Source organism: Nicotiana tomentosiformis, chromosome 5 (assembly GCF_000390325.3).
Source record: "Nicotiana tomentosiformis chromosome 5, ASM39032v3, whole genome shotgun sequence".
Lineage (NCBI taxonomy): Eukaryota > Viridiplantae > Streptophyta > Magnoliopsida > Solanales > Solanaceae > Nicotiana > Nicotiana tomentosiformis.
Genome location: NC_090816.1, coordinates 121,580,230 through 121,652,318, shown reverse-complemented (window position 1 = coordinate 121,652,318; position 72,089 = coordinate 121,580,230). Strand labels below are relative to the sequence as shown.

The following is a 72,089-nucleotide window of genomic DNA, read 5'->3' as shown; positions in this document are numbered from 1 at the left end:
ATATGGAATTTTGATGAAAAATTAAAAGTTTAAGTTCAAATAGTGACCGGATGTCAAATTATGTGCAAACGACCCCGGAATAGAATTTTGATGATTCCAACAGCTCCGTATGGTGATTTTGGACTTAGGAGCGTGATCGGAATCTTATTTGGAAGTCCGTAGTAGAATTAGGCTTGAAATGCCGAAAGTTGAACTTTTGGAAAGTTTGACCGAGGGGTTGACTTTTTGATATCCGGGTCGAAATCCGATTCTGAATTTTTTTATAAATCCATTATGTCATTTATGACTTGTGTGCAAAATTTGAGGTCAATCGGAATTGATTTGATATGTTTCGGCGTAAAATATAGAAGTTGGAAGATTTGAAAACTCATAATTCGATTCGATGCGCGATTCGTAATTTCGGCGTTGTTTGTCATGGTTTGAAGCCTCAACTAAGTTCATATTGTATTTTGGGACATGTTGGTATATTTGGTTAAGGTACCAAGGGCCTCGGGTGGATTTCGGAAGGTTAACGGAATGAATTTCGGATAAAAAGAAGCTGCTGGAATTTTCTGCTGCAGAAGCTGTTTTTGGACAGCAACCGGTGCAATCGCTGAGCTGACTTTGGAAGCTTATATCTCGAAATATATAAGGAATCTGAATATTTTCAAAACATGAAAGTTGTAGCCCTTTGATTCTAGTTTCCAGAATGATAAACCATTTATCATTCAGACATTTCTACAAAATGTTATGATCGATTGACTGAAGCTGCTACTGCAGATTTTTGCTACAGCAGTGTGCATCGCCAGAAATATTTGCTGCACATGGCTGACTTTGGGAGCTTATATCTCGCAATCTATAAGGAGTTGGGCGATGAGAAAAACATAAAAGTTGTAGTACTGTGTATCTAGTTTGCAGAACTTTAAATCGTTTGGCAGTTGGAGTTGAGTACAAGAAGTTATGATTGATACACTACAGGTTGTCGATGAAGAGTTTGATGTTTTCAACATAAGCATGTAATGATCCAAAAGTCCATTTTTAGTTCTAGAGATCGAAATTCGATTTCGAGACTTTCGACATTTTGATAATGAATTATAGGAGTGATCTGGAAAGTTTGGTCTAATTTCATCAAGTCGCGATTGAGTTTTAAGCGCGAAATATGAGTTAATTGTTTAACGAGCAAAATTGGTATCACATTGAGCAAATGAGCTCTGAATTGAGTTCCGATTGAACAAATGGGTTCGTAGTTTTATTTGTGACTCGTAGGAACAAGAATCGTCGAATTCCGAGTTCGTATGATGGAGTTAGAGCCTTTTTAGTGAAATAAAACTGTTGGTGTAAATAGTCCTGGTGTGCACCTTTAGCGACTAGATGTGACACTTTTAGCGACGGGATTGGACTTTTAGCGACCGGAATAGTGTTTTTGGGCAGAAACTTAAGGACTAAAAATGGTCATTTCCTTCATTTCGTTTTGGAGTTTAGGAGCACGGTTCTTGGGCGATTTTGAGGATTTCTTCAAGACTTCAACTTGGGTAAGTGTTCTATATCCAAATGTGATTATATTTCATAAATCCATGGTCATATTCATCATTTATTTCGGATTTAAATGGAAGAAATCAAGATTTTTGCAAAATCTTCCAAAAACGAAAATTTAAGATTTGGAGGTCGAGTTGTTATTGGATTTTGGTAAAATTGGTATGGGTGGACTCGTAATTGAATGGGTTGTCGGATTTTATAAGTTTCGCCGGATTTCGAGATGTGCGCCCCACGGGCAAATTTTGAGCTAATTTCGGATTTTAATGAAAATATAATATTTTCTTATGAAAGTGATTACTATAATTTTTGTTGACTGTATCGAATTAATTATGACTAGATACGAGTCGATCGAAGTCGGAAATTTGAGGAAAAAGCATAATACTTGGTTAAATTGGAGCAAGTCGAGGTAAGTGACTTGTCTAACCTTGTGTGGGGGAAATTTCCCCTAGAATTGGTATTGATGTGATTATTGAAATGTGTTGAAAGTCGTGTGCACGAGGTGACGAGTGTGTACACGGGTTAAATTGCGAAAGATTATATTTTTAGATTGTGTAGATCACTATTGCGCATTTATTAAATTATTTTATCTTGTTATATTCTTCATCATTGATGTGAGATATATACTTCAAATTTGTTTGATCTTTTCTTACTAATTGTTTTATCTGTTTAGTTGAAACTTGGTTTCTTTTATTCTGTGCATTATTTAAAGGTTGATTTTCTTTAAATTAAATATTATTAATATGAAGTATTTGACATTTTTAAACTTGATATTGAAGCAACGTAGTAAAGATTTGAAATATTATTTTCCTAAATTATTTACTCTTGAATATTTTTATATTTATTTTGACATGAGCCGTGAGCTATTTATTGTGGCAAACTATTATTGATGATTTATTTTGGCATGAGCCGTGAGCTCTTTATTGTGGTAAACTATTATTGATGATTTATTTTGGCATGAGCCGTGAGCTCTTTATTGTGAAAAAATATTGTTGTTGAATTATTTTGGCATGATTGAGGTGCAAATTATGATATATTATGATATTGATACGCATGCGGTGGTATAAGGTCTGGGTGTTGAAACGCATGCGGTGAGATAAGGGTGGCTAGTAGGGGAACTACTAGAAGTCATGCGGTGTGATAAGGGTAGCTAAAACGCGGGATGTTATTTCGGGAAAAATATTTTCTTTAAATAAATTGTGAAGGCTCCTGCGGTGATATAAGGAAATGAGATATTGTGAATTTATTTATGATTTGGGACTACGAGGCGATACCTCGGGAGTGCCCTTGTTGATATTGATTTATGGCCGTAGCTGCCTTTGATTATTATTGTGATTTTCATAAAGTTGAAGGAAATTCTGTTTTGATTTCCACGAGTTATTATTTGCAATTATTTGGTGTCATTAAATGTGACATACTATTTGATTCATTTTCAATGTCATTTTATTTTACTACATTGATAAACACTTTACCATGCCATTATTATATTCCAGTAGGGCCTCACCTGACCTCGTCACTACTCTACCGAGGTTAGGCTCTGCACTTACTGGGTACCGCTGTGGTGTACTCATACTACGCTTCTGCACATCTTTTTGTGCAGATCCAGGTACATTTTACCAGCCTAGACGTCATTGAGTTACCTGCGCACGGAGACTTCGAGGTATATCTGCCAGCGTCCGCAGACTCCGGAGTCCCCTTCTATCATTTTATGTTGCTTCCTTATATTTTATCTAGACCTTGACATATAGAGACATTAAGAATAAATTCTTAGAAGCTTGTGACTTATTTCTACCGGGTTTTGGGAGTTGAAATTGTTTGAATTGTAGTTTATTTATTTCAAATATTTATTATTATTCCGCATTGATAGGCTTACCTATTCTTAGAGATTATGTGCCATCACGACATCCTACGGAGGGAATTTTGGGTTGTGACACTTATATTGTTTGTTCGTTTATTCATTTAATATATTTATGACTAAGTTAAGATTTGATTTGATTTAGCAATGATGGTTAGCACATCATTGGAGATTTTCAGATGTAATATGATAGTACACTCGTCCCGGATAAAGAATTGAAATAATCGTCTGTGTGCTTGATCAGATAATTAAAAAAAACGGAAAATGTCCAAATATATTCTTATACTTTCGAAAATGGTCTAAGAATATCCCTCGTTATATTATTGGGTTATCTATACCTTTGCAGTCATATTTTGGGTTTAAATATACCGCTCATTTAAACGGAGGGACATGTGTCATCGTCCTGTTGGCCAATTCGAAATATCACCTAATTAATTAAAAATACTCATTACCCATACCTGAAAAACAATTTTTTTTTTGTAAAAATTGGAAAAAACTGAATTTATTTTTTACTAAAAACTGAAAAAAACGAAAATATTTTTTTCCCCAGTTTTTACCAAAAAAAAATGCTTTAAAAAAATTAAAAAATATTTTCTAAAACAATGTTTTTGTAACAACTGAAAACAAAAACAGAAAAATAATTTTCTAAAGCAATTAAAAACAGGAAAAAACTGAATTTAATTTACTAAAAACTGAAAAAATCGAAAATAATATTTTCCAGTTTTTAGAAAAATATTTCTTTAAGAAAAATTGAAAAATAATTTCTAAAGCAATTGTTTTTTGTAAAAACTAAAAAACAAAAACTGAAAAGCAATTTTCTAAAGCAATATTTTTGTAAAAACTGAAAAAACATATATAGAATTGGCCAGTAGGACAATGTCACGTATCCCTCCGTTTAAATGAGGGATATATTTGAACCCAAAGTATGACTGCAGGGGTATAGATAACCCAATAGTATAACGAGGGATATTCTTAGACCATTTTCGAAAGTATAGGGGTATATTTGGACTTTCGCCGTTAAAAAAAAAAGAGCTCCACCTTGAGATTAGTTAAATTTTTAATAATGTATATCAATGTCAATTAATCTGCAACTGGATAGCGTGAACCGTAAATGGAGTATAGTTTACCAGAAGATTAATACTTGGTAGTTTCATTTGAAGTATTCGAAAAAATAATCATATTATTAAGCGCAGATTTATTATGGTTAGATTTAGACCACGTGTAATAAATTAATAAAAATAAATTCAACTTTGGCACATACGATTATCTAATCTTACTTAGTTCAGTATTAATTTATATTTAACTCGGGTGGTTTTTTACGTACCTTGATGCCATATATACATTGCAGATTTTGCTGCATCTGGTTGCATCTACACTTTATGTTAAAATTAAATTTCTACCAATCTTGTTTTTGAAAGTGATGTTCCTGAACTTTGTTCAATGTAACTCATTTACTTTTTTTCTAAATTTAAGAAGAAAAATATGTAACTCTCAGAATATTGCTATCGCTCTAGACTTGAACGGGGAACATGAAAAAAGAAGACTTAAGCTCAAACGCATGAAATGACTAGATAAATGCAGTAGATCAAGATACAGACTATCTATAATATTCCTATTCAAAATGAGTAATCAACAAAATAACATAAAAGGGTGGGAAAAATAAATAAATAACCAAAATAGCATAAAAGACATTACAATCCCAAATTGGTAAAATATGACCTATATACTAGTATATACGTACTTTATTGTTATATACAACAAGGAAATAGTCATACCAACATGAGTCTCTCTTTTTAATATTTCTCTATGTATACGGTCAAAACTCGTTAGTCTTTCGTACGAACTGGTCAAGGTGGTAACACATTGGATCGAAGAGCGTCTTCATAATATCAGGTTGAGGTCCGAAATCAGATCATCGAGCCTCGAGTTCTAGAGGCCGATCAATGTCGAGCTCGATATCATTATCGAGCTCGAATCCAAATCGAACTATGGTGCGAAGCAAAATCATCGAGCTTATGAGTCAGAGACCGACCAATACCGACCCCGAATCAATACCGAGCTCCGAGTCAGAATCGAGCTCGAGTCAAGATCGAGAGCTAGAGTCAATATCGAGCTCATAGACAAGAGTCGTTGCAACCGCACTAGGGGAGAGAATCCTAGCGGGAATTAGGAAAAAACTGATTTATCATGAGTTTTTTCACTATGTATTTTTAATTATATCTAAAGTAGGATCCCTCCACTATAAGAGGGTTGATTATTGTTTCGGGAAGGGGCATCAAGACATTCATACATACATTGTAACAACAATACTATTGACATTCTCATATTAAAAGATTGATCTTGTGAGCTTCATTACTTCATCTTGTTTACTCATAAATTATCCTCATTTCAACTGTGTTTATCTTTCATTCTTTACAGTCAATGTTTGATATTCCTATTTCTCTTTACGATTTGTGTCAAGTTACACCACATACTCTTAGAACTACATACAAATTCAACTCTATCCGTTTTTTCGGGTAAATAGTTTGGTGCCCACCGTGAGGCTAAGGATAACAATGATTATTTGACATGAATCTCTAAAAAACACACAGTTCCACACTTATTTTTGAAGCATATCTGATTTCAGACTAGCAACAACGAACTCCCGATTAATGGCCTTGCCTATCGACAACGAAGTTGGCCTTTAAGATGAGAATAATAACTTGGCGCCAGGTGGCGAAAGGCCGCTTGTCAACGCCGTTGGAGCTCGAGTCAAAGTACCATTGGACATTAACTCACATGTGGCCATTGAGGCAGACCAACGTTCTGAACCTGAAAATAACATTTATGGTGGTACTCGATCTGCAGCTCGAGATACCCATAACGTTGAAGAAAACAGAGTCAGCTTGCGTATGATTTTCGAAATATTGCAAGCTCAACAAGTAGCAATAGCTCAGTTGCAGAGTCAAACCCAGATACCGAGCAGGCCGGAGCCCAATCCATCCCGAGAAATTACCCACAGAACGGAACCAGATATAATGAGGTCAAATGAGCAAGAGTCGGGGACTAATTCGGAAATTGTTAAGATGTTCGAAGAACTAACCAAACGAATAGAATCAGGAGAAAGGAGGATCGAGGCAAACAACAAAAAAGTGGAAACGTATAACTCCAGAGTTGATCAGATCCCGGGGGCACCACCGATATTGAAGGGCTTAGATTCTAAGAAGTTCGTACAAAAGCATTAAATGGACCAATGGGAGTAAGATTTTGAGGTATAAGTTTTTAAGGACTTACAATGGGATGATCATTGATCTTTTTGTTGAGAGAGTGGTCACAGCGGATGGGATGAGGGATCAAAGGGGCTCCAACAACGCCAAGCAAGAGCTGAATTTCAGCATTACGGCCGCCGAAAATGGAATAAGCAGACTTGTCATGAGTGTGAGACTTAACCCAAGATTTCATGTTATGCCATGACCTGTTCTTATGGGAAGCAAACATTTCTTCAGGGATGGGGACTTCGAGCACAGTTTCTAGTCCATCTTCTCTATCCAAGTTGGGGCACAGAGTCCTCATTTTGACAGGTTCTTGTGATTTGAAAGAAGAACACTTATTGTGGAAGAGAAAGTTGGGGGGTTTAGCAATGAAAGAAGAATAGAGCAGTGGAGTGGTAAAGAAAGAGGAGGAAGAGACTTGGATTGAAAGGGAGACTTTATTTGAAGCTAAAATTGAATAAAACAGAGGACCAACCGACCGTGGGCCGCCACTCCCTAACGTGCTCTTCTTTGTCTAAATGTCGTGATAGCACGCACTTCTCTGTCTCTCTGTTCCTTTTCCTACTGTTAGTTGAAATATTCCTATTTGGATACGCAAGAGAAAAAAAGATAAGGCAAAAAGGTAAAAGTGTCCATATGTATATCCTGTGTGATGTAACAGATGGTTTACTTAATTAGATCACTCAAAGGTCCTTTTATGGTTTTCCCTTTTTTTCCATCATATGAAACACTGGGAAAATCGTGGTACCTAGTCACTGTTTAGCAGTAATTGTTCAGTAACGATAATTGCAATTTTTCTCAGAAGTTTATTTCAAAATACGGAGTACTTGAATTTGGATCATTTTGGATTCCGTGAGAAAAACTTGAAAGTCTCTATTCCCTGCTTCTGCCGTTCTAGTTGTTGAAGAGACGGAAATAATATTTGCATATAAATCCTACAGCCATATGATTTGCATGAATAACGAGAGTCGCAGAACGTGGTCTTTCATTTTAATTTTTTTTTCCACAGTAGCAGAAGCAGAATAATCGATGTTACTGTATACGGTCAAAATTGAGTTTGTCATTCGTATGACTAATCAAGATTGGGATTTCAGAACCTGGTGGAGGGTCGAAGGTACAACCCTCATATTGTGGATCCATGGCCTTCCAAAAAGCGCGTTGTATCTCATGTCGCCTTCGATTACGTGAAACTTCGTCCCTTGGATGGTCCCAGCCACGTTTATCGGCACAATTATCTCGCCTTTGGTAGTTTCACGTGCCATTATTAATCCGTTAAGAACCAGGGTTACAGGTATGACCTGATCTTGTAGACCGAGTTGTTCTATGACCTTTGATCTAATAATGTTGGCCGATCTACCTGGATCAAATAACACACGCTTAACTTTAGTTTTATTCATAAGTACGGATATTACCAGTGCGTCATTGTGGGGTTGCATGACCCCTTCTGCATCTTCGTCATTAAAGGACAAGGTCCCTATGGGTGCGTAACCCTGAGTTTGAGGTCGCTTCTCTATAAAAACCAACGTCTTAGTGCGTTTAAGCACCGACCCTTGAGGGGTATCAACGCCACCGACGATCATGTGGATGGTGTGTTGGGGCTCCTCTTACTCATTTTGCCTGCCGAACTCCCTATTTTTTAAATGGTTTTTGGCCTTGTCGCTTAAAAATTCCTGAAGGTGCCCTTTATTGAATAATTGGGCTACCTCCTCTCTTAGTTGCCTGCAATCTTCCGTTTTATGGCCATGGGTGCCATGATATTTGAACATTTGATTGGGATTCCTTTGGGAAGGATCAGTCTACATAGGTCGAGGCCATTTAGTATCTTTGATGTGTCTGATAGCTGACACGATGGTGGATGCATTGATGTTGAAGTTATACTCCGATAATTGTGGTGCTTCCTTAGGTCCGGTATGCCTGTCGAACCCATTTTTGTTCATCAGCCCCCGAGACCTTTGACCTCGATCACTTCTTTTATTGCCTTGTATGGGGTTACATCTCGATTTGTTCCCCCCTATGATCTCCACTATATGGCCGGTATCGGTCCCTGATCGACCCTTGTTCTCGATTGATGTCCCTTTTAACAGATGGCCTAGAACCCAACTGATCGTCTTCGACTCTTATTTATGATTGATACCGATTGTGCACGTCTGCCCAAGTAATAGCTGGGTACTCGATCAGATTATGTTTCGACCACCTGGAGGCCATCGAACTTCGTTATTTCAGACCTTGAGTGAAATCTTGAACAGCCCAATCGTCTGTGACTGGCGGTAGATCCATTTGTTCCATTTGGAAACAAGATACGAACTCCCTCAGCATCTCATTATCTTTTTTTCTTACCTTGAACAGGTCCGACTTCCTGGTCTCGGCCTTTATGGTTCCAGTGTGTGCTTTTACGAAAGAATCCGCAAGCATAGCAAAAGAATCGATGGAGTTAGATGGTAAATTATGATACCATATCATTGCTCCCTGTGAGCACCTAATTTTTGACCGTACTTGAATATTTTTCGCTTCCCAGGTGTGTCCCCACTCAACTTTTCTTTGTCCCCCAAGCTTGTCCCATATACTTGTCCCCCATGCTTTGTCTCCCCCACACTTTGCTCCCAACTCCACTCTCCATTGTTCCCCACTCCTTGTCCCCCATGCTTATCCCCCCCCACACTTTGCTCCCTACTCTCTCCATTGTTCCACATTCCTTGTCCCTCATGCTTGTCTCCTATCACAAACCTCATACCCCATTTTCAGCTATAAAACACACACATAACACACAAAAAAGAGGAGGAACCAGAAAAGAAAACGAACTGCAAATCCAGCCCCACAACATCGGAGGGAGTCAGAACAGTGTACGAGGAATAACTAGCCGCAAAAGAAATGTTTGTCATCGAAGAAGCAATTCTGATATCCTTGCTTTCATCAACAAAAGAGTCAGATCCGCCTGAACTTGATGCCAAATAGCAATCACAGATGTCATCTTCGACCCAACTAGAAAATCAGAAGGCTGACGAAGATGATGAGCAAGGGATCCCTCGATCCTTCGTGACCCCCGATGATTCCGAAGCTACCTAATCAATGGTCGAAGAACTGGAGCAAGTCATACTAATCGAATATATGCCCGAACGAAAGGTATACCTGGGAATGAGATTAACTCCCGAACTCAGGAAAAAGCTTATTTGATTTTTTACTAATAACATAGATTGTTTTGCTTGGTCCCATTTAGACATGATAAGGATCCCGCCTGGAATAACGGCGCATCGATTAAGCCTGGACCCTAGGTTCAAACTGGTAAAGCAAAAGAGAAGACCCCAGTCCGAGGTAAAACACGCATTCATAAAGGCTGAGGTAGCTAAACTTCTCAAAATAGGGTCCATTCTGGGAGGTAAAATATCCCGAATGGTTAGCCAATATAGTTGTAGTCCCTAATAAAGGGAACAAACATAGAATGTATGTAGATTATAAGGATTTAAACAAGGCGTGCCCTAAAGATTCTTTTCCACTGCCTAACATTGATTGCATGATCGATGCCACGGCTGGCCACGAGATTCTTACCTTTCTCGATGCCTATTCCGGGTACAATCAAATCTAAATGAACCCGGAAGACCGAGAAAAGACTTTATTTATCACCAAGTATGAAACATATTGTTATAATGTAATACCCTTTGGGCTAAAAAATGTAGGAGATACTTACCAACGCCTAGTAAATAAAATGTTCGAAGAACAAATAGGTAAATCAATGGAAGTTTATATTGATGACATGCTAGTTAAGTCCCTGCCCGCAGAGAACCATTTGGATCATTTGAAGGAAACGTTCGAGATTTTAAGAAAATACAACATGAAGCTCAACCTCGAGAAATGTGCTTTTGGGGTCGATTCGGGCAAGTTCCTTGGCTTCATGGTATCGAATCAGGGGATAGAGATCAACCCTGATAAAATTAACGCCATCGAAGATATCACCATCATAGATAGTGTAAAAGCCTTGCGGAAGCTAACCGGACGGATAGACGCCTTAGGCCGATTCATCTCGAGGTCATTAGATCGAAGCCATAGATTTTTCTCTCTACTCAAAAAGAAGAAGGACTTCGCGTGGACCCCAGAGTGCCAACATGCATTAGATAAATTGAAGCGATGCCTATCGAGCCCACCACTGCTTCACACTCCGCAGGTAGACGAGAAACTTCACTTGTACTTGGTAGTATTAGAAATCGCGGTAAGTGGTGTTCTAGTTTGAGAAGAGCAAGGTACGCAATTTCCCATTTATTATGTAAGTCGAACCATGGGAGAAGCAGAAACTAGATATCCACACTTAGAGAAATTGACACTTGCACTGATAAGCGCCTCTAGAAATTTAAGACCATACTTTCAATGTCACCCCATATGCGTATTAACCATTTACCCACTTCGTAATGTTTTGCACAAGCCCGAACTATCGGGCTGATTAGCCAAATGGGCCATCAAACTCAGTGGGTACGATATCGAATATCAACCCCATATGACCATCAACTCTCAAATTTTAGCAGACTTCATGGCCGATTTCACGCCAACCCTCATACCCGAAGTTTAAAAGGAACTCTTGTTAAAATCGGGTACATCGTCGGGGGTATGGACCCTATTCACAGACGGTGCTTCGAATGTGAAGGGGTCCGAACTAGGCATCGTTTTGAAACCGCCCACGGGTAGCACTATTAGACAATCTATCAAAACTTCTAGGTTGACTAACAATGAGGCCGATGACGAGGCCATATTTGCAGGTCTCGATCTAGCTAAAACCTTGGGAGCATAAGTCATTGAAGATAAGTGTGACTCTTTACTGGTGGTCAACCAAGTAAACAAAACCTTTAAATTTCGAGAGGATAGAATGCAAAGGTATTTGGAGAAACTGCATGTAACTTTGCACCGTTTCAAGGAATAGACTTTACAACATGTACCTCGAGAACAAAATAGTGAAGCCGATGCACTTGCAAATTTGGGGTCATCGGTCAAGGAAAAGATCAGTACGGGGGCTGTTGTTCAACTCTCGAGATTCGTAATCGAGGAAGGTCATGCCGAGATAAACACACAAGTTTAATCTAGGATTGGAGGAATAAGTACATTGAATACTTAAAGAACGGAAAGCTCACATCGGACCCAAAGGAGTCGAGGGCCCTACGAACCAAAGCTGCTCAATTCACACTGGTTGAAGATGGAACATTATACAGAAGGACATTCGATGGACCATTGGCAGTATGTTTAGGACCAGGGGACACCGATTATGTTTTACGAGAGGTCCATGAGAGCACTTGTGGGAACCACTCCGGCGCCGAATCACTGATTCACAAAATCATTAGAGCCGGATACTACTAGGATAGCATGGAAAAAGACACTAAGGAATTTGTTCGAAAATGCGATAAATGGAAAAGATTTGCAATGATGATACATCAGCCCGGGGAACAACTTTATTCAGTCCTATCCCCAGGACCATTCATTAAATTTGGGATAGATATCGTCGGTCGTCTGCCATCGGCCCGAGGTAAAGCTAAGTTCATTTTATTTATGATTGACTATTTTTCTAAATGGGTCCAAGCACAGGCGTTTGAGAAAGTGAGAGAGAAAGAGGTTATAGACTTCATCTGGGATCACATCGTATGTCGATTTGGGATACCCGCCGAAATAGTGTGTGATAACGAAAAATAATTTGTCGGCAGCAAAGTGACAAAATTCCTCGAAGACCACAAAATAAAAAGGATATTATCAAAACTGTATCACCCTAGTAGAAACGGACAAGCCGAATCGACGAACAAAACTATCATTCAAAACCTAAAGAAAAGGTTGAACGACGCTAAGGGGAAATGGAGAGAAATTCTACCCCAAGTCCTTTGGGCATATCGAACAACATCAAAGTCCAGTACGGGGGCAACCCCGTTCTTCTTAGTCTATGGCTCCGAAGCTTTGATTCCAGTCGAAGTTGGGGAACCCAATGCCAGGTTTCGACATACAACAGAAGAATCAAATCACGAGGCAATGAATACTAGCCTCGAATTATTAGATGAAAAATGAGAAACCGCTCTCGTCCGATTGGCCGCCCAAAAACAACAGATCGAAAGATACTATAATTGAAGAACCAATCTTCGCCATTTTAAAATCGGGGACTTAGTGCTAAGGAAAGTCACCCTCAACACCCGAAATCCAAATGAAGGAAAAACTGCGTCAGAACTGGGAAGGACCGTATCAGGTACTCGAAATCGTCGGTAAAGGATCCTACAAGCTCTGTATTATAGACGACGAACAACTACCAAGAAATTGGAACGTGTCACACCTAAAACGATATTACTGCTAAGGTACGTCTCTCCCATGTTCATTTATATTTTGAAACTAACCTCTGCAGGAGTTCGATCGTCAACAAGGATGGATTATTTAACATAAAGCCTTAGGCTTGAAAGCACGCATTGCACTCTTTTTTGCTTAGACCGATTTTATCCCAAATGATTTTTTCGGCAAGGTTTTTAATGAGCCAACCATTGGTCGTGCTAACTTAGAACAATTCAATAGTATCCGGGGTCTCTGTACAATCAACCTCGAATACTGGGGGGCATTACCCTCGAATATATCAAGCAAGTTCAATTGATTATCAATCTCGATGCAAGGAAGTTACATCATAACAACAGGGTTTCGATAGGAAAAATTGTAAGAGCCAAATGGTCAAAACAAACCATGCTCATGTAGTCTGCTTGATCCCTGGTACAAAACATGAACATATGTATAATGATATAAAGAGAAATTTCTTCTTTGCCGATATATCACGTCTCAAAATCCATCCTCTATTTTACTAAGCCTACGGGCTACATTACTTCGAGTTCGAACAATCACTCACTCGACTACTAAGCCTACGTGCTACCTTACTTCGAGTTCGAGTAATCACTCACTCGACCATAAAGGCTATGAGCGACCTTACTTCGAGTTTGAGCAAATCACTCACTCGATTATTAAGCCTAAGAGCTACCTTATTTCGAGTTCGAGCAAATCACTCGACTATTAAACCTAAGGTCTATCTTATTTCGAGTTCGAGCAATCATTCACTCGACCATAAAGCCTACGGGCTACCTTACTTCGAGTTAGAGCAAATCACTCACTAGACTACTAAGCCTACGGGTTACCTTACTTCGAGTTCAAGCAATCACTCACTCGACCATAAAGCTTACGGGCTACCTTACTTCGAGTTCGAGCAAATCACTCACTCTACTATTAAGCCTAAGGGCTACCTTATTTCGAGTTTGAGCAAATCACTCAACTATTAAGCCTAAGGGCTATCGTATTTCGAGTTCGAGCAATCACTCACTCGACCATAAAGCCTACGGGCTACCTTACTTCGAGTTCGAGCAAATCACTCACTTGACTACTAAGCCTACAGGCTACCTTACTTCGAGTTCGAGAAATCACTCACTCGACCATAAAGCCTACGGGCTACCTTACTTCGAGTGCGAGCAATCACTCACTCGACTACTAAGCCTATGGGCTACCTTACTTCGAGTTCGAGCAAATCACTCACTCGACTATTAAGCCTAAGTGCTATCCTACTTCGAGTTCGAGCAATCACTCACTCAACTATTAAACCTAAGGGCTATCTTACTTCGAGTTCGAGCAATCACTCACTCGACTATTAAACCTGAGGGATATCTTACTTCGAGTTCGAGCAAACACTCGCTCAGTTATAAAGACTACAAAAGTCTGAATTCGATCAAAATTGCCTAAAGCCTCAAACTTATGAACATTTTTCATAAGCCATGAATGAAACAAAATCTTCACAAGGCAGAAAATAGAATAAATAAAGGAAAAGACCTTTATATATATGATAATATTTGCAAACGTCCGATCAGGACCCTACACAAAAGATGAAAATAAGAAAAACCCTAATTATCTACGGGGGCAGTCTCCTCTCCATCGGGCTCCTCCCCACTCTCATACCCGCTCTTGCTCCCGTCATCATCATCGGAGGCCAAGGCTCCAGCATCGGCTTCAAGCTCTTTGGCCTTTGTTATCTCTTCGGTAAGATTGAAGCCTCGAACATGGATCTCCTCGAGGGTTTCCCTCCAAGATTGGTATTTGGCAAGTTCAGCAATCCAATGTGCTCGAGTTCAAGCGGTCTCGGCTGCCTCTCTCGCATGTACCTGAGCGGCTTCAGCATCGGCCCGAGAAATGGCCATAAATGCATCTGCATCGGCCTTTGTTTTATCCTTGGCAAGTTCAGAAGCCAACCGAGCCTTGAGCTCCTCTATTTTTCTTGCTTGAACCAATCTTTTCTCCTTCAGACCTTGAAGTTGACCTTCCTTCGATGATAATTGGGCTCGAGCAGCTTCTTTTTCTACAACAAAGCGGTCCATACTTTCTTTCCACTTCAAGGACTCCGCCTTTATCACATCGACCTCCTTACAGAGTTTCCCGATCATCTCAAGTTTCTGCTGCAGCTGTGAGACCTAAAACTTAGCCATCATTCCAGTATCGAACCCATAGGATTTTAATAGTATCATTACATGCTCGGTCAGATCGGTCTGATCTTGGTGAGCCTTGGCCAACTCAGCTCGAAGGTATTTAATTTCCTCTCCCCTTTGCTCTTAGAGGAGTTTAAGGACGTTCCTCTCCTCCATGACCCGTTGGAGGTCGGCCTTGTATCGATGCAGCTCGTCTTGAAACCGAGAACATGCTTCTCGATAAACTGTTGCGTCCTAAGAAGAAAGAAGAAATGAAGTTCTAAAATAAAAACAAACATAAAGATAATACCAACGAAGTAAGTTAAGGCCTACCCGATTCAAAGCCTACTGCACTCCGTGGAAAATATCTGATGCATCACTAGTGCTGGCAACATCCTCGACACCGGTAAACAAATCATGAAAGGGGTCCTCTCCCTCATGAGAGCCATCTACCTCGAGGGCCCCCAAAGATTGGGCTTCTCGAATCGCCCCTTCGGAAAAAGTAGGGAAAGTGGGCGAGTCTTTGATTACTACTGCCCCAAGTGAGTCACTTGGAGCGTTCTCTTCGGTTCGAAGAGATTCAGGGACGTCCCCTTCCGACATATCCACAATTTGTTGACTTCGATTGGAGGCATCCTCGATCTTCAACGACTCAGGGACTATGCCCAAATCTTTCTCCGACATACCCTCAGTTCGAGGTGGAGCCTTGTAAACCACCATCGATCCAGCTGCATGTGGGGAATCGATGGTTTTCTTCACTCGGGCCACCAGTACGGACCCGTCGTCTTCTTCTTCTTTCTCGTCTTCATCTCTTAGACGCCGAACTAATTCTAAGGTCAAAGGGATGGTATTCTTCCTCGACTTACAAGCCGACCTCGCCTTCGATTTTTTATTTTCAGAAGTAGAGGCCCTTTTTCTCTTATTGTCCTTCGCCGGTTTAGAAACCAGGGCCAAAGCTTCTTCCTCGTCGGGAAGGGGCCTCAAAACTGCTTCTCTACCCAGGCCTACACACAAGAAAATTGGTTAAGTATATGGAAGACATTTCGTTCGAACTATCAAAGACATAAGAAAGAAGCTTACCATGATTTTTCGCCTCCCATCGGCCCTTTGCCAAATCATACCACGAACGTTCGGCGTATGTAGATGTTGAAGCTAGGTCCCGTACCCAGCTCTTAAGGTCAGGAACTACACCGAGCATCCAAGGAACTACCGCATTAAAAAAAGAGATATCAACAAGAAAGAAATGAAGAGGCAAGACAATAGGAGATAACAACAGAATTACACTTACGCTTCATGTTCCATTCTTCGGGGAATGGCATCTTTTCGGCCAGAATCAGGTCCGAAGTCTTCACTCGAATGAACCTGCCCATCCAGCCTTGATCTTTGTCCTTGTCTATGCTCGAGAACAACACCTTGATTGCCCGACGCTGAAGATTTATTAATCCACCTCGAAAGAGGCGGAGGCTGTACAATCTAATGAGATGGTCGAGGATGAAAGGCATCCCCTCGATTTTGTTCACAAAGAAATGGATCAGAATAATGATCCACCAAAAAGAAGGATGGATCTGGCCTAGGGTTATTTGGTATTGACAGCAAAAATCGATGATAACAGGGACGAAAGGTCCTAATGTGAAAGGATAAGTATACACACTTAAGAACCCTTCCACGTGAGTAGTAATATCTTCGTCGGGAGCCGGAATTATCACTTCGTTTTTCTCCCAGTTGCAATCTTTCTTTATCTGTGCAAGGTGCCCTTTGGTTACCGAGCACATATACCTCGATACCGGCTCACACCGACCGGGAACCAACAAGTCTTTGTTGACCTTAAAATCAAAGGTAAAAAGACATGCCCCGGGAACACACTCCTCAGGCCGAGGCTAAACCGGTGTTTTGTCGGTGGCAGACTGTGAAGAAGAAGAAGTTTTTTTCTTTTTGAGGGACGATTTTTGGTGTTTTCACCATTTTAGAATTTAAAAGAAGGAAATAACGAAGATATGGTGTTTTAAAGAAAGATTCTTGCAGTGAAAATCGTAGAAGGAAGATTTTGCACTTACAAATAAATTCAGAAGGTGCGAGAAAAAGCTTAGAAAATTTGGAGATTGGAGACGTAAAAGTGATTAATGGTGAAAAGGGCTATTTATAGGCTGAGCAATGGTTGTTCAGTATCGATAATGGCCGACCATCGTCTGACCCATATTAAATGCCTCGGTAAATTGAACCGACGGGACAGCTATCACGTACGTCATGATCAGGCTCGATACAAACGTCAGTATATATCTAATCGTACCATTGGAAAATCATGTCATTTCTCGCTACATCCTTCCTGAGAAACGAGGGGACTACTTGTATACGGTCAAAACCGGTTAGTCCTTCGTACGAGCTGGTCAAGATGGTAACACATTGAATCAAATGGTGTCTTCATAATATCAGGTTGAGGTCCGAAGTCAGGTCACTGAATTTCGAGTTCTAGGGGCCGATCAATGTCGAGCTCGATATCATTATCGAGCTCAAATCCAAATCGAACTATGGTGCGAAGCGAAGTCATCGAGCTTATGAGTCAGAGACCGACCAACACCGACCCCGAATCAATACCGGGCTCCGAGTCAGAAACGATCTCGAGTCAAGATCGAGAGCTCGAGTCGATATCGAGCTCGAGTCAATATCGAACTCATAGACAAGAGCCATTGCAACCGCACTAGGGGAGAGAATCTTGGCGGGAATTAGGGAAAACCTGATTCATCGTGGATTTTTCCACTATATATTTTTAATTATATCTAAAGTAGGATCCCTCCACTATAAGAGGGATGGTTATTGTTTCTGGAAGGGGCATCAAGACATTCATACATACATTGTAACAACAATACTATTGACATTCTCATAATAAAAGATTGATCTTGTGAGCTTTATTACTTCATCTTATTTACTCATAAATTATCCTCCTTTCAACTGTGTTTATCTTTCATTCTTTACAGTCAAGGTTTGATATTCCTACTTCTCTTTACGATTTGTATCAAGTTACACCACATACCCTTAGAACTACATACAAATGCAACTCTATCCGTTTTTTCAGGTAAGCACTCTAATACATCAGGAGATCAGGGACATGAATATGGAAGGAGCAGTGGGAACTGAACTTGCCCTCAATAATTATTGAGATTTTTACATTCATATACACTATTTGAAACTTTATTACCCTCCCTACTCAAGTTTCAATTTAATTACATCCTATATACAAATTTACCAATTATATACAATTTAGGAATTAAATGAGTATCCCTTTATATTAGGAATCAATTATCTCCCATCCTTATTCTCTCTCTCTCTCTCTCTCTCCCTCTCTCTCTCTCTCTCTCTCTCTCTCTCTCTCTCTCTGTGTGTGTCTATCTCTCAGTCAATCTCTCTGTCAATCTCATGCTCTCTCTCTCTCTCTCTCTCTCTCTCTCTCTCTCTTTCTCTACGTCTCTCTCTATCTCTCAATTCCTAATTTCAGTAATGTAGAGCAAAGGAAAAGAGAGCATCAATTTCACCATTGACAGCCATTAAAAAGTTTTGAATTCAAATTTGTTTTTTCAAAAATCATTATTTATTTAGATTGGACGTTGTTGCAAACAATTGAAAATATTGTTTGGAGTTTATGTCTTAATTTTGAGGGTATTTTGGTGAAGATTAGACTTGATTTTGGTTGAATTTCAGATTGAAAATCGTCGAAGTCGAAGAAGAAGAAGAAGAAGAAGAAGAAGAAGACATGACATACATTATACTTTCGAAATTGTAGTAAAGTTGTAGTAAAATTGTAGAAAAATTATATTCGGTTGTTTATATTATTTTTTTAATTTAAATATTGTATGAAAATTGAATAATATTTGTATAAAAATTGTATTTAAGTTGTATGATATTGTAGCTGTATATAATTGGGTAGAAATAATGTATGAAAATTATCGATAAGTTGTAGATAAGTTGTATAATATATAATTAGTTGTATTCCCAATTGTTTTTACTATGTATAAATCAGATACAAAATATACAAAAGACATATTATATAAAATAATGTACTATGAAAAGCACAATGTTATCATTTTGATCAGTGGAAAGCACAACATTTTTCATGCTTTAATAGCTGCTTGGAGAGAAGGAGAGCCATGTTTATGTTTTATCTAAGATACTCAATTATTGTCTTCCTCGTAGATCACTGGGTGGCGAGGACAACTGCTGATGAAGCATTGCAGCTTGATGTCTAAGATTAAATGATAGAATTGGTGCTTACTGCAGGTGTGCATTTTCGTTGAACAGATTTGAAGATATCCTCTTCTTGTTCTGCCATTGCCGAATGTATACCAGTTTAGGAATTTTAAAATACGGAAATGGGCCAATCTTATATATTATAAGAAAGAGAGAAGAGTGGAGAGATGTGAGAAAAAAGGAAAAGGGTTCAAAACTCTTGATTGAAGTCACAAATAATGGATTGGGAGTCTTTTAAGGTGGATTGTATATATTTTGTAACTAAAATATGTTTAGGTCGGATAAATACCAAAACATGAGCATTTTTCGTAATAAGATTTCAAATAGTGTATAAGAATAAAAAAATCTCATAATTATTTCCTGATAGATTTTCATCAGTATTACTAAATTGTAAGCCTTATTGATATTATGAGTTTTGACTTTCTGACATAAGCGGATTCATGATATTTTATGGGTCATGAATAGGGGTATTCAAATCGAACCGAAAAATCGCACCAAACGTAAAAGTCAAATCAAACTGATTAAAATACCCGACTATGTTTGGTATTGAGTAAAACAAAATCGAACCAAACCGATATATAAATACATAATTTTTATATATACTTTTAAGACTTTATATTGAATTTTCTTTAGAAAATATAGAAATATTTGGGATCCTCTCACGGGATGTGATATTTAATAGAACTACGTATTAGTGCATTCACTTTTATTTATTTTAAATAGTGAGTTGTATCATTTTCTTATCAACTGTTATTGAAATGTGTCAATCATCTCATTGTTCTTCCTATTTATGTGTCAAGATTTCTTATATCTTTTTTTGAAATTGAAATGGTATTTCGATAATTTAAAACTAAATAGAACATATTATTATTTAGGTATCATGTTGATTTTTATATTTAATTTTTAAATTCGGCTAACCTTGAAAGCGTACATTAACGAAAAATTATTGTTAGACGACTAAGAAAATAACTATCATGTGATCATCTGTTACTAAAATAATTCTCCCATTAGAATATTTAATGGATCGTATGTTTGTCAATTTTTTCTCCCCTTACTAAGCATATATTCACTTATCAAAACTTTATCTATAATTTTAACAATGTAAGATTGAAATAATAATCACGTAATAAAAAAAAATCCGAAAAAATAATAAAACCGAACCAATCCGAACCGATATATTTGGTTTGGTTTGGTTTTGATAAAACCGAACCAACCCGATCTATGTATCCCCTAGTTATGAATATAATTCTACTACAATCACTTCAAGTGCGTATAATAACTACTATAACAATAACAACATAACCTGTATATTCCCACAAGTGGGATGTAAGAAGGGTAGTGTGTACGGAGACTTTGACCTTACCTTGTGAAGGTAGAGAAATTGTTTCAGATAGACCCCCGACTCAAGAAAATACTTTTAATATATGAATTCTAAATTTAAATATTTATTCATTTAGTGAACTTTATAACATAAATACACAATTTAAGACAAATCAACTGGATTAACCCGTAAGTTAGCCACTACCTTCGCCCGTGTTTTCAAAAGTAGCCATTTTTGTCACCTTTATAAGTTTGGCCACCTTCACCATTTGGTCCAATCACCATGACAGGGGGAGTGCTGACTTTGAAACGTTCAAGTCTCAGCTCTGATTGATCATCTCCAATGAATTCTCTTGGATTAATACTCCCAAAGCTCAAGCTTCTTTGCATAGTAGTCACCTTCCTGTTTTCCCATATGGCCTTATCACTAAATTTTTCGAAAACTTGCACAAAATTTTCATAAATATTTCCCGGAAATATTTTCTTGAAAAATTCATTTCTTTTAACATAGATTTCCTTGAAAGATTCCAAGAGTTCAAGCAACCTAGGATCAACAATTTGCCCTGACTTCCATCGAATCATCATATAACGCCTTTCTTGGCTCCTTTTCTTCTTCTTCTTCTTTTATTATGGTTTTAACAAGATTTATATTTGAAGGGCAGGACAATATATAGGATGTATTTATGATTGAGATTTGCTTGTTTGCGAGAATAAATAGTTGTGCATATAAGGTGGCTTCGACAACCTATGTATTTATAGGGCTATGGAAATGCATTAACAAATTTGTCTTAGAGAGACACACATTATGAAGGAAAAAAAAACGAAAATAGAAAGTTCTCCATGTACGTCAACCCCAAATGAAAGTAGGGCTACCTAATGAGCGGCGATTTCAGGATTTCAATTTAATGGGTTTAGGTATTAAATTCTTTAGCATTGCACTCATTGTACTGTTAAAATTTATATGTTCAAACGTAATATTTGTTAAAATTTTAGTAGGTTTTTATATAAAAATTCATAAGCGGAACCTTGGCGTAGCTGATAAAGTTGTTGTCATGTGACCAAGAGATCACGAGTTCGAACCGTGGAAACAGCCTCTTACAGAAATACAGGGTAAGGCTGCATACAATAGACCCTTGTGGTTCGGTTCTCGAAACCCGCGCATAACGGGAGCTTAGTGCACCAAGCTTTAAATTAAAAATAAATTATTTATATAAAAATTCATGCTGCGTACTGAAAGTTATGGATTCAGTTGAACCCGTAGCCGAGAGGCTACATTCGCCCCTATACCTAATGACACCTGTCACGACCCAAAATTCTCACCTTCGGGACCGTGATGGCGCCTAACATTTCACTTGCTAGGCAAGCCAACGTTACAATAATTTTAACCATTTTTAACAATTCATCTTAATTAAATAGTAAAGAAACCAACAACTGGAATAATATCTGAATTTTAATGAACAAACCAAAATAATAACGATATCTAAATACTATCCCAGAACTGGAGTCACAAGTACACGAGCTTTTAGAATAATACAAACAAGGGTCTCAATAAAAATAAAGTTATCTGAAAGAAAGTACACAACTAAAATAAAGTAGAAGGGGACTTCAGAGCTATGAACGTCGTGCAACTATACCTCAAGTCTCCTATGATGGCTGAATCCGAGCAAATCTACAGTACACCATTGGGACCAACTCCGATATCTGCACAAGAAGTACAGAGTGTAGTATGAGTACAACCGACCACATGTACTCTGTAAGTGTCGAGTCTAACCTCGACAAAGTAGTGATTAGGCTAAGACATATCGCTTACATTAACTTGTACGCAATAATAATAATAATAATAATAATAATAATAATAATAATAATAATAATAATAATAATAATAATAATAATAATAATAATAATGGAGGTAAAACAGGTAACCATATCAACCACCGAGGCCAATTCGGCAGTCACAATCAATTATTTCTTTCATCATTCTGTTGCGGTGTGCAACCCGTTCCCACAATATAATCGTTCAATAAATTTTCGTTACGGCATGCAACCCGTTCCTACAATATAAACTTAGAATAAAATCCGTTGCGGCGTGCAACCCGATCCAACAATATAATCTTTCAATTAAATTCCGTTGCGGCGTGCAACCCGCTCCAACTATAATAACTTAAATTAAAATTCATTGCGGCATGCAACCCGATCCAACAATATAATCTTTCAATTAAATTCCGTTGCGGCGTGCAACCCGCTCCAACTATAATAACTTAAAATAAAATCCATTGTGGGGTGCAACCTGACCCAACAATATAATTTAACAACACATAAATGTAAAACTACTCCAATAAATACCACATTTGATAAGAAATTATTAGACAACAAGGTATACAACAATTATGAATTGTTTAGGAAATAAGTAATGACAAGTAGTAATTAATTATGAAAATCAGGGAGAAAATAAGCAATTTAATATTTAATATGCTAAATGTCAAGTAGCAATAAAGACACATAAGTCAAATAAGCATGTAACAATTATAGCATGAATTCAAGACATAATATTGGGCAAGGAATATGAGAGAAATAATTAATTCATGATTTAAAATAATTTATGATTTTCAGATAAATATGCAAACAATCCATTTGACGACGTACAGGCACTCGTCACCTCACCTATATGCCGTTACACATGAAATTCACGTAACAAATAATTCAAGGGTTCTATTCCCTCAAGTCAAGATTAACCACGACACTTACCTCGTTTCGCAATTTCAAGTGATCACTCGAGCACAATTTTTCCTTTCGAATTAGTCTCCAAACCAATCAAAACTATTAAATTATTGGCCAACAATTCAATTGGAGCTTTAGAAATTATTTATAATTCGAAAGAGACTTAATTTAAGTAATTTTCGAAAAGTCAACCAAAAGTCAATGTGAGCCCACTTTTTGGAACCCGGCGAAAACTTACGGAATCCGGACACCCGTTCCGATACGAGTTCAACCATACTAAAATTATTGAATTCCGACATCGGATAATCTTTCAAATCCTAAATTTTCGTTTTTGGAAAGTTTTACAAAAATTCCAATTCCTTCATTCTAAATCAGAAATAAACGATGAATATAAACATAGATTTATAAAATATAAATCACTTTCAGCTATAGAACACTTACCCAAGTCGAAGTCGTGAAAACCCCCTTTGAAATTGCCCAAATCCGAGACTTAAAACTCAAAAATAAGTAAAAATGGCAAACTCTAGATTTTATGTATTTTTTCCAGTATTTTTGCATCTGCGGGCTCGCATTTGCGAGAAAAATCTCGCATATGCGAAATGAGATTACCAAACGGGTGTCTGCATCTGCGGAAAATGAGTTACATTTACGGCTGCGCAGAAGCGCATGAAGGAGCCGCATAAGCGTGAAGGATCGCGTCTGCGATCATGGCACCGCAGAAGCGGGTATCGCATCTGCGCCCCAAGCTTCGCAGAAGCGAAGCTTCTCCTTGGCCTCAAAATCGCAGAAGCGACACTGCCTCCACAAAAGCGACCACGCACTTGCGGTCAAAATTGCGCAGGTGCGACGCACCAGAACCAGACCTGTGTTCTTGAACAAAAATGGTCTGAAACTCGTCCAAAAATCACCCGAACCCCTCGGGACCTCGTCTGAATATTCCAACAAGTCCTGTAATATAATAAGGACTTACTCAGGGTCTCAAATCACGTCAAATAATGTTGAAACTTCAAATCACAACTCGATTCAGACTTATGAGTTTATGAAATTTTAAATTCTAAAACTCGTGCCGAAACACGTCAAAATAGTCCGGAATAACCTAAATTTTTGCATGCAAGTCCCAAACGACATAACGGAGCTACTCTAATTTTCGGAATCAAAACCCGAGCCCGATATCAGTAAAAGTCAATTTGTTGTCAAACTTTAAAATCTTTAAGCTTTCAAACTTCTAATATTCAATAAATGGTGATAACTCAAGTTAGGGACCTCAAAATTAAATTTCGGGCATACGCCCAAGTCCCAAATTATGATACGGACCTACCAGAATCGTCAAAATAATGATTCGTATTCGTTCACTCAAAACGTTGACCGAAACCAACTCAAATGAGTTTTGAAGCTCAATTTCACATTTTAATTATTTTTTCACATAAAAACTTTCCGAAAAAATTTACGGACTGCGCACGCAAGTCGAGGAATGCTGAAAGGTGCTATTTAAGGTTTCAGAACACATAATTAAATGTTAAATTTTAAAGATGACCTATCAGGACATTACTAACACCCGTCCAAAACAGGAATGAAAAAAAATAAAAACCGTATGTGTATGTTGATTGGAGAAGCAAGAGATGAGAATTGTCTATTAACAAAAATATTTACATAGAACTGATGTTACAAACATTATCCATCTTGTAATTTGAAATACATAAAAAAGTATTCCAACGCTCCCTATACTTCAGCATCGTCGTAGTCAAAGCGCCTTAAAATAAAGTACTCCTACAATACGCAAGTACGTATCATCCATGAATGCAAAATTATAGATGAAAAATAACAAAGCAAATCGTGCAAGAAATGGGGAGATTTGATTTTGTAATCCACTTACGAATGTTATATGAATTATATAAAAAAATTTCAAAGTAGACTTAATTTGTGGCCGAAGTCCACCGTGTAGAACTAATTCACTGGCTAGTTTGATCAACAAAATTTTTGTGCATATTTTCTATATCTAACAGCATATCATTTTTAAACATAAATTTGACTATTTTTTCCTCAAAGCTCATTTGATGAAGATATTGCCTTACGTTTTTAATAGCTAGTCATTAGGGGAGGGAGGAAGCCTTAATTTGTTCTTCTATAACGTGTAAGAAAAATTGATGAAGTGTGAGGAAGCGATGGCTATACGTTGCTTCCACGGCTGCAGTTTTCCGTTTCTAGATATAGTAAGTATTTTTTTTAATTGCCTTATTTTAATTTTAATGATGTGGAGTTCCAATCAGTTTGTACATACCATGGTAGATGTTATATCTTCCACCAGCATATATAGGTAACTAGTAATTCTACCCACCAGTGACGTACGCAAGATTTTATATAAGCAGTGTCACAATTTGAAGAAATAGGCAAATGAATAAATCACTATAACAAGAAGCTATATCATTTTCTATGTGTATCTCCAATATTTTCATTTTTAAAAAATATCTTGTGAAAATTTAATAACCAAGCGGTGTCCTGTGTGCTACCCACCTAAACTCAAGCAGATGAAAAGAATTTACCTAATATTTTTTCCGCTATTTTAAGAGGCCTGGTATTTGAACCATCCCAGTGGCCTATACTAGTTTTCCATCAATTACCTATAACCAAGGTTAGACATTTTTGAACTATCGCAGTGGTCTTGGTTTTTTAATTTTATACCAGTTCGCTCCAGTCAATTTTCAGTACTTTTATTTTTAAAAAGATAAACGTAAATCTCAATCACACTAGAGGATTGTATCTAATATAACAACAAAAATGTACAATGCTAGTAGAGGACCAATACAAATTTTAATTCGAATGACACATACTTTTGAAGAATTTTTCTGATTTCCCGTAGGTGTGTTATCCTTTATTAATTTTGCCATCACAAAGTATTGCTGTTGTTTAATTTGTATTGCCCTATCAAATATAAGTCTATGAAAACAAATAAAAACTAAAATAAGGTGGCCATCAATGAAGAATTAAAAAAGAAACTGTATTAGTATTTCGACCATCATCCTCCTCTGGAAAAAATATTCTCGCAATTGGGACATATATATATATATGATCATGAAGTGAAAATCTGGACATTTTTATAGCGCAAACAGGGGCGAATAGCTTGCTCGGACCTTGTTATGTTCAATTGTTCATTATATACATACATATAATTGATCTTGAACCTGTAAAGTAAAACAAATAAGTGGCGGTAGAATCCTAAACTCGAACCATAAAGTCTAAATATCAGATGACCACCTCTAAGCGAAGATAAACGAGTATAATAAAAAACATAAAAAGTTGACATGAAATCATAAATTTTCATATGTAGTAAATCGATCTATACTATTTTACCTGTTGAACTTGCAGAAACAAATTCAAACCGGTCGTACATATCAAGAGTGGAAAAAAGAGTAGAAGCATGAGTATTGCAGAAGGTCACACTGCAAAACTTAGAAAACAAGAAAATTTAAAGTAGTACTACAAACTGCAATTTATATATTTTAAAAACATTTAGACAATGTATCAAAAAGTAGTAATCAAATAAAAACTATATTTAAATCCTTAAAATAAAAATAATAATGTCATATAAAGTAGAACAACTAGAGCCTTAATTTTCACTAGTAAAAGAAAAGCTTTTATATTCAAGCTCTAATATATCACTTAAATTTGTTTAGCTTTTTGCATGCCTAAATCTTGTTCCGGTAATTCTTCGAAATTAATCATTGATAGGAACCAATCGTTGCTATAATCCGCATATTGATAATCAATATTTTGCTCAACCCCATCTGCCATATAGTTAGTTTGTCTTGTCCATAAATTTCAAATCCTTGATATTCGTACGTGCCTGCATTGTATTTGCTTTATTTATCTGAATAACATCATAAACCTCGTTTACTACGGCTAATTGATTGTCGTTGTTGGTAACTTGATGATGATTTCTCTCAAGTGCCTCGGTATACCCTACTTGTTCACCTGTGTCGGTTATGAGTTATGGGTATGGTCAGTACACAAGAATGGCAGGCGGTGCGGGGCGTTGTGGAGCGGTTGCTGTCTTAACCCGCAAATTTTCAACCCCCCCCCGCTCTGCCCCGCGTAACAGTTAAAACCGCACCCACCTGCACCCGCGTACACCCGCCCCGCAATTTTTTTTTTTTTTTAAAAAATTGTTATAATAGTGATTCGACTGGATGGTTATAATAGTCTATACCATTTTACTTGGAACACATTGGACAGTTTTTGAACCTTTGTTAACTAATTTAAAATACTACAACTTCATTTCTTATAATAGTGATTCGAGTATTCGACTGGTTGCCCATCATTTGGATGTTGAAAAATTTGACTGGTATCTTATAGTATGCCACTGAGAAAACGTTTTCAAGAACAAACACTTAAAAATCATTTGGTCAGGAATAGTAAGAATTCTTTTTAATTTCTTCATAGTAACAAATATTCATTCAGAACTCAACTTTCTGCTATTTTTAAAATCTCTGAATAGTTATCAACAAAATAAAATTGGATAATTCATTTGTTCTCTATATATACTCACTAGTCACTACTTTAAATCTACCAAAAGCAAATGAATTTTAAGTGTTTGTCCTTAAACCTCTGATAAACAACACCACCCCAAAAACAAAACAAAAAACAGATTCAAGAACTAAAGAAAGTTCAGTATTTTCTATAATCTAGCTACAGCAATACATGAGGAAGAACATATGTTCTTGAGCTTCAAAGGAAATTCTGACACATAAAAATGGTACTAGAAAATCAGAGGTAAGAAGAGTAAATCACAGACAATACTCTAGTTTAGCTAGCCTGAAATTTCACTTCCAAACAGAAAAGTGAAGTGACTCAAATTACACAACCCACAAAAAAATATGATATTCAAAATATCATATTCTCTTCCTCTTCAAAGAGGTTACAGACTAGTAAGCCCACTAGAATCTGGTTCTTCCTCTTCTTCAAATAAAGTTGGACACGAAACTTTGTCGACACTTGAAGTCAAACCTGAAAAAAAGTATAAAATGTTAAAATTGAAAACTATTAATACCATAATAAGTCATTGAGAAAAATACTTACCATTTATTTCATTCCACAACCAAGTACGAGCACACATGAAAGCCTCCAAAGTAGTAGGATGAAGTCTACTAAGATGCAGACTAATCAACCTCTCACTAGTGCTAAATGTTGATTCTGAAGCGACAGTAAAGACAAAAATGACTAAGAGGTCACGAGCCATCTTTTGCAAAGTAGGAAATTTTAATCTGTTTGTCTTTCACCAACTTAAACTGTCAAATGATGGTGTACGAGGTAGCAAACTTTCTTCTAAATACACATCGAATTCCAATCTTGTGTCCACATTCGCCGTACTCGACACGACAAATTGATCAAAACTAGAGAGCCGATCACCATCAACAATACCAACAACTTCATTAGATGCTTGAGATGACTCATGTGAAGTAAGTGCTCTACTCTAATACTCTTGAAAGAGATCAAAACATTGGTTTCAAACTTCTTGAATTTTATCGAAAGAAGCCTCTTCACCATAAATTTGTGCAAGATAGAATTCCACCAACTTCATCTTATATCTCGGATAAAAAATAGTAGCTACACCCATCAATATATGCACATCGTCCCAATATTTTTTGAATTTCAACAACATTGACGTTACCATAGAGCTAATCAAAGGATTTAAACTTTTTACCCAAGCTTCTAATTCTAGCTTAATGTCACAAACTTTTGAAAAGTATTGAGTTGAAGTTGGATATTGACTCACCAAAAATTGTTCGGTGACATGGTAAAAGAGCTTCAACTTTATACAAACTTTTTCTGCTGCACTCCATTGCCCTTCGATTGGAAAACAACGATAATTGGTATCATTCATACTCAACTTCGAAAACACCTCTTTGTAATCTAAGGTTATTCTCAACATTAAATATGTTGAGTTCCAACGAGTAGGGCAATCATACTCTAACTTTTTTGTGCAAGAAATATGTAGCAATCGTGCAGCTTCTTCAAACCTTTAAATTCTGCTTGAAGACCCTATCCAATATAAGACATTATTACGCACGTTACTGATACCATCTTCTATCACCTTTAACCCTTCTTGCACAATTAAATTTAAGATGTGTGCGGCACAACGCACATGCAACACTCGACCTATCAACAACAAATTTCTTTTACAAAATTTCTCATCTAACAAGGTTTTTATCATAGCATTGTTTGTGCTAGAATTATCAACAGTAATTGTTGATATTCTTCTCTCAAGATTCCACTATAATAAGCAATTGAGCAACACACCATATAGAGTATCCTTATCATGTAGAGCGGGAACATAAATAAATCTCAAGATATGACTCTGAAGCCTCCATGAATCATCAATAAAATGTGCCATAATAGCCATAAACCCTTTTTTGGTATTGTCTGAGGTCCACATATCAATTGTTATTGCAATTTTACTTGTGAGTTTTTCCAACAACTTAGAAGTTTTTTATTTCAGATTGTTAAAAATCTTTAAAATATCAATCTTGATTGTGTTCTTAGATACCATTTTAAACAATGGTTGGAGACTAGCAACAAACTTTCTAAATTCAACATGATCGACAATGAACAAAGGGTACTCATGTAAAATGATGGCATAAGCAAGTTCCCTACGTGAAATATCTTGATGTTTGCTACCATCGTCCCCCCCCCCCGAACCACCCTCATCTTCTAAGTTACTTGGCTTCTTACGATATTTACGAATATGATCCCACAAAGATGATGTCCCACATTTTCTTGTTGATTTGATACAAATATTACAATACTTACAAACACCAAAGCGAACACCATCAAGCTTCACCGCTTTGAAATGTTTGCATGCTTCAGAAATAAGTTTTCTTTTACCTGCTTCATCAATAACTTCCATGGTAACTTCATTAGACTGCATAAGCCTTTGACTCTCGGTCTCAATAGGAAAAGCACTTGAAGATGAACACATTGGATTTTGTTCGTCTTGAAACTCCATAATTTTCTATAAAAAATCAATAAAAGAAATATTAAGTAGAGATACGGGACTTAAATTATTAGTACTAATAAAAAAATGTGACCCCATCATATTCTGCAGGAATAATACCTAAAAGAAGAATCAGTTACAACAATGAACAATCCGATGCTTAAATGGCTTAAATTATAGTATTTCACCATAAAAGGGACTAAAATCTTTGGACTAACTGAAACTAAATATTAGTATAATCTGCCTCTTAGAAGTAGCATCCTGCGCCTGCATCAATAATGGAGACTCTTGCTCCTAATTATTTCTCTTCAACTATTCTCCTTTTTCCCCAATTTCATTGTTCATGCCCATTTTGTAGATTTAAAAACAAAGGTATCCAACGAGCTTATGGATCCAACACACAAATTTGCAAAAAGTTTATAGAAAATATAGGAACTTTTTGTTTTTGAGAAAGAAAAAAAAGATGGAAACTTGCAGGTTGCAGCTGTGGTAGTTGTAAAATCCAGAAAAGCAAACCTTATTTAGACAAGAAACAACAAATTATGGTATATGATTTCAAACTATAACGAACGTCCGGTCGTTTTGAGTATTATAACCCCGTTCCCCCATTTACTGCTCAATTTATACTTTATAGTTGTTTTATGACTAACCGGGTTAGTGGGATCGGGTCCGGAAAGAATTCAGAGTGAAATGAGATACTTAGTCTCATAATTGAAAATTTAAGTTAGAAAAGTGAACCGGATATGAACCTATATGTAAACGACCTCGGGTTTTAATTTTGATGATTCCAATAGCTCCGTACAGTAATTTTGGGCTTAGAAGCATGTCCGGAATATTATTTGAAGGTACGTAAAGGAATTGGGCTTGAAATGCCTAAAGTTGAAATTTTAAAAAGTTTGACAGGAAGTTGACTTTTTGATATCGGGGTCAGAATCCGATTCTGAAAATTTAAATACCTATATTATGTCATTTATGACTTGTGTGCAAAATTTGAGGTCAATCGGACGTGAATGATAGGTTCCGGAGTCATTTGTAGAAACTAGAAATTTCAAAGTTCATTAAGCTTGAATTGAGGTGTAATTTATGGTTTTAGCGTTGCTTGAGGTGATTTGAGGATTTGAATAAGTCCGTATGATATTTTAGGACTTGTTGGTATATTTGGTTGAGGTCCTGAGGGGTTCGGGTGAGTTTTGGATGGTTAACAGATCATTTTTGGCCTTGGTGAGATTGTTGATATATGTTGGTGCATTTTTCTAATTTTCTCTTTCTTGTTCGTGAGTGGGCCCTCGCGTTCGCGAAGAGTGTTTTCTGAGTTTGAGGTTTTTTTTCTTCGCGTCCGCGAAGGGGAGGATGTGAACGCGAAGGTAAGGTCTGTGTGTGCATCACGAACGCGTGATAGGTGTCGCGTTCGCGAAGAGGAGTGAGGCTATTGGGGACCCTCGGGTCCTTGTTCTACGCGTTCACGAGGTGGCGTTCACGTTCGCGAAGGTTTGAGATGGTAAAGATTCGTGTTCGCGAAGTCGTGGTCGCGTTCGTGAAGGGTAAGATTTGCAAAGCTTCACGTTCGTGAAGACACGGTCGCGTTCGAGAAGGGTTAAATTTGTTGGCAGTCGAGTTGTGCTTCGCGAACACGAGGGACCTGTCGCATTTGCGAAGAAGAGAGGTCTGGACAGAGAGTTTAAGTTCTGAAAATAGGACTTTGTGCCATTTTCAGTTTTTGACGGATTTGAGCTCGAGAAGAGACGATTTTCGGGAGTTTTTCAAGGAAAACAATGTGGTAAGTGTTCTTAACTCAATATTGGTTAAATTACCCGAATCCATGGTTGTTTTTATCATTTAATTGGTGAATTAAGTTGGACAAGTTTGAAATCCCTCTTAGTTTAAATTGAAAATTTGAGGATCGAGTTGGGGTCAGATTTTGATAAAGTTGGTATGGTTAGACTTGTGGTTGAATGGACTTCCGAATTTTGTAACTTTTGTCGAGTTCCGAGACGTGGGCCCCAAATGCGATTTTGAGCTAAAATTCAGATTTTTATGAAAAATTAGCATTTTCTTATGGAATTAATTCCAATAAATTTTATTGACTGAAACGAATTATTTGTGACTAGATTCGAGGCGGCCGATTTGCGAGGCAAAGGCATAGCAGAGTAAATAATTTCACGCTCTAAGGTAAGTAACAGTTATAAATCTGGTCCTGAGGGTATGAAACCCCGGATTTTGGTAGCATGTGATTATTTTGAAGGTGACGCACATGCTAGGTGACGGGCGTGTGGGCGTGCACCGAGGGGATGGTGACTTGGTCCGTTCCGAAAACTGTAAAGCTGAATAATTTGTTGTTAGCTATATGCTCTCTATGTGTTGATAAAATTTGACTGAATAATCATGCTTAGGCTCTGTGATAGTACTGTTAGGATCCACAGAGGTCGCGTACGTGTTGAATTGCCTGCTAAATACTATATGTACTCAATCTCAGCTTTTACTTGCACATTTTATCTCAGTCTCTGTTATTATTATTAATACATCATATCATTGTTGTTTGGGTTGATTGTACGATTGTTGAGAGCCCTAGAGACTGGAGAGCTTTATGACAGAGTGAGGTCGAAGGCCTGATCGTGAGAAATTATAAATTTGACTATTTTTTCCTCAAAGCTCATTTGATGAAGATATTGCCTTACGTTTTTAATAGCTAGTCATTAGGGGAGGGAGGAAGCCTTAATTTGTTCTTCTATAACGTGTAAGAAAAATTGATGAAGTGTGAGGAAGCCATGGCTATACGTTGCTTCCACGGCTGCAGTTTTCCGTTTCTAGATATAGTATTTTTTTAATTGCCTTATTTTATTTTTAATGACGTGGAGTTCTTTGTACATACCTTAACTATTATACATGATAGATATTACTTTCCACCAGCATATATAGGTAACTAGTAATTCTACCCCTAAACTTAAGCAGATGAAAAGAATTGATCTAATAATTTTTCCGCTATTTCAAGAGGGCCTTGTGTTTGAACCATCCCAGTGGTCTATAATAGTTAGACATTTTTGAACTATCGCAGTGGTCTTGGTTTTTTATTTTTTTATCAGTTCGCTCCGGTCAATTTTCAGTACTTTATTTTTAAAAAGATAAACGTAAATCTCAATCACACTAGTGCATTGTATCTAATATAACACCAAAAATGTACAATGCTAGTACAGGACCAATAGTAATTTTAATTCGAATGACACATACTTTTGAAGTATTTTCTGATTTTCCGTAGGCGTGTTATCCTTTATTAATTTTGCCATCACAAAGTATTGCTGTTGTTTAATTTGTATTGCCCTATCAAATATAAGTCTATGAAAACAAATAAAAACTAAAATAAGGTGGCTATCAATGAAGAATTTGTAACGTTAGCTAAAAAAGAAATAGAAGAATTTAAGAAAAGATTCTGATTTTCATTTCATTGACACGTTAACTGTTCCTAAAATAACAACCCAATTGAGGAGACAACACGTGTCCCTCTTCTAGACCCTTTTCCTAAGCCTGGGCTAAAATGAAAAATAACTAAACTTAAGGGTTTAAAGATCCCAACTCTTTTCTAAATACAAAATATGCTATTAACAAAATACTCCTAAGTCTTCTTCTTCAAGAGTGATGATCTCAGATTGTCACATTCCACTCTCCTTCAGCAAGAACCTTGAGGGATTCAAGGTTCGTCAAAATTCGAAAATTGGGATTTTAAGGATTATTCTTCCCATGTTGCCTTTTCTGGTGATAGATTTGCCCACTGGACCAACACTTGAGTTGAAGCTCTATTCCCCTTTTAAACTATTTTTCGATCAAGGATGGCTATGGGCTCTGCAAGCATTTGACCCTCCTGGTTGCACACGGGTGGATTTTGTGAGGCAAAATTCTGGTTACCAATGGTTTTCTTCAGTTGGGATACATGCAAAACTGGGTGAATGCGGGAACTCAAAGGCAACTTGAGTTTGTACGCCACTGGTCCAATCTTCTAAATAACCTCGTAGGGACTAAAGAACCTTGCTGATAACTTCAAATTTCTTCTTACCGCTACTGACACCTACCGGTAAGGCTGCAATTTGAGAAACACCCAATCCCCAATTTCAAATTTCCCGTCAATCGTGTGTTTATCTGCATTTTGCTTCATTCTGACCTGAGCTTTTTCGAGGTTGTCTTTGAGGATTCGAGACATTACTTGTCTGTTCTTAATGATTTGGTCTGCCGATCTCAATGGAGATTGGGCAATTAGCTCAAAGGTGGGTTATGGAGGCTCGTATCCATATAGGGCTTTAAAAGGAGTCATTCCTATTGCTGATTGGAAGTTGGAGTTGTACCAGGATTCTACTAAAGCCACTCACTTGCTCCATTCTGAGGGACAGTGACCCGTCATGCATCTTAGGTATGTTTCCAAGCAACAATTCAATCTTTCGGTTTGCCCATCGGTTTGTGGATGATATGCCGAGCTCATTCGCAATTGCACCCCTAATCCTTTGAAAAGTTCTTTCCACAGTGTACTTATGAAAAGGGAATCCCTGTCCGACACAATTGAACTAGGCAATCCATGTAACTTGCAAATGTTGTCTAGAAAGACTTGTGCAATTTGATTGGCTGAATATGGGTGTGTAAGTGTGAAGAAATAGGCATATTTGGTAGAGCGGTCAATTACCACCAAAATAAAGTCTTTACCCAACGACTTGGGCAAACCATCAATAAAATCCATAGCCACGTGCTCCCAGGCCTTTGACGGAATAGGCATTGGTTGCAAGAGACCCGGATATGCAACATTTTCCTCTTTGTTGCGTTGACAAACTTCACAACCTTGGACCTGTGTTTTCACTTCACTAGGCAAGTTAGGCCAGTAAAATAAAGCCTTCAATCTTTGCAACGTAGCTAATACACCTGAGTGTCCTCCCCATGGGGTAGCATGCATATCATTGATTAGCCTTGATCTTAGGTTGCCCTTTTCTCCGACCCAAACTCTGCCACGGTACCTAAGGATCCCCTATTGTAATGAAATGTTAAGTACCGCATTTGGATCCAATGAGATCTTGGTGAGCAACTCCTGAACTCTTTGGTCATTCTCATAGCTTTCTACCTCTTCAGACACCCACTTTGGTTGGGCTATGGACAGTCTAAGACATTCCTCTTCCTCCCCTATTTCAAACCTTCTCGACAAGGCATCTGCTACTAGATTTTCAGCTCCCTTCCTATATTTAATGTCATAGTGCAAGCCCAATAACTTAGTGATTCCTTTTTGTTGTAAGGATGTTGTGATCATTTGGTCCCTCAAGAACTTGAGAGAAAAATGATCCGTTTTGATTACAAAGGGCCTAGGCTGGAGGTAATGACGCCATTTATCTACTGCAATTAACAATGCAATGGGCTCCTTTTCATAAGTTGAAAGCTTAAGGTGTTTAGGACTTAGGGCCTAACTAAGATAGGCTATGGGTCTGCCTCCTTGGGTCAGGACTGCCCCCACTCCTTTGCCACTGGCATCCACTTCTACTACAAAAGGAGTAGTAAAATTTGGTAAAGAAAGCACAAGAGCTTGACTCATTTCTCGTTTCAGTTCACCAAAGGCAGTAGTGGCTGCTTCATTCCATTGAAAATTCCCCCTTTTAGAAGACTTGTAAGCGGCTTACTCATCATAGCAAAATTGCGTATGAATTGCCTGTAGTAGACCGTAAGTCCATGGAACCCTCTAAGTTATTTAATTGTCTTGGGTTGTGGCCAACTAATCATAGTTGCCACCTTTGCTTTGTCTGTGCTTACCCCTTCCCCTGAAATGATATGGCTTAAATACTCTACTTGAGCTTGTGCAAACGAACACTTTGACCTCTTAGCCACCAACTGATTTTCTCGTAGCACCTTAAACACTAGTTCCAAAAGTTTGAGATGATCCTGGAGTGTTGCACTGTAAATTAGAATATCATCAAAAAACACCAAGACAAATTGTCTAAGGTAAGGCCTAAAAATATTATGCATTAAGGCTTGAAAAGTGGTCGGTGCGTTAGTTATCCCAAAAGGCATAACTCTAAACTCCCATAACCCATGATAGGTTTTAAAAGCCGTCTTGTACTCCTCACCCTCATTCATTCTAATTTGGTGATATCCCGAACGAAGGTCCAATTTGGAGAACAATTTGGCACCATTGAGCTCGTCTAGTAAATATTCTACCACCGGGATTGGATACTTATTCTTCACTGTTGCTTCATTTAGTTTCCTATAATCCACACATATTCTCCAACTTGAATCCTTTTTCTTTACCAAAATAACTGGAGAGGCAAAGGGGGATATATTGGGGGCTACCGTCTCGGCGTCGAGCATTTCAGCCACTATCCTTTTAATGGCGTTTTTCTGTTCGAACGAGTACCTATAGGGCCTAAGATTTACGGGCTTGGCCCCAGGTATTAGCTCGATCTGATGGTCACAACTCCGATGTGGTGGTAACCTTCGTGGCTCGTCAAAAATATCTTCATTTTTTGCCAAAAAGTACTGGGCTTCTTCAGGAATAGTCTCCATGCTATGGGCTGGATCACCCTGGGCTAACTCGAAGAGTTGGCTATGCAACTGCATTGGCCCATCAACAGCAATCTGTCTATGATTTTAGAATCATCTATGGATAGGGCTTGTGACTCTTGATCACCTAATAATGTTAGTCTTTTGTTCCCCTTAATGAAAGTGATACTCAAGGGACGAGTATGTAGTAAAACTGAAGCAATTGTGTTGAGCCAATCCATTCCTAACACCGTATCGCAGCCTCCTACTTTCAACAACCCTACTTGAAAGACAAAATCATTCTCACCCATTTTCCACTTAAAATTTGGGCTAAATTTGTGACAGTCCAGAATGTGACCGCTAGCAACCTTCACCTTCATGGGGTTTTGAAGCCATTCGACCTGGGACTTCAAGTTTTTAACCAATTGTGGATCCACAAAACTGTGGGTGGACCCACTATCAATTAAAATTATCATCATACAGTTCTTTACCCAACCTTGTATTTTGATTGTTTTAGCATTGGATTCCAAGCCCAATACTGCATTGATTGAAACTTCACCCTCTCCTTGGTCATGGGGATTCGGTTCTTCCCCTATTTCTCCTGCCCCCTCAACAGTCACTTCTTCTTTATTCTCCTCCCCTGCCATGGTATTTAACGCCTTAGCCTTACATTGGTGGCCTGGGTGGTATTTATCGTGGCAAGTGAAACAAAGGTTTTGGGCTCTCATGGTCTCATAGGAAAGATTTTTGGAAGTAGTGGCTCGATTAACAAAAGCTGTTTGGGCTTTTGGTGGTTGTGTGGGAGGGCCATTTCTTTGGGTCATGAAATTGGGTGTTTGACCAGTGGAATTGAACCTTTGGCCCACCGGATTACTCTTTAGAGCACTTTTTGTTGTAAACGTTTTGTACATAGCTTCCACTTTTCTTTCATGAATTTTTGCAAGGTCATATGCAACCACCAAGGTACGAGGATTATCCAATGATACATTATCTTGAATATCCAACGCAAGGCCATTGATGAAACAATCAACAAAATACGCCTCATCTAAATTAGGATTTGTTACCCCCATTAAGCACCTTAATTCTTCAAACTTCTTTTGATAACTTTCAACATCGGCCACTTGCTGCACTTGTTTAAATTCCCTAATAATTTGAGTTGGTCTAATATTACCGTAGCGTATGCAGACGTCTAAGCAAAACATAGGCCAAGTCACCCTTCCCCTTTTATCCAACACATAACTATCGAACCAAATATCAATTTCATCTTTCAAATTCATAGACACAAATGTCATTTTCTCCTCCTCGTCCACTCCGTAAAGGTCAAAACATCTGTTGCACCTTCTAATCCATGCTCTTGGATTGTTTTCATCAAACTCAGGAAATGGCATTTTAGCTTTTGGCCCTTTATAACGAGATCTGGAAGTGTCCAGCCCGTTGAATGTTTGCATGGTCCCCCCAAATGATTGGGGTTGGAAAGAACCCAAGGGTACTGAGAAGGCATAAGTCTCATATCTCGCTGACAACATCGGTTGGTAAGAAAGGGACGGGGTATAAGAGTGAGGCATAGTGGAAGTGCATGAGTAAGGCATTGTGGTGTTATAGGCAACTGACACAGGTGGAAAAGAGGGGAGAGAATACGGAATATGAGATGTGGTATTGAAGAAAGAGGGTGGTGGTGGTAGGCTCAAGTGAGTGGAGGTTAAGGGAAGAGTTTGCACTAATGGTCTGTAGGAATGAGCTGCCGGATTTAATGGTTGTGTAGTGGTTGTGGTAGTATCCGAAAATGGTGGAAGTTGAAAAGTTGGGGTTGACGCAAAGGAGGTCGAAGGAAAGAGTGTACCATGAGGTACAGTTGAAACAGACGGGGAGACGAAGGGAGTCGTACTCCTCCAATTACCTTCTACTGATGAATAACCAGAGTCACGAACAGAGCTGCCCTGAGAAACAGCCATTGTGGACCCCAATGCCGGAGAAACAGTCTCTCTTCGATCCGCGTCCATCTGTATAAGCAAATGCTCGACCCTTTTACTCGAATCAGAAAGCTCCATTACTGTTGTTTCAAGGAGCACCTGCCGCTCCTCCATCTGAGCCATACGAAGCTCAGCTTCCTCAGCTGTTGCCGAAGGAGGAAGTACGATCGACATCCGACTTCCGCCCGCCGTATTTTTGTTTTTATCCACCATCGTTAATTGTGCCAAGAACAAGGCTTTGAATACCAATTGTAACGTTAGCTAAAAAAAGAAATAGAAGGAATTTAAGAAAAGATTCTGACTCGTTACAGTGAGAAGAGAATGTCCTTTTAAACTGGACAATGACAACTGTTCCTAAAATAACAACCCAATTAAGGATACAACACGTGTCCCTCTTCAAGAACCTTTTCCTAAGCCTGGGCTAAAATGAAAAATGACTAAACTTAAGGGTTTAAAGATCCCAACTCTTTTCTAATTACAAAATCTGCTATTAACAAAATACTCCTAAGTCTTCTTCTTCAAGAGTGATGATCTCTGATCGTCACAGAATTAAAAAAGAAACTGTATTAGTATTTCGACCATCATCCTCCTCTGGAAAAAATATTCTCGCAATTGGGAAATATATATATATGATCATGAAGTGGAAATCTGGACATTGTTATAGCGCAAATAGGGGCGAATAGCTTGCTCGGACCTTGTTATGTTCATTATATACATACATATAATTGATCTTGAACCTGGCAAGTAAAACAAATAAGTGGTGGTAGAATCCTAAACTCGAACCATAAAGTCTAGATATCAGATGACCACCTCTGAGCGAAGATAAAAAACGAGTATATAGTATAATAAATAAGAGTTGACATGAAATCATAAATTTTCATATGTAGTAAATCGATCTATACTATTTTACCTGTTGAACTTGCAGAAACAAATTCAAACCGGTCGTACATATCTCGAGTGGAAAAAAGAGTAGAAGCATGAGTATTGCAGAAGGTCACACTGCAAAACTTAGAAAACAAGAAAATTTAAAGTAGTACTACAAACTGCAATTTATATATTTTAAAAACATTTAGACAATGTATCAAAAAGTAGTAATCAAATAAAAACTATATTTAAATCCTTAAAATAAAAATAATAATGTCATATAAAGTGGAACAACTAGAGCCTTAATTTTCACTAGTAAAAGAAAAGCTTTTATATTCAAGCTCTAATATATCACTTAAATTTGTTTAGCTTTTTGCATGCCTAAATCTTGTTCCGGTAATTCTTCGAAATTAATCATTGATAGGAACCAATCGTTGCTATAATCCGCATATTGACAATCAATATTTTGCTCAACCCCAGCTGCCAAATAGTTAGTTTGTCCTTGTCCGTAAACTTCAAATCCTTGATATTCGTACGTGCCTGTGATCAGCGTTGTATTTGCTTCATTTATCTGCATCACATCATAAGCCTCGTTTGCTAGGGCTAATTGATTGTCGTTGTTGGTAACTTGATGATGATTTCTCTCAAGTGCCTCAGTATACCCTACTTGTTCACCTGTGTCGGTTATGGGTACGGTCAATACACCGGAAGTATCGCCCTCCCAATTCAAAGTTTTTTCCTGGTTGCAACCTAATAAAGAAGTGACTAATTCATCAAATTCTTCCTCCGTAATCTCGTTACCATCCACCTTTTTCTCATTCATTTTCTTGTCTTTGATTTTGCAAAGAACGATTATATCTTCATTGCTTTCCTTAAAATAATCCTCCGCCAAAATATATTCTTTCATCAACCACTTATCATTCTGCTCCTTTTTTATACCACTTTTATATTTCAAACTTCTCCTAAAGCCAACAATAATATTCTTCGATCTATGTTTAATAGGTTTACCACCTGATTGGCCTTTCCAAGTTCCTTGCCCAACTGTCCTTGAAAATTTCTTAGTTGAATTCTTGAATCTCTTCAATTTAGAAACAAAGTAACGTGTTTTCTCCTTTGAATTTGAATCTCCAAAAATTTGCCATGGCTCTGTGTCTCCGATTTTCGCTACTTCAATATCACCATCAGGTGGCAAAATTCCGTGATGCGCGTAACGTTCCAGAAAGGTTATCAACTCAACATCAGTGGGGTGAAATCGAAAACCCATAGGAAGCTTAGCTTCTGGTAACATTCTATTTGTACTTGTATTTCACGTATATAATAAGCGAAAAGATAACAAAATTAGAGAATTGAACGTTCGATGAGAATAAAGAACGAAAACGAACAATTAGATAAAAGCTAATGAGTGATATGAGGAAGATTATATAGAGTGTTTCATAAAATATAATCCTTCTAGTTTTTGGATAACACATGAGCTATGATCATGAGCTGAAAACCTATGGAAACTAGAATTAGGTTTAGGGTTTCTCGTGGAGTTCGAGGGAAATGTAAAATTAGTTGTTATATTAAGTTGTTAGTTAAGTAATTTTATGTCCTTATTTTATTTATACTTACTTTCACCTAAATTATTTCTATATTCATTTTACCCTTTTTTAATCTTAGCAGAAACGTCGAAAGAAAAACAACATTTTGAATATATCTCAGTTTTCCCAGCATAATAATTATAATAAAAAGCTAGTGAAAATTACATTAAAATAAAGTGTTGGAACCTAAGTTTCACCAATCAGAAATTGTTGCATCGAAGTTTCAAGAAATATCGAGAAAAATAAAACATCCCATTCGACAGATCATAACTTGACTTTCACGTAAAACTCAATCATAAATTAAAGGGTTAATTCATAAGAAAACCCTAAAATATTCACGTTTTGTAAATTCATACTATGTGATATTGCTATTACACTCCTGGACTATAATTTTTCCTATTTAAACCCCCAAAATGGCATGCTACATGAACTTTATAGTCCTAAAACCCCTCGAAATTTTGCCAGTGTCAATTCACGTATACAAATTTGGCAGACCCAAATAAACCCTTAGTATTCTAATATATTAAAGATACATAAGTTACAGTATATACAAAATTACACCCCGTAAAAACACCCAAAATAAGAAAGACTGTCTGAATTCACCATTTTCTATCTTCCATTTCACGATCCAAAGGAATTTTGGGTTACATTGGAAGGGGGCTTTTTTTTGGGGGGGGGGGGGGGGGGAGGAGGGCGGTGGATTCACCATTGATAGCTCAAACAACCATTTCCTTCAACAACATTTATACACCCAAACCAACAAGGGTTGGAGTGGTAAGTACTTCTTCATCCTTAATCAGAGGTGTCGGGTTCGAGTCCCTAGGTATGAAGTCGCCTTTGTTACGAGCGCTTTATCCCCAATGTGGACTTTCCGGCGTTAATTCGGATTTAGTCGGCCCCAATGTGGACTTTCCGGCGTTAATTCGGATTTAGTCGGCCCCAATGTGGACTTTCCGGCGTTAATTCGGATTTAGTCGGCCCCAATGTGGGTACCGGATGACGGTGTAAAAAAAAACATTTATACACCCAAACAAGTCTATAGACATTATAATACACGCCAACATTTGCAGAGTTTCTCTTATTATTGTACTAATCCTTTTCTTTTCCCTTATGCTATCCAATTAAGTAGAGAATATGTAATGGAAAACCAAAGATAGTATCTCAGAGTATCACTCTTGGGGAGAAGGAAAAAAGTTGGGCAATAACCTCTTCATATATACGATTGTATTGTATGCTTGCCAGTTATTGTTCGACATTTGCTGAAGAAATTATATTCAACAGAAAAATTCCTCATAAAAATGTAACGTAACAAGAAAGGGAAACAAGAGCTATGATCAAGGAGTCTTAAAACCCTCATTTGCTGCTGCTGTCCAAGAAAAATTACCTTCCTTGAATGACGGGACCCCTCCAATTGTGATTAGAAATGGTACACATTTAGGTAAGATTACTTTGTGACTTTAGCTCAGGAGTGTAAATTTACTATTATTGGTAAGTTTTACGGAGGAAAACCAACTATGGAGGAAATTAGAAAAGTTTTTATCAGCAAGTTTCATTTAACCGGATCTGTGAAAATTGCCTATTTTGATTTTAGGCATGTGTACATTGATTTCACTAACGAGGTCGACTTTAATCATATTCGTTTCAAAGAATTTATTGACATTGGAGATGCTCCTATGAAGAACTTGAAATGGACACCGGATTTCAAACCTGGAGAAGAAACATCCATTGTCCCAGTTTGGATTCTAATTCATCAACTACCATGACATTTATTCAGATGGCATGTCATTTCTAGAATGGTTAGTGATATTGGAGTTGCTATTGCCCCTGATCTAGCAACTTATTCCAAGTGCAGGGGTAATGTTGCTAAGGTGAAGGTTGAAATTGATTTGTTAAAACCGAGACTAGATCAAATTTGGTTAGGTTTTAACAGATTAGATGGAAGATGGCTCGATATTGAATATGACAAAGTTCCGAGCTATTTTCTCTATTGTAAGCTACAATCTCACTTTGAAAGCCAATGTAGAAATAGAGTGAGAGATGACAGAATCAGAGCCCAAAGGGATGAACAAAACAAACAGGAGAAGGAGAGCAAAGTTGAAGATGATATTCAAACTGTTACTAGTAAAAAGGGAGCAAAGGAGAAGAAATCGCAAGCCAATCATCGACAAAACAGGGAAGGTGATCAAAACAAACTTCAACAAATTGATGAAGTCAAACAAGATACTAGAAGAAACATGGTATCGTTATAAGAGAACCTGTCATTGTGAACCATCTCTCTGTGCTTGAAGAGGTAAGAGGAAAAGGAAAATGTATTGTTCTTGAAGGAAAAAGGATGACAGTCAAGAGATGAAAAGGCCACAGGAAAACCTCACCAATGATAGTGTGGCTAGCACATCTGAAACAAACAACAAAAGAAGGAAAAGAGTATGGAAGAAGAAGCAAACTACTACCAATGAAGAGTCTGTTGGCAAGAAAATTACAGAACCTGCAAATGAATTAAATATCACTAACCATGGGGAGAATGATGTAAGTGGCATAAAAAAAGACATGATACAAATGGAGCCAAGCCAAATATCAACAGGAAGACTTGACACAAAAAGGGCACGATCAAACATCCATACAGCTAGATTTGGAATCAGGTGATACTGTAGAGAGTAACAAAGAAGAGCTGGTACAAAGGAGACAGAACCAAAAATCAACTCAAAGTAATAATGAAATAATGACTATTTCAGAGGAAATGGACACTCAATTGAGCATGCAGATATAGAGCAAGAAATTAAACCATCTTATTGACCCTGGTGAAGCTCAAGAAAATTATTTAAAACTCATCAGTGGAACAAGTCTTGAGGAGGATCACACAAAGGAAGAAGATTATCATTTCAAACCCGGAGAACAATCAGAGTCCCTCGCAGGAGATGATAATAGTTTAGATGATATGTATTATGATAATGAGGTGAAAGTCTAATAGTGCTCTTGAGAGACTTAAACAACTTATCATGTCTAAAAAGTTACCAACTATTGCCCTCTCTGAACCTTTCTATGAAGCAAACAAGTTGGATAAGTTCAAAAGATGCTTGGGGTATCAAGATGCCTTTTCTAACTGCAATATCCAGAGTTGGATCTTCTGGGATAATAGTTTGGAGTGCAACATTGTAAATGAGGATGAACAGCAAGTCACTTGCAGATTAAAAATAAATGGAGTTTCGCTTATTGTTTCTTTTGTTTATGCTAAGTGTGAGGCCACTCTCTGAGAGGATCTATGGGACAAGCTCAAATTTATTTCTGATAATTATAATATGACTTGGCTAATTGTAGAAGATTTTAACTGCATCATTGACCCTGCAGAGAAGAAGGGAGGTTCTCCTCATAGAATGTCCAAGAGCCTTAATTTTATTCAGTGCATCATGAATTGTGAAGTCCTAGATGCTGGTTATACTGAGTCAATATTTACTTGGTGCAATGGGTGGAGTCCAGACAAAAGAGTTTGGCAAAGACTAGATAGAGCTCTGGTGAATCATGAATGGTTGAATATCTTTGACTCTACTAATGTTAACCATTTGATTAGAACTGGTTCTGACTATTCTTCTCTCTTGATCACAGCCAAGTCTAGCACAAGGGATCATATTAAATATTTTAGGTTCTTAGATTTTTGGACCGAGGAACCTGATTTTAGGAATATGGTTGAACAAGCTTGGAATGAAGAAGTGCAGGGATCTCCACTATGGAAGTTTCATCTTAAACTTAAAAACACTTGCAGCAAGCTCTCTGAATGGTCCAGAAACACAGTGGGAAACATCTTTGATATTAGAAAATCAATGAAGGATAAGGTTGTTGAGTTGGAAGCCAATTCTATAATTGATAATTCTGATACTAATAGAGCTGCCCTCAACAAGGCCAATGCAGAACTAATTAGAGTTTTTAAGAAGGAAGAAGCATTTTGGAGATAAAAATCTGGTATTAAATGGTTTGTTGAAGGGAAAATTAACTCCAAGTTCTTTCATTCTGTTGTTAAAGGCAAAAGAAGGAGACTTACCTTGACAAAGATGAAGAAAAGGGATGGTTCCTAGATTGAGGGTGATGATAATATTGCTCAGGAAGCTATTAATTTTTTCAAGAAGCAATTTACAAAAGAGACTCAACAGAAGGATTTATGCAGCTTGAATTGTATATCAAAGATTATTGATGATGTTGATAACAAAAAGCTAACAACACCCCCAACTATGGAGGAATTAAAAGAAATTGTATTCTCTATGAGTACTCATAGTGCTCCTGGACCTGATGGAGTATCTGGGAAGTTCTACCACTCATGATGGGAGATAATCAAGAATGACTTACTACTAATTGTGCTTGATTTTTTTGCAGGAACTCAATTACCAAGGTCCTTCACTCATACTTGCCTCAGTATGATTCCTAAAGTTGAATGTCCCCAGGATTTCATTGAACTAAGGCCAATCAGCCTTAGTAATTTCTCCTGCAAAATTATTTGTAAGCTGATGAATCATAGACTTAGTCCTCTAAAGCACAAACTAGTTTCTCCATACCAAACTGGATTCATCAAAGGCAGATCCATTACTGATAACATCATCTTGACCCAGGAAATGGTCCACAATTTCAACCAATCTCCTCAGATCGATAATGTTGTTATTAAATTGGATATGGCTAAGGCTTATGATAAAGTAGACTAGGATTACCTTTGTTTGGTACTAGGAAACATAGGGTTTTCTGAGATATGGATTGATAGAGTTTGGAGACTTATATCAAATGTTTGGTACTCTAATAATCTAAATGGCTCGAGAAAAGGCTTCTTTAAGTCTAGCAGAGGCATGAAGCAGGGTGATCCTCTTTCACCTTCACTTTTTGTCATTGGTGCTGAGTTTTTAACCAGACTGTTGAATAAGTTACCTGAAGAAGGATTCATCCCTTATACAACTGAGAGTAAGGACCCTCTGATTACTCATTTGTGTTATGCAGATGATACTATTTTGTTCTCTTCAGGTGACCATATTTCCTTGAAGATGATGATGACTAAATTGGATCTGCATGAGTGTGTCTCTAGTCAAATGGTGAATAAGAGTAAATCAGGCTTCTACATATCTTTCAACTTTTCTGAAGACTATATCAGTGATGTGGCTAACATTACTAGCTTTAATCAGCTTCATTTTCCAATGTAATATTTGGGATGCCCTATTTATTTGGGAAGGAAAAGAGTGGTTCACCTCAATAGCATGGTTGCCAAAGTCTCCAACAGAATGCAAGGTTGGCAAGGAAAGTTTTTATCCTTTGGTGGTAAAGCAGTTCTTATCAAGTCAGTCCTTCACTCTCTCCCTCTCCACTTGTTAGCTGCCTTCTACCCTCCTAAAACTGTTATAGCTCAGATTGAGAAAGTTATTGCTAAGTTCTTCTGGGGTAAGGATAACAACAAAAACAAGGCTCACTGAAAATCTTGGAAGGACTTATGTTTTCCTTATCATGAGGGATGGGCTGGATTTTGATCTCTATATGATTTTTGTAATATTTTCCTGTTAAGGCTTGGTGGAATTTCAGAGCTAAAAAGATTCTTCTCAAGGAATTCCTGGAAGCAAAATACTACAAGAGGAAACATCTTGTTCAGAGGAATTGGTCTTACGGCTACTCCCACACATGGACGAGATTGATGGATGTTAAGGTTGAAGCTGAAAAATTCATCTTGTGGAGGATTGGCAAGTCTGATGTCCTTCTGGTGGGACAACTGGACTGGTAGGAGTGCATTGGCCAATGCTATTCAATATCAAAATACCCCTAGAAACATTCTCGTGACTAATTTCATTGTGGGAGAGACATGGAATGTCACCAAACTTAGAGATATTCTCCCTGAGTATATTGTCACTATTATTCAATTAATTGAGATCCATGATGGTAGAGAAGACTGGCCAATATAGACTATTAATACTACGTGTGTTTTTTCATGCAAATCTGCTTGGCAACCTATGAGGAAACAGAGGGCTAGTTCCTTTACTTCTAACATGATTTGGCATCAAAAATTTCCTTTTAAACTATCTTTTTTCATATTGAGATTGATCCAGAAAAGACCTCCAGTTGATGAAGCTATTCAAAAATTCAATATAATGATGCCTTCCAGGTGTTCTTGTTGCCCTAACCATCAGGATGAGACTATTTTGTACCTATTTTGTCAAAGCCAGATTGCTATATCTATGGTCTTTTTTTGCTCAAAGTTGTGGTATTGGGATTAGACATGGTAACATTATGCATACTCTTATATCTTGGTGGTTAACCAAGGCTAAAAATGGTGTCCATGCTGTGGTATTTCGGTGCCTTCCAATATTTATATGTTGGAAAATTTGGAAGAATAGGTGTGCTAGATATGAGAATATTCATATGTCTGGTAGAATAATCATACATCATGTTTGTAAGGTCATGAGAATGTTACTAATAGACAATTCCCTAGACTGCAATTACCTCTAGCTTGGAATGAGCTTTCTTATGCAGTTGATAACGCAAAGCATTCAATCAATAGTCAAATTATTATAGAAGCCTGATATTGGATGGTTGAAATTGAATATTGATGGTTGTTGTAAAGACAATCCGGGAAGTTCTGGAGGAGGGGGTATCATCAGAGATATTATGGGAGTTTGTGTTATGGCTTATGTTGAATATTATGGCCGTGGGAGTAACAACCTGACTGAGGCAAAAGCCTTGTTACAGGGTATGAAGTTGTGCATTAGTAGAGGTTTTCTCTATGTGGTTGTGGAATCAGACTCCAGTTGATTATCGACATGATTAACAACCAAATGAAACCACCTTGGTAGATCCAATATATTATTGATCAGATTATCCAGCTCTCTAGTACTGCTAATTTTGAGTTTGTCCATATTTACAGAGAAGGCAATATGGCTGCTGATCAACTCGCCAATTTGGGGAATGCTTGAAAGATCAATTTACTTTTGATGGAAGTAGTTCTTTACCAGAAACAATGAAGTAAATAGTGAGATTGGATAAAGAGGGCATCCTAAATTTCAGAATAAAACCAAGGAAGAACCATTTTGTTTTAATGATGCAAACAATAGATACTTCTGACCAATGTATAGTGGTGGTAACTGTATATATAGTATCCTTTTGCGAAGCTTATTGCAATCAGAATGTAATGGAGTTAATCTCCCAAGTTAGGAAATCTTCTTACTTTCCGATGATCATAAGTGTGATTAATATCACTCTTTATTGTAGATTGGAGGCTATGGTATATGTCCTCCTGTATGTACTAATATTTTTTGATAATCTACAGGTCGGGGGTCAAGCTTAAACCTCACAATCCACCAATGGTGGAGTTTTGGAAATTAAAAAAAAAAACAAGAAAGGGAAACAAACTATATACACAAAAAGCTCATGTACAACTAGCTTGAACTAATCTTATAATGTCATTTCCAAATTAAAATATAATCATGCAAAGCTTTTTAAAAATATTCAAATTGATAAATAATATACAAAGTGGGTAAAAGAAAAAAAAAATCCCCTAATCACATATCAATGCAGTAATGATCTAATGGCTAAGCTGTTGAACTGGAAGATAATCAACAAATTAAATCACTAAGATACTTAAAAGATTATTTGACGTTCTTTTTTTATTCCATTGGCCGGAGTTTCATTGGCGAAAAATGTTCAGTTGAATTTCCTTTGCCGGAAAATTAGATGTACAAGGAAACTTCTATTATAGAGGCAAAAATAAATTCAAATTTTTTATATATGGGTTATTGGTTCCACTACCACATCAACATAATTTTAAATCTCGTTGATGAAATTTTGGCTTCCATTGCTACGGTAATATTTTTTCTTGGTCTAGCCAGAATTACAACAATCACAAACCCAATGTAGTCCCACAAGTCGGATTTAAGGAGGATAGTGTATACAAAATCTTACTCCTATCTTGTGAAGGTAGAGAAGCTATTTCCGATAGACTCTCGGGTCAGGAAGGTCTAGCCAGAATTATTGGAACCATTATTGTCTTGGCCATTTTGACTACCTTGACCATTTGGTCCAGCAACTATGACAATAGGAGTCTTAATCTTGAACCGTTCAAGTCTTATATCAGACTCATCTCCAAAACTCAAGCTTCTCTTAACTGTAGCTTGATTTTTCACCTTCTTGTTCTTCCTTATAGCAACCTCTAATTTCTTGAACACCTCCACAGATTCTTCATAATTCACAGGAAAGATTCTCTTGAAAAATTTCCTTCTTTTCACATAGAGTTGCCTAAATGATTCCAAGAGTTCCAGCAGTTTGGGATCAACCATTTTTCCTGACTTCCATCGAATCATATTAGGCCGATCTTCGTTCTTATTGTGTTCATAGTCAAAATCATTTCCAGTTTTACTAGTTCCTGTTTCTGATAACATGTTTCTTGTTTCTGTGCTATAATTCAAGTGATCATATGTGGACATTTTCTCTATTGTTCAAAATGAAGTTTTTGCTTTGTTTTTGGATGATTTTGTTTGGTTGGCCCTATATATATATTAGTGGGATAAAAGAAGCTTTCTTCTTACTAAACGTGTAGTTGAATTTGACAAGCAAATGAACTATGATGATTTAGTCAAAGCTGACTAGTCAAAAAAAGACTCAAACAACACATTTCTTTTTGTTTCTGTTTCCTTTCTCAAGTTCTCGTTTTCCCTTTTCGTTTCCTGGAGATTTCCATCTTTTAACAATGCACAACGTAAAAAACATATTTACACATTTAGTGGAATTTAACCTAATATAACATATTGCTTGCTTTATTTTTCAAGTAACTAGTTCACTTATTCTGAGCAGTTACATGTAGTTATCTTTTAAGTGATCTAATAATGTAAAAATTCTTACACTATTAACCTTTAGTAGTTAAACTCGTTAGTTTTTCGTCTTCACCAAGCATCGCCCAAGAGGAAATTTTAGACAATTAACAAAATGTCCCTGCCTCAACCCCCCCCCCCCAAACCCCACCCAAAGTTCCAACCCTCACAAAAGAAAATTAAAAAAAAAGTGGAAAAAGACCTGAGGCAAAGGGGAACAGAAGGAAATCAAAAGAATGAAAACAATCTGTGATAGATACCTACTGATAAATTTCATTTATTTCTGACAATTTACAACACATCTAGGATACAACAACAGCATTAAATAGCTGAGGTCTCTCTGTGACCCTTAACTCAGCTGAGATTAAGAAAAGGCAAGTAAAGAAATGATATACAAACTATAGAACAATAACCTATGTAAACTCTTCTCAAAATATTTGAGGTATATATGGAGACTCTTAACCAAGATCTGCACTATGAACAACATCAACTACTATACATATTTTGTCTGATGTGAGTATCATAACGTGAGACGGAAAATGAGGGAGGTATACCTCTCTCATTCTTAGGAAAGTTTCTCGAGAACGCTTCACCTGACGAAAATTTTGGCACTACATCTGGGCACAAGGTTGAAAAGGAAAATGAGGGCGGTATACCTGTCTCATTTCTTGGAAGGTTTCTTGAGAATACTTCACCTGAGGATAAATTTGGCACCACACCTGGGCACGAGGGATAGGTAGGGTATGTAAATTTACTAGAGAAGGGAACATGTGAACTCGAGTTAGGATTAAATCTCACTGAAGATGGTAGGCCTGTATCTAAGGTAGTCTCAGAAATAGGCCTATATGAAGGAGCTGAAGTAGAGACCTCTGGGTAAGGTCTTGGGGAAAGGGTTGAAAACCTGTTTCCGGTAATAGAATTTGATTGAGACTCCACGTAAGGACTCGTAGAGAATTTGTAGGTGGTAGGTTCAGGAAAATAGTTTGCTGAACTGAATCTCGAGGCCAATCCCTGGTAGCTGGCGGTTGTAGTTGCTTCAAGTTGAAAATCTGTTGGCAGTCTTAGAAGGGCAGGAATCTCTGACCTGTCCTCAATTCTAGTGGAAGGAATAGAATGTTCCATGGTCGTGGTAGAAGATCCAGCTCTTAATGGAGGTGAGCTGTTGATTTGTTGACTCAATGAAAGTTTAGCTTGTTCGAGATCCCACAGGACAGAACCTGCAACATTCGAAGTGTTATGAGACACCAAGGCAAGTTCATAACCTCTTTGAAAACCTTGTCCTGCTTGCAAACTGCTATCTCCAGAATACGAGGTAGTGCATACTCCGGGGTGCATGGCGGACCGAGTCACAGGAAAAGACTGACGGTGACTATAAGCAGGTGTCTGGCCGTGACTTTCTAAATAATTCCCATTAGACATCGGACGTGCAAACTCTGATGCTGGGGAATCTGATTTAACTATCCTGTTGCTTTTTTTATCTTCCAAGCAGCCCATATTGACTTGTGGGGTTGATGGAGAACTGTTTGTAGTTCCATTTTTCTCAGTAGAAGGAATATCGGCTGCTCCATACTTGTTTGCATGATTTTGCTTACCGGTTCTTCCAGCTAAGCATGGCTTCTGAGATGCCTTCAAGTCATCTCTTTCTTCAGTCACGTCCGAGTAATTCCCAGGGTCACATGAATCCTGAGTGGTACACAAAAGATGAATGGAATGAGATTAATTGTGACACACCTTAGCAAATATGTGCATTATCTTCTCCAGAAAATGATCTGTGCAGAAGGTAAAAACCAGACTAATGCAAAGGCAACCGATCAAGAACACAAATAGCAGCAAATAGCAATATGAGTAGCACTTCAGTTTCTAGCATATTCATCTTTCAGAATGATCTCCGTTGCAACTGCTTCTATGGAATGCTGGTTGCTCATTTGTTTTAGTTCTCCTAACCAGACACTGGTTTGGAGCCAAGGTTAGAAAAAGTGGTATAACATTTTGGAAGCAGTAAAATCTTCCCAAGTCAGTCTTCACATCTGGACGTGCTTGACGGATTTTACCCAAAGTATGACATCAAAGACTGACGCGGAAAGGATAGATGTATTCAAGTGAACCACACAATCAAGTCATATATTTTAAATCACAAAATCTATTTGTCCGTGACTACATTCAACATGGATAGATGACAATAACAAATATATCACTAGCCCAATGCAAATTATAATCCTAGAAGTTGCTAAAATCAGTAATATATAGTCCGATAAACTTAGTCAGCAAATCTGGATATCACATTAAAACTAAAATCGGATTGGGGCTAGAATATAATCACATCTATAACTAGCCATAACAAGAACAACTAATCTAGATTGTCTATCTTCCCAGATTACATACAGTAACAGAAGGGGCTGAGTAGAGCTAACAGAAATCTTCAGAAAAGGGAGAGCTCCATCATAATTTCTCTTATTATTTTGATAATAAATAATATATATTACCAACACTCCCAACAGAAAAAGGAGAAATATCTCACCCAGTTACTTAGCAAATATGAGAAGATGAATTATGTGAAATGTGTATGAGCTGAAATCTATAAATATATACCCGTGTATAGCTGTTACTCTCTCTGTACTTCTCTTCCCATTCTCTCTGGGCTTTCTCCTCAGCTTCATATTGCCCTATAAGTTGCGCTTGCTGATTTAAAGCTCTTTCCATGTCTTTATCACTCTTATCTTCTCGTCTTCCATTTATTGACACACCTGATGCAGTCACTTGCACTTGATTTGCATCACTGTTACCAGCACCGTCCATCAATGATTTAGGCCCATTGTTAGAAGAACTTGGGCGAGCCTCAGAGGCACATTCAGCAGAACTATTTTGTAACTCATCACTAGCTGATCTGGTCAATAAAAGGAATAGGTGCAAAATGAGTAATGTTTTAAAGTAATTTATCCAACAAAAAAAAAAAAAGAGCATCGTTATCATATATGTGCTGGTCGAATGTAGGTGTATGTATATGAATGCATGTATTTTCGTCCGGTTTGTGTATAGGTATATAAAACTGTAAGAGTAAATGCTGAACACGTAACCTTAAGTTTTTTGTATCAAATAATTTATGAAAAGTATTAACAGAATGTGTTTAAAGTATTAACGGAATTGTTTAAACTCATATGACGTGTAATTCTAAATGGAGCGACCTGGTATCCCTGCGCCTTATCCGTCGGCATGATTTACCAACCCGTTTTGAAGAAGAGATGCCAGTTGACGGTGCAAAGTTACATCTCCTCCTATTAGAACCGGTGTATTTCCTCCTGTCCAAATAATGCGAAGAACCTTTGTCACTTTTCCACGACAAACTTCTGGCAGTTGATGGAGAAGATGTAATCTCGGAACTTGAGAATGTGTCCGCATCATCTTCTTTCTCTTTCACACTTAACGAAATTTCCCTTCCCTCTCTTTTATTTTCAGCATCTTTTGAGTCGGATAAGCTTGTTTCCTGATCAGAGCCTGAACTGAATTCCTCTGAAGCATCATTTATTCCATGGTTCTCTAATATGGACAGAACAGCTGCTGTGGCCTTCTCAGCTTTCTTTCTTTGTAGAGACACGGCCTTTAACTGCTCTTCGAGCTCTGAGACCTGTAACATACGCAAGCAGTTTATTGAAATGATTGTTTCTTTTGTTGAAGGGCGGAAAGTTATGGAAGTGGAAATGAATTAATTAGATATCGAAAAATAAGAGTAAGCTAGGTGCGGGCTGTGTTGGGAGCGATGACTAAATTTGTGGTGCTATATGCTTGCGTACTTAAAGAGAATTCGACAAAGGGACTAACCCTATGTGACAGTTCATCAGCTCTCTGCCTTGCTGTTTGTGATACAGATCTTTCAGCCAATAATTTCGCCCGGAGAAATTCAATTGTTGTTTTAGAATCTTCCATGCCATTGATTTTCCTGGTTAAGGAATGAAAAAAATATGAAGATCTACATGAAAGTAACATCTGACACACTGAGGTTAGAAGGACATAATAACATCCCATGATGTGTGATTTTGACAAAACTATTAGAATATAACATGCAAAAGGACGGCAGAAGGTCCTGCATTTCAAAATAACCACGAGATCTGAATCTGTACAAGAGTTGGTCCAGATTGCTATACCTTGACAATTGATATCCGATTCCCCACCTCCCTTATATCACAAACCTCTGTTATACTCTCTCAGTAGAAGGGGGCCGTTTCAGAAGTTTACCTTAAAGCTTTATACTCTCATTGAGTCTTATTGTATGGTGAAACATTGAGCCTTCCATTCTTAGCTAACTCTTTCAACTAAAACAATCAACATAGTTGAAAGCATAAGGACTAAACTGTCGAATTGATTGGAATATAACATGTAAGATGATGCAGCGGGATCTGTACAAGTAACTGGTCCAGATTGTTATGCATTGTAAATCGATATGAAATTCCCCATCTCTTCTTATTTCTCCAATTGGGAATCCCTGCATTTCTCTTTTCCTTTCTCAGTCGAAGGGAGGCCATTTTTAGTGTTTACCTCATAAAGAGCTTAACACACTCATCGAGTCTTATTGCGTGGTAATTTGAACAATTGAGCCTTGCACTCTTAGCTGATTTTCATAGAACTGTCACACTTACTCAAGGTTACAGTCCAAGGATTATAGTTAAGAGATTAAGGACTAAATTTCAAGCACATATATCCCAGTGGACCTAAACTACTGCCCGTGATACAATATTACTCTTTTAAAGTAAATTACCATTATAATTAAGTACTTTCTTCCATGGTACTGGTTTATAGTTCGAAAACATAATAATCAATGATTTTTGAAGGAAGCCCCTTTAGTTATTAATAATAGAGTAAAAAAGTTATGACGCTTTCAAGTATGCAGTTACTCTGGTGCAGCAGCTTAATATACTATCTCAGAGAACAACAAGGCATACGGCATACATCTTAGTTGAGAATATCCAGTTCTCCAATCAGAAACTGCCAGAACATGATAAAACACAAAGTAGTTATTTTCCCAACCCTCTTACATGACAGAGTTATGTTTAAAAATGACTCTTCATAGCCATATCGTTTCTTCTGTGCTGGTTGCGAATATCATAAAAATGAGATAGAGAAATTTATTAGGAGTTCACTTAACCTATTACTAAACCCATAGAAGATGAATTTTCAGCTAAACTATTTTCTCAGCAGATCCAAACTAAACACATAGGCCTCATAACTGAGAGATCCAAATACTAAGAAAAAGAACCACAATCTCAAAAAAGAATTCTTTTTCCAGATAAACATCAACTGATACAAAGATTCCCCTTGTTATATTAGAGTAACAATCTTCATATAGATAATTACTTCTTCCTTCCTATGATGAGCATTTTCACACATCCGGTATTCCAAAATGTGACGAGTCAAAAGCAATGGATTCCAATTTCACTGTTTCCTTTGCACTGCCTAGAACCAAACTAACAACAACTACGCCCCAGTACCAAACAAGTTGGGATCGGCTATACGAATCGCCATGTTACTTCATGTAAACTCACTTCAGGCTAATAATATACAAAATAAAATAATGATAAAAATAAAAGTAAAAGCACTAGAAGTTAACCAAATTTTCTACTGACGTATAAATCTCTACCCCCCCCCCCCAAAAAAAAAAACCCAAAACAAAGAAAAGGAAATACGAAAGCAAAATATAGTCACCACATCTAATATCCCAGTCCCCATTCTCATTCCATTTATTTGTGTTATTTATCCCCAAATTGCAGGAAGAAACTTTAATGGGCTTTTGTAATATAAAACAGTTGTACTAGTAAGCAATTATATGTGTGTGCGCGTTTACATACAGAAACAAGAAACATCAGTACCTTTGATCTTGATCTTCTTTCCCATAACTTGCCATTTTAGTAAAAGTAGCTCAAAAGCTCAGCTCCTGCAACAAATTGAAGTATATATATTCAAAAGAATTAACTAAAGACTAAAGACACAGAAACCAATCAAGAGTTTTTCCAGAAGAATTCAATTAAAAAAGGGAGGAGATTAATTAGTAGTAACATATTCTGACTCATTCTTTATCTGACTCATTCTTTAACCCCAAAAGAGGAAATCAAACTTACTGACCTTGAAATTGAAGCTGACTTCAGTTGGGAAAGGCTTAAAGAGAATGTGGACTCATTTTCAGAGATCACACACTGTCGAGTTCGTATGAGTTTCTGTGCAGGGGCAGCTTTGGAAATGAAGAAAGTTGAGCTCTCTTTTTATTTTTATTTGTTATTTTTTGAAGAAGAAAGTCGATACACACATTTATCATTTATACTATGTGAAATTTACATATATTAGTTATCCCACAATCTATCTTGGATAAATAATACATAAATTTATTGTATAAATTATCCATGTATTACTTATACTTCCAATGGAAAGAACAACCAAACATAACATTAGTTTTGTGACTTTTGTGCAAAGTAACTAAAGGCTATCAAATATGATACTAATTATGTTACTCCTAATATATGAATAACTTACACGGTTGTCAGCTACCAAACAAACCTAAGTCTTTGGTAGATTGACTTCTTCTCCAATGGATTTAGGTTAAGTGTTTTATATTATACTCATTTTATTTATCAGAATTAAAGAGCTTGGTATTATTATTTATTACAGAGAAGGGCCAAAAATACCCTCCTAACATATGAGAAATGGCTCACAAATACCCTTATTCCATCTTTTGGTCTAAAAATACCCTTAATCTTTGTTTTTGGCTCATGGATATCCCTCAAGCTAACGGCCTCATGGTATTTTAGGCCGTTAGTTTGAGGGGTATCAATGAGCCAAAAACAAAGGTTAGGGTATTTTTAGACCAAAAAGTGGAAGGAGGGTACTTGTGAGCCATTTTTCATACGTTATGGGTATTTTTTGCCCTTCTCTTTGTTATTATTCTTTTTGGACAAGGAAAAAAATTGAATGAACGACAACGAATAATCGAGGTTGATTTGAGAATCTCACGCAACAAAGCATATGCATAATATAGAGTTGAGTTTGAAAATTATAAACTTAAAATCAAAGTTAAAGTGTTTGTGAAAGTTGATAGTAATAATCTTCTTAATACCAAATTCTTGAAGAAGAGATTTTTTTTATTTAATTGTATTTGGACATAAACTTCACTTAAAAATGTTCGAAACTCAAATATTTGAAAGTTAAACTTGTATTTCAATTGAAATGCACTGTTTCAGTATTTATATATTAAACGCAAAATTTGTGTGTCTGATAGCAACATAAGACCTACGTTTTTGCTTTTACATTTATGTAACGAATTTGCCATATTTAGTTAGGGTCAAGTCTTGGATCAGTTGACATTGACCGTATTAGAACCTCAAATTTTGTTGGACAGAATTGAATGAGAATTTTGGAAATAATGAGCGGTTGAAAGGACAAAACAAGTGGAGTAAAATTTTGGCAAAAAAATCATAGAGAATAGGCAAAATGGAATTTTGGACCTAGTCCTCCCTGATATTTGCAAAAACCTTCTCCCGAGGCAAAATGGAATTTTGGACCTAGTCCCCTTATATTTGCAATAACCTTCTCCCTAATCCCATAATTCATTTTCTTAATAATTTTTAGTGGAACCAAGTTAACTAGCCAAAATGGCATGTCATAGCTATTTTTAAGGGTGGTTACTCAAAAACAGTCAGCTTTGGTAAAGTTATTGAAAAGTAATCATTATTTAAGCTGAAAATAAAATCCGGATAAAAGAACCATAGCTAAAACACAAAAAATCTCAACATAATATGTTGGATTATGGAACTGTTGGGTATAAATTTTCAGTATATTATGCTGGAATTTTTCCGTTTTTAAGGGTGTTTCTGTTCAAATTTTATGTTCACATGAAAACTATGGCTAATTTTCAATTAGCAATTGTAAATCAGGCTATTTTTTTAATTGATTTCAACTAAATTATTCCTCTATAACATGTGAAATAACTAATGGATTTCTGATTTAAGCAACATAAATCTGGTGAGACTACACTTTTTATTAAAAAGATGAAGAAGACACAAAAATTCCAATAAAAAAAATGACCTTTTTGATCATTGCCTCATTTCTAAAGAATAGACCCAAATATAAACATTAATTTGATAGACTCCTTTAAGGTGGCTTGAATGTCTAAGGTTTCACTCTTTAAGTTAACTTAAAATATTAAACATCTCTTCTAACATTGAACATTTAATATTTTTATCTACTTATCTCAACATTCGATCATTAATCGATAATTTTGGAATAATTGATAGTTCATCAAAGGAGTAAAATGTTATTTTGCTTGTATTCTTAATTAATGGAGTGACCTAATTAATCATATAACTCCATTCGTAGTCTTGAACCATTAGGTTACGTAGTCTTTTTAATATTTTATCATACATCTTATCCCACCTTATACCTCATACCAAATGACCCCTTAGTCTTTCTAATATTTCAAGTCGTCCCACTATATATTTTAAAGGTTTATAGCTCAATTTTAGCATAAGTCGCTTTTCAAATAAGCGACATGCCTATTTTATGGATAATAACAGTTACGGTCCCTCTGGCTATTGATAAATTCTAACTTAGTACTTGTGATATCTAACTAATAGCCCGTTTGGCCAAGCTGGAGAAATCAGCTTATTTTGAGAAGTGCTTTTGAAAAAGTACTTTTAGAGAGAATCAGTTGTGTTTGGCTAATCACTCTGAAAAGTACTTTTGAGTAATAATTTATGTTTGGCCAAACTTTTCAGAAAGTGCTTTTGAGTATCAAATTACGAATAAGGACATGAATAGATTTACTTAATAGTTAATATTATAAGTAAATAAATAATCTTAAAAATTTGTTATTACATGCAATAATTAAATCTTTTCATTTTATTTAAGTAAAATATGAAAATAAAATTTAAAAGTACTTAATTCTTTTAATATAAGTTAAATATATTAAAAATTATTTAACAAATATAAAAGCAGTCACCCCTAAAGTCACTATATATTAGAAAGTTATCCTAAAAATAATAAGAAATATTTATACATTAATATCCTAAGTATTAGGTTTAACGGTTATTTTGGTATATATTATATTTTGTTAAGGGTATTTTTGGTAAGAAAAAAAGTCAAAATTGCTTCTGCTTTTGGGAAAAAACTATTTTTTTCTGCTTCTCAGAAACTGCTTCTGCTTCTTCCCAAAAATACTTTTTTCCCTAAAAAGGCTTGGCCAAACACCTCAAGTTACGGAAAAAAAATGCTTTTGAGAAGAAAAAAAGAACTTTTGGCCTCTTGAGAAGCTTGGCCAAACAGGCTATAAGCACATTTGGTCTTGAATTAATTGAAGTGCGTGATTTTTTTCCTTTTAAGTAAGAAATATATTATATTTGAACTATTTTTGGAACTATATATAACTATCAAATATGAAGAAACAATATTATAAGCTTAACATAACATATGTGTAATTAAGTGATGGAACAATTGATAATTACGGTAAATTTGTGAATATATATAAGTAAAGGGATCAAAAGTGTATGTTTTAATTAATTGAAGGTTAAATATAAGTTTAATCAGATACAAAAATAAGAAATTACCAATACTTGAGGGACCAAAACTGCTACTAGTTTCGTTGTAAAATGCCTGTTGTGCCAATCTTCAATTTCACCTGTAGTCTCCAACCTTTCCATTTTCTTCAATAATAATTCAACTGTTGTAACAGCAAAAGAGAAAGAACAAGGACTATATCTGCGTTGCTCTATTAGTTAGATTTGTGACTCGACAATTTCTTGAAGCCATTATGAGAAAACTCCAAAACTTTGAAACATGATTCTATTGCTGATGAGGTCAGTTTAATGTTATTTTAATTTCTAAATTAATTATTTTCCTTTCACTAGATAGAAAACGAATAGTACAATATTGAACTTATTATTATTATTATTATTATTATATTATTATTATTATTATTATTATTTATCTTCAAAGAGTTCATTTTGCAATTACTTGAAATGTTATTATTATAATTTTTTGTCACGTTGCATACACCAGTTTCTCTCTCTTCACCTTCCTTATATACCAGTAGGGGTGGCATGTGGGCCGGGTCCGGTCCTAAGTGGATTTCACGGGCCCGGTCCTAAGTGGGCCGGTCCTAGGCGGGCAGGTCCTAAGAGGTCCCGGATTTCGCAGGCTTCTTGTTGGAACCGACTCGGGACCACGAACTAACGGTCCCGGATTAAGTGGGCTGGTCCCGGGCCCAAGCGGGCCTAAGTGTGCCCAACAGATACTTTCTATTTTTTAAATTTTTTTTTATACAAGTTAGAGAAAAAAAATGGTAATAAAAATATCTAAGGCAATTTATAAATTATATTATAGAATTGTCACATATATATATATATATATATATATATCTTAAAATGTATATATAGTATAGTATTATATAAGCTATATTTGATATATATATATAAGCTTATATATACTATACTATATATAAATATATAGTATATAAGCCATATTCGATAGTATACATCTTAAAATATACTATATATACAGCTTAAGATATATAAAAAGACAAAAATATTTTAAAGAGATATTCAAAGTAATGCGTTATAATTTTATTATAACATTAAAAAATCATGGCAATATCTTTCTTAGTCTTCCTCCCCCCTATGGAATGAGCACAACATGGTGCTAATACCACCATTGAGAAGAAAAAGAAACTAATCAAGATGTGCCAAAATACAGGTTACATATTAATTTACATGGTATCTCTTACAAATTTCATAAATCCTTCAAGGTCCGGAGGAATTTTCGTTGGTGATGGCAGAAAAGAAGCTTGGCCATCACTGCTTCCAGGCGAAGCATCATCCTCCGCAAGTTCAGCTAACATTTCTTCGTAAGCTTCGTCTACCTCTGGTTGTGATTCAGCAAGTCCAAAATTTCTTCTTTCTGAACGGATCCAATCTCTGAAAAGTACTGATTTTTCCAAGCTCTCCCTCATACACGCTCTATAATCACCGAGTTGAAGTCTTGCTTGACTGAAAGCGCTCTCTGATGCCATTGTTGAAGCTTGAATAGTAAAAATGTCTCGGGCCATCTTTGAAAGAATCGGAAAGTATTTTTCTTTTGTCCTTCCACCATTCCAAAATATTAAAGGAGCCGTCGGGATTCACTTCCTCAATTTCCTGTGACAAATAAATTTCAAGCTCATTTAGTTGTGAAAAATCACTAGTACTAGAACCTTGAGAACCCCTGAATCCTGCCCAAGCACTAAGTGCTCTTACTCCCGCAGTTCTTTTAGATGATTGAGAACTAGAAGAAGAAGTAGTTGAAACATTTGGTCTAGCATGATCTAATGCAACTTGATAAGTATTATAAATTATTTGAACATTTATTTTAATTGAGGCTATTGCGTCCGGAAGTTTAGACAACTCATCATCTTCAAGTGCTAAACCATTATAAACAGTTTCATACCAAAATTGAGGACCTCTTAATTTCATAGTAGGATTTAACAATGCAGCAACACCGTAAATAGGGGGAATAGGGAAAAATATTTTTTAAACTTTTTTCTCATAGAATCAATAGCAAGTTGATAAATTTCCCCATCCTCTGAAAAATGATCAAATAAATTTGCAAGTTCTGCAATATAAACTAAACAGTTAGAAATAGTAGGATAATATTTCCCAAAAAATTCATTTGTAGCAATATGAAATTTTTCTAAAAAATCTACAAGCATTTTAACATTAGCCCAATCCGCATTTGTAAGGTGCTCATCATCATCACTTACATGAGCATTAAACGTTGAGTTTATGGGGTTTCTATATTCATATGCAACAACTAAACTTTCATACATGTAATTCCATCTAGTCGGACAAGGTTTAGGAACCTTTCTTTCTCTTAGGCCAAATTCATCGCATCTTTTAAAATATTCTCTAAGTCTACTTCTACGGTTTGAATAAAAAGCCAATTAAGAGCCATTTAAACCTTTTCAATTTCAACATTTAAAATTCGCATACCATCACCCACAATTAAATGGTAAATATGACAAATACATCTAACATGAAAAATGTTACTAAATGTAGGACTTAGTGTAGTGGTAAGCAAGGCTACACCATTTGTGTTACTAGTAGCATTATCTATTGAAGCTGACATTATTTTATCACTAATGTAAAAATATCTACAAATATCACTAATGCACAAAGTGAGGGTTAGAAGAAAAACTATAGGGTAAGCACATAACAGTAACCATTTTTGCTAATTCTTCCCGATCTTTTTTTGGATCATAATATAAAATATCACCGGTAACAATCTTAATTCCCGATTGAAATTGATTTGACCCAGTACTTAGGTCAGCCTGACTAGGTGCACTTGTCCCCTCGGCCAAAACTTTCATACGAAAATATCTAGCTTTATCTTGAGGGTGTAGCAATATGTGTCTAGTCAAACTTCCCGTCAAACTTTCCGTCCCCCCCGACTTCCAACATATTTAAAAACTAACTCTTTGCCACAAGTTTTACACTTAGCCCTATTTTTTTCTCTTAGTTGAGTAAAAAATGGCCAAACAAGTGATATTTCTGCTCGTTTAGAAGGTTGTCTAGAAAAAGTAGGGGCAGTAACAAGAGGGTCAGACGTGACATCATTTGGATTATTATTAGTTGGGTTAACTTCAGGAGTAGGACTAGTGGGTGTATCGTCATCCAGTTGCGTTTCATCAAAATCTATTTCTTCATCATCATTTTCATCAATAGTTGGATTACCATAAAGAGTATTCATATATTCATGGTTTAATTGTTCACCGGGTGCAATATTATGGCAAAATTGACTCTCGGTAAATTGTAATAAACTATTATCGCTATCAAGAATAGGAGGTGTAGGACGGGTAACAGGTTTGGGTCGGGGAGCCGGGGGAAGTGGAGGAGGAACAGATTGGCCACTAGATTCACCACTCTTGAATTTTCCTTATTTTTACTAAATATTTTTTAAGGAATAAGCCATCTTAATTAATCAAGCAAAGTAAATAAAACAAACAAAACTATAATATTAAAACTTAAGAGTTGGAATGAGTTTACCGAATTGACGAACAACTTGTTGAAAATTAATTATCGTTGAAGACTTGAAAACTTTAATTCACCAAATTCACAATTTTGCACAGAATGTAACAATTAAGTAAGCAGTTATAAAAAAATATTAGAGAGAGATTGATGATTTTGTGAGAAAAATGAAAGAATGAGGGGGTATTTATAGTTTAAAATAGGAAAAAAGTGTAATTATAAAAAGTTTGAGGTTAAAACAAAGTTTGGGGGGTTAAATGGCTATTTTACAAATAGCCAATGGCTATTTTGGCAGACCAAACGGTTAGTTTTTAAATGGCCAAACGGTCAAATATTTTTTTTTTAAAATTATCCGTTGGGCCCGGATAGGCCCGTTTAGGACCGCTTGAACCGACCCACTTCTCAGCCGGTCCCGATCTCGCGGGCCTCCCCTATAGGACCGGCCCACTACCCAACCCACCTCCCCACGATCCCGGTCCTATCCGGTTAGGACCGTTTAGGCCCACCGCCCATTTGAACTTGCGGTCCTGGGTCGATCCCGGTCCTAACCGTCCCACATGCCACCCCTATATACCAGAGAATGTAAGGCATTAATTGCTATGAAGGCACATTAATTGCTAAGAAGGCACTGTTGTATTTTTAAAGTATCCTCTCTATGCAAGTACTCATGTACAAATGAAAATCATACGTTGGGACCTATGTTGCTCGGACTCTTCGAAAATGTTATTAGGTGTAGACAGATATTTCAAAAATAATGTATTTTTGGAAAATCCAACACGGGTGTGACAATATTTTGGAGAGTCTGCGTAGCATAGCTAGGACCACTTTGAGGACAGGTCAAGCGGTATCGGAAGTAGCGAGAATGGAAGTAGGGGCAGGTAAAATGAGGAGCAGAAAAAGGCTGTGAAAAATGTGGTTGATGGCCATTTCAGGGCTTTAGTATGCCGGCTATATATATCGAGGTTTTTTAACCTTGCCATCGATGAGGAAGATAAAATAAGAGAGTTGGCTGGAGATTAATTATTACATTCCTATTATGGGAAGCTGCTACACTTCTGATAGAGAAGCCTCGCCTATTAATCCTTGGAGGGGTTCTTGAATATAATACTAGTGTGCCTCTAACCACTTATCAAGTTTTGATCCTTTGTTACAGCAGATTTTGAGAAATAACATTTTCTTCCCATATTTGGAACAGATCATAGGTGGATGTAGTATTCTACCGACGGGTTTAACTTAACCCATAACTTTCGATGCGAAGTAAAAATCTAAATGTAAAAAATTATTAAAATTGAAAAAATAGTAAATATGAACCCATAACTTTAAAAATATAATAGGTTTAACGCTAAAAATCTTAAAAGTTGAACTCATTGGATTTAAATCCTGGATCCGACTCTGGAACAAATAGTGTTACGCTCAGCACAAGAGTACATGTTGGCAAAGGACATATCACTTGTCTTAGATATCAATAGGACATTTCAAAAGTTGGTACACCTGGGAAGAGTGGAAAGAAGACGTTACATTATGGAATATATAGTAGGAGAAATTGTTTTTCAATTCAATTGTAGGCTACATTCCTGTTTATCCCATGTTAGCTGATTCAGTTATTGTTAGTGTAAGGAATATTTTATGAGAAGGTTAAGCCAACAGCACATAATTATTTATAATAAATGTGTTTTGGTAACAACAAAAGGGAAGAATGTTGATAAAACAGAAAAGAGGATCAAATGATCTATAAATACAAGTCTTAAATCCTATTGCTGATCATTTGTTGTTACAAAGTGCCACAAGCTCTTCCACCACTCCATCTATCTCTTCGTCCCCTTTCGCATTCATCTTCTCACTCAGTTCTCTAGCATTCTTCCTCACAACCTCCCCGATTTCATCCACTACCACCTTCCTTATCACCTTTGCGATCTCTTCACTTTGTAGATTTCCGTTTTCGTCCCTCATTGCTTCCATTCCAATCCCAATATATTCCACAAGCCTAGCATTCATCGGCTGGTCGACCTGCATTGGCATGGCAATTATGGGCACACCAAACTTCATGCTTTCCATCAAAGAATTCCATCCACAGTGGCTCACGAACCCTCCAACGCTCGAGTGTTGAAGAATTTTTGCTTGAGGAGCCCATCCTTCCAAAATCATTCCTCTTTCTCCTACCCTTTCAAGAAATCCTTCTGGTAATGCATCTTGAGTACTAATTCTTTCACCTTGTGGAAACCTAATGACCCAAATGAAGTTCACTTTGCTAAGCTCTAGCCCTTGAGCTACTACATGTATTTTATCCTTAGATAGAAAATACTCACTCCCAAATGAAACAAACACAGTTGAACCTTTATCTTTCTTGTCAAGCCATTGCGTGATCTCCTCGTGGCCATCTTGGTCAATGGATTCTTGAACTAGTGCACCAACCGGGACTACTTTCTTGGAAACCAAACTTGAAAGATAATCCATATATTTCCCTTCAATGTCTCTGCAAGTTTTCACCAGAATAATATCGCGCGATCGCCTAAGAGCCTCGTCGAATGGGAACTTCTTACCTGGTAATTGATCAAGAGCTTTCTTTATAATAAGCATTTCATATTCGTGCAGGTAAATTTCAGGAAATGGGAACATTTCTCCTGGCTTATCATACATGTGGATGCCCAAAGCAATGACAGCCGCGCTAAAAGTAAGGAACTGCACAGCAGGAATGTTCACAGAGGAGGCGCAATCAGCAGCCCATGGCAGATTAAAGTCGTAAATGACCAAGTCTGGATTTAGAGTTTGTAATATTTTAGAAAAAAATGGAGTGCTCATTTCAAAAGCTTTGTTGAGGGTGGAAATGAGATGAGTTGGAAGGCCTTTGGTAGTGTGGTAATGAGGAGGAAGATCTGGAAAGGATGGAAGATGAAGCTCAACTAATTCTATTGACCGAGAATACATCCCGGCGACTCTTTTCTTGACGGAGTTCAGATTTACAGGAGTGGAACACATGTAAATGTGTAAGTTTCTATTTGCAACCTTCGTGGCTAGTTCTAGGAATGGACTTATGTGACCATGAGCTAGCCATGGTAACATGAGTACACTAATGGTGCTTTTCTTGCCCTCCATTAACAACTCTTTCTTGCTCTCTCTCTGATGGTTGTAGCAAATATGATGATAATCAATCTATAGTATTTGCTGATATCTTGATTGTGGTTTGGTAATTAGCATGGTGAAATATATAAGAATAGTATAGCTGCGTGAACTTATTTCTTTTTTATTTCGTGCAAAAAAAAAATAATTATTTTTTTATGTTTAGAAACAATTTACTTTTAATCAAAATTTAAAATTTTAAGTTCAAAAATATATTTTTTCTTAAATTTCAAATAGGTTCACATAAGATTCTTTTACTTGTATTGAGATTCTTTTCCCGTGAATATGACTTTATGGATTCAAGGTACAAGTACTATTTTAAACTGTTACGCGATTGATGATGAGACAAGTGCTTGGCTTCATCAAATTTGGGAGATTTTATTCTTGTCCTAAGCCAAAGACTTGTGACCCCAGTACTTGTGCTAAACTCATTAATGAGCTCAGTTTGCCTTTTGAATTATTGTTGCCTCTGTTCCTTTTACAGATTATTCTCGAATTGTAGTTACAAGTCCAAGTTCGTACTTATACCAACGAAATTTTCTTCTTCAAATGATTTTGACAGATTTAAGCGTTGTCATCGCGAATGATATGATTATCAGCTCAAATCACAAATGTTTGATAATGGGTTTTGATATTTATTGTTTACTTTTTCTAATTATATACATAGATTATGTATACGGTCCTACCCGATTTTGCTGTTTGATCGAGACAAAGGAGTTGCATCGGGGGTAGCCTCGTAATAAATCAGACCCGAGCTCGAGGATGAGACAGCAAGCCTAGAGATCGAAATGTACGATGAGACCGAGGCCAGCAACAATCGAGACTAAGTATGACCGACTTCAAGGGCAGCATAATAACGGAATGTCGAGATATCAGTAACCGGTCGAAGATCACGGCGTGAATCTCGGAAAGGATATCCGAGACAGGTCGAAGATCATGGCGTGAATCTCCGAACGGACCAAATTAGAAGCGGTTAACTAGTTGTTTATACAATTTTCTTCTATAATTAGAGACATACCATAATTAGATTTCCTCTACTATATAAAGAGGAGTTCCAGTCATTTGTAGGCATCATGATTCACTGATAAACACACACACACACACACACACACATATATATATATACCATATGTGTGTGTGTGTGTGTGTGTGTTTATCAGTGAATCATGATGCCTACAAATGACTGGAACTCCTCTTTATATAGTAGAGGAAATCTAATTATGGTATGTCTCTAATTATAGAAGAAAATTATATAAACAACTAGTTAACCGCTTCTAATTTGGTCCGTTCGGAGATTCACGCCATGATCTTCGACCTGTCTCGGATATCTGCTTTCGTTGCCTTGCTGTTCATCACATCTTGTTTCATCCTCTGCTGTTCTTATTAACTAACTTCGAGACTATCTCGAATCGAGGTCGAGACATTGTTTGCAGACTGGTCAGATTTATAGGTGCTCCAATTTATCTATTTAATTCGTTATTTATCAATTGGTACTGGTTTAAATCACATATCCTTAAAATCACAATATAAGTTTAATTGTTACTCGATTTTCTGGGTAAACAGTTTGGCGCCCACCATGGGGCTAAGGATAATAGTGATTGTTCAGTGTTGATTCTGGTAAAACACACTATTTTACGCTTGTTCTTGTCGAGTATCTTTGCTTTCAGGTTAAAACATGTCAAACTCACAAAACGCATCCACACACGGTGACAATGGCCTCAAATTCCACGATGAAAACGAAAATGTGATCGCTCCAAGAGTCGAGGTGCCACAGGCTAATCTCGGGGCATCCCCGGTTGCCAACCAAGTCGATGTCTTCGCACGTTGCTCTAAATGCCGACTAAGGCGCAAATCTCGATTGGAGTGTACACAGAGAAGGCCGATCTAGTGGCCAAGGAACACATGGCATAGGAGACGAAGGAGTCAGTCTCCAAGTGATATTCGAGATGCTTCAGGCTCAGCAAGCCGCTATTGCTCAGTTACAAAATCAACATAGAGCTCCGAATAGAAATTACTCGTCGTACCGAGCCAGTACCGGAAAGGTCGAATGGTAACGAATCACGGACTAATCCTGCAGTAATGAAAATGCTCGAGGAGATCACCAAAAGAATTGAATCAGGGGAGAAGAGAATCAAAGCCAACGATAAAAAAGTGGAGACACACAACTCGTTGATCAGATACCAGGGGAACCACCAATCTTGAGAGGGGTGGATTCGGCGAAGTTTGTACAAAAGTCATTTCCTCCAAGTGCGGCTCCGAAGCCTATTCTAAAGAAGTTTCGTATGACAGACATACCCAAATACAATGGGACCACAGATCCCAACGAGCATGTTACTTCATATACATGCGCCATCAAGTGTAACGATTTGGAGGATGATGAAATCGACTATGTGCTGTTGAAAAATATTGGAGAGACCCTTTCGAAGGGAGCAATGATTTAGTATCACAAACTGCCACCAAATTCTATCGACTCATTTGCCATGTTAGCAGATTCTTTCATAAAGGCCCACGCTAGGGCCATTAAGGTCGCAACGAGGAAATCAGACCTTTTCAAGGTGAGACAAAAGGATAATGAAATACTGAGAGAGTTCTTGTCCCGATTTCAAATGGAACGCATGGAGTTGCCGCCGATCACAGATGATTGGGCCGTTCAAGCTTTCACCCAAGGGATGAACGAGCGGAGTTCGATAGTGTCACATCAGTTGAAACAAAATCTGATCGAGTATCCAGTTGTAACTTGGGTAGATGTGCACAATCGATATTAGTCGAAGATCAGGGTCGAGGACGACCAATTAGGAGCCCCTTCTGGTTCAGCGAATCCAAACAGGTCGACAGTTAAAAACCAGAGGGACGTCGACAGGGAGCCAAGGTCGAACAGGGACCGATATCAACCATATACCGTAGATCGAAGGAACAATGGTTCAGAACGCAATTTCGCCCGGAATGATCGTAGAAATGATCGAGGACGGAATTCTCGGGGACTTATGAGCAAAAGTGGTTTTGACAAGTATGTCGATCCCACGGAAGCACCTCGGTTATCGGGATATAACTTTAGCATCGATGCATCGGGCATTGTATCGGCAATCAAAAGGATCAGAGATACTAGGTGGCTCAAACCTATACAAACCGATCCTTCCCAAAGAAATCCAAATTTGATGTGCAAGTATCATGGCACGCATGGTCACAAGACCGAGGATTGCAGGCAATTAACGGAGGAGGTAGCCCGTCTATTCAATGAGGGCCACCTTCAAGAGTTCCTCAGCGATCGAGCCAAGAATCATTTCAGAGAAAGGGACGCCAACAGGAAAAGTGAACAGGAGGAACCCTAACATGTCATTCATATGATCGTCGGTAGGGTCGACATTCCACAGGGACCCATATTCAAACGCACTAAGGTATCAATCGCTAGGGAAAAACAAACCCGAGATTATATGCCCGAAGGCACTTTATCATTCAACAACGAAGAAGCAGAAGGCATTTCTTAGCCTCACAATGATGCTCTGGTAATTTCTATCTTATTAAATAAAGTTCAAGTTAAGCGTGTTTTAGTGGATCCAGGTAGCTCGGCGAATATCATCCGATCGAGGGTCGTGGAGTAGCTCGGCCTACAAAATCAAATCATGCCCACAGCCCAAGTCTTAAACGGCTTCAATATGGCCAGTGAAACAACTAAAGGGGAGATTATTCTATCGGTGAACATGGCTGGAACCATTCAAGATACCAAGTTTCACGTAATCGAGGGCGACATGAGGTACAATGCCTTGCTCGGAAGGCCTTGGATCCACAATATGAGGGCAGTCCCTTAGAATCTTCACCAGGTGATGAAATTCCCAACGTCGGACGGTGTAAGAACAATATACGGGGAGCAGCATGCTGCAAAGGAAATATTTGCGGTTGATGAGGTAACGCCGATATCGACACTATCAACCTTGAAAAGGTCGAGCTCCAAAAGTAAACATGAAGTCAAATAGCAATCATAGTCACCAGCCTCGACCGAATCAGGGAAGCATGAGATAGAAGAAGAAGAAGGGGAGGATTTTTTGACCCCTCAAACCTTTATTGTTCCCGAAGATTCTGATGCCACCAAATCAACGATCGAAAAGCTGGAACAAGTTATATTAATCGAGTACTTACCCGAGAGAAAGGTATACCTAGAAACGGGATTAACCCCTGAACTCAGGAAAAAGTTTATTCAATTTCTTATTGATAACATAGATTGTTTTGCTTGGTCCCATTTAGACATGATAGGGATCCCACAGGAGATAACGACGCTTCGGCTAAGCCTGGACCCTAGGTTCAAACCGGTGAAGCAAAAGAGAAGACCCCAGTCCGAGGTAAAGCACGCGTTCATAAAGGACGAGGTAACTAAACTTCTCAAAATAAAGTCCATTCGGGAGGTGAAATATCCCGAATGGTTAGCCAATGTAGTTATAGTCCCTAAAAAAGGGAACAAACTTAGAATGTGTGTAGATTATAAGGATTTAAACAAAGCGTGCCCCAAAAATTCTTTTCCACTGCCTAACATCGATCGTATGATCGATGCCACGACCGACCACGAGATCCTTACTTTTCTCGATGCCTATTCTGGGTATAATCAAATCCAAATGAGCCCAGAGGACCGAGAAAAGACTTCATTTGTCAGCAAGTATGGGACATATTGTTATAATGTAATGCCTTTTGGGCTAAAGAATGCAGGAGCTACTTACCAACGCCTAGTAAATAAAATGTTCAAAGAACAAATAGGTAAATCAATTGAAGTTTATATTGATGACATGCTAGTTAAGTCCCTGCACGCAGAGGATCATTTGGCTTATTTGTAGGAAACGTTCGAGATTTTAAGGAAATACAACATGAAGCTCAACCCCGAGAAATGTACTTTCGGGGTCGGTTTGGGCAAGTTCCTTGGCTTCATGGTATCGAATCGGGGAATCGAGATCAACCCCGATAAAATCAAGGCCATCGAAGACATCACCGTTGTGAATAGTGTAAAAGTCGTGCAGAGGCTAACTGGACGGATAACTGCCTTAGGCCGATTCATTTCGAGGTTATCGGATCGAAGTCACAGATTTTTCTCTCTGCTTAAAAAGAAGAATAATTTCGCCTGGACCCCGGAATGCCAACAGCCATTAGAGGAATTGAAGCGATACCTATCGAGACCACATTTAGAGGAATTGAAGCGATACCTATCGGAATTGAAGCGATAATTTACTTGTGCTTGGCAGTATCGGAAATCGCGGTAAGTGGCATCCTAGTTCGAGAAGAGCAAGGTACGCAATTTACCTTTTATTATGTAAGTCGAACCTTAGGAGAAGCAGAAATTAGATATCCACATTTAGATAAATTGGCACTTGCACTGATAAGCACCTCTAGAAAGTTAATACCATACTTTCAATGTCACCCCATATGCGTATTAACCACTTACCTACTTCGTAATAATTTGCACAAGCCCGAACTATCGAGCCGATTGGCTAAATGGGTTGTCGAACTCAGTGGGTACGATATCGAATATCAACCCCGGACGACCATCAAGTCTCAAATTTTAGCGGACTTCGTGGCCGATTTCATGCCAACCCTCGTACTTGAAGTCGAAAAGGATATTTTGTTAAAATCAGGTACATCATCAGGGGTATGGACCCTTTTCACAGACGGTGCTTCGAATGCAAAGGGGTCCGGGCTAGGCATTATTTTGAAGCCGCCCACGGGTATCACTATTAGGCAATCTATCAAAACTTTTAGGTTGACTAACAATGAGGCCGAGTACGAGGCTATGATTGCAGGTCTCGAGCTAGCTAAAATCTTGGGAGCGGAAGTCCTTGAAGCCAAGTGTTACTTTTTACTGGTGGTGAACCAAGTAAACAAAACCTTCGAAGTTCGAGATGATAGAATGCAAAGATATTT

At 37.3% G+C, this 72,089-nt stretch overlaps 3 protein-coding genes and 1 long non-coding RNA gene across 4 annotated transcripts; 1 reads left to right on the top strand and 3 right to left on the bottom strand.

Moving 5' to 3' along the window:
- Positions 1-40,002: 40,002 nt before the first annotated feature.
- LOC104099601 (NAC domain-containing protein 41-like) lies at positions 40,003-40,935 on the bottom strand. Its single transcript, XM_009606647.1, has one exon. The coding sequence runs from the start codon at positions 40,933-40,935 to the stop codon at positions 40,003-40,005; it is 933 nt and encodes a 310-aa protein (XP_009604942.1).
- A 752-nt stretch (positions 40,936-41,687) lies between these two features.
- Positions 41,688-48,525, top strand: LOC138891634 (uncharacterized). Its single transcript, XR_011407998.1, has 2 exons — positions 41,688-42,665; positions 48,105-48,525. It is a non-coding gene; the product is annotated as an uncharacterized lncRNA (long non-coding RNA).
- Positions 48,526-50,280: 1,755 nt separating this feature from the next.
- On the bottom strand, positions 50,281-56,294 carry LOC104099600 (flocculation protein FLO11-like). The gene is made up of 6 exons (XM_009606646.4): positions 56,155-56,294; positions 55,902-55,966; positions 53,860-53,977; positions 53,226-53,665; positions 52,633-52,927; positions 50,281-51,726 (listed from the first exon to the last, which is right to left on the bottom strand). Exons 2-6 carry the CDS (start codon positions 55,934-55,936, stop codon positions 50,530-50,532), a joined length of 2,085 nt encoding a protein of 694 aa, XP_009604941.1. The 5' UTR covers positions 55,937-55,966; positions 56,155-56,294; the 3' UTR covers positions 50,281-50,529.
- An 8,415-nt stretch (positions 56,295-64,709) lies between these two features.
- Positions 64,710-66,282, bottom strand: LOC104099599 (UDP-glucosyltransferase 29-like). The gene has a single exon (XM_009606645.4). The coding sequence runs from the start codon at positions 66,165-66,167 to the stop codon at positions 64,836-64,838; it is 1,332 nt and encodes a 443-aa protein (XP_009604940.1). The 5' UTR covers positions 66,168-66,282; the 3' UTR covers positions 64,710-64,835.
- Positions 66,283-72,089: the final 5,807 nt, after the last annotated feature.

What these genes read in the sequence shown, in the direction of transcription:
- LOC104099601 (XM_009606647.1), bottom strand. Translation starts at nt 40,935, where the DNA reads ATGTTACCAGAAGCTAAGCTTCCTATGGGTTTTCGATTTCACCCCACT.
- LOC104099600 (XM_009606646.4), bottom strand. Translation starts at nt 55,936, where the DNA reads ATGGCAAGTTATGGGAAAGAAGATCAAGATCAAAG. An exon ending in CTGATGAACTGTCACATAGG is followed by an intron (nt 53,666 to 53,859) that starts GTTAGTCCCTTT and finishes CGTATGTTACAG; the next exon opens with GTCTCAGAGCTCGAAGAGCA. An exon ending in ATAAGGCGCAGGGATACCAG is followed by an intron (nt 52,928 to 53,225) that starts GTCGCTCCATTT and finishes TTTATTGACCAG; the next exon opens with ATCAGCTAGTGATGAGTTAC.
- LOC104099599 (XM_009606645.4), bottom strand. Translation starts at nt 66,167, where the DNA reads ATGGAGGGCAAGAAAAGCACCATTAGTGTACTCATGTTACCATGGCTA.